The sequence below is a fragment of the Arachis hypogaea genome, chromosome 1 (genome assembly GCF_003086295.3).
Source record: "Arachis hypogaea cultivar Tifrunner chromosome 1, arahy.Tifrunner.gnm2.J5K5, whole genome shotgun sequence".
Classification (NCBI taxonomy): Eukaryota; Viridiplantae; Streptophyta; class Magnoliopsida; order Fabales; family Fabaceae; genus Arachis; species Arachis hypogaea.
The window spans coordinates 14,620,228-14,692,316 of NC_092036.1; positions in this window are offsets into that span (position 1 = coordinate 14,620,228).

Genomic DNA, 72,089 nt, shown 5'->3' on the forward strand with positions numbered 1-72,089 from the left:
CACCAAATACCTCCTCATGAAGTTCAGAACCGACGACGGCTCCATCGGTACCATTCACGGAGACCGAGAGGTCGCAGCCGAATGCGACAACACCAGCCTAGCCTTAAGGAAAAAATCCCGAGATGCGGTCGGAATATTCCTAGCCGACCTAGATGCGCGACAAGACGGCCAACCTAGGCCAGAACCAGAAGGAGACATGGAAAAACTACAGATAGGACCAACCAAGGAAGAATATACCTTCATCAATAGAAACCTCCCATACGACCTTAAAGAAGAACTCTCCCAACTCCTGAAACAAAACAAACATTTATTCGCATTTACACCAGCCGACATGCCGGGAATTAACCCCGACCTAATGTCCCACCACCTAGCCGTGGACCCCCAAGCTAAGCCAGTAGCACAAAGACGACAAAAATGTCGCCAGACCGAGCCGCCGAAGTCAAAAAACAAGTCAAAGCCCTACTCGAAGCCAACTTCAACCGGGAACTCCCCTACACGACCTGGCTAGCCAACGTCGTGCTAGTACGAAAACCTAACGGGAAATGGCAAATGTGCGCCGACTACACGGACCTAAACAAAGCCTGCCCGAAGGACGCCTTCCCCCTACCAAACATCGACGGATTAGTAGACGCAGCATCCGGCCACCGATACCTCAGCTTCATGGACGCATATTTCGGCTATAACCAAATCCCGATGCACCGACCAGACGAAGAAAAAACCGCATTCATCACCCCAGATGGAACATACTGTTACACAGTGATGCCATTCGGCTTGAAAAACGCTGGAGCCACCTACCAAAGACTTGTTAACAAGATCTTTCGAGACCTAACCGGAGACAAGTTAGAAGTCTACATTGACGACATGCTCGCCAAGACTGAATCCAGCGAACAACTAATCAACGACCTCACAGTCATAATGAACACCCTACGAAAGCACCAAATGCGGCTCAACCCGGCAAAATGCGCCTTCGGAATGGAGGCAGGAAAGTTCCTCGACTTCATGATCACACAACGCGGAGTTGAAGCAAACCCGGAGAAATGTCGTGCCATCCTCGAAATGGCAAGCCCCAAAACCCTTAAGGACATCCAGAAGCTCACCGGCAGACTAACCGCGTTATCACGCTTTCTCGGTGCATCAGCCCAAAAAGCAATCCCTTTCTTCAAACTAATGAAAAAAGGGACCCCTTTTAAGTGGGAAACAGAATGCAAAGAAGCATTCCAACACTTCAAGAAGGCCTTATCGGAACCACCAATCCTCGCCAAACCCCAAGCAGGGGAAACACTCTACTTATACCTTTCCATAACAGAAGAGGCACTCGCAGCGGCTCTCATCCGTGAAGACGAGAAAAAGGAGCAAAAACCCGTATACTTCATAAGCAAAGTCTTACAGGATGCGGAAACTCGCTATTCACGCTTAGAAAAGCTAGCTTTCGCACTCCTTACAGCCTCCCGACGCCTGCGACAATATTTCCAAGCCCACCCCGTAACGGTCCGAACCGACCAGGCGGTCAAGCAAGTGTTACAGAAACCCGACCTAGCGGGAAGAATGCTAGCATGGTCCATCGAGTTATCCCAATTCCAGATCAGATTTGAACCCCGAAACGCTATCAAGGCACAAGCCTTGACTGATTTCATCGCCGAAATGACTCCAGGAAAACTCACCCCGGAACCATGGAAATTACACGTCGACGGCTCGTCAAACTCCACTCACGGAGGAGCCGGAATCATACTCGAAAACCAAAACGGAATCACAATTGAACAGTCAGTACGGTATGAATTCCCAGTATCAAACAATCAAGCAGAATACGAAGCCCTCTTAGCAGGTCTGACCCTAGCCCGAGAAGTCGGTGTAAACGCCTTAGAAGTAAATACCGATTCCCAGGTAGTCAGTTCCCAAATCAACGGAAGCTACCAGGCACGAGATCCCCTGCTCCAACAATACCTCACCAAGGTAAACGAACTGAAAGAAGGGTTCGAAAGCATTATCATACGGCACGTTCCCAGGGAACGAAACACCAGGGCAGACCTACTCTCCAAGCTAGCCAGTACCAAACCGGGACACGGCAACAAATCGCTAATTCAAGAGGTCGTTAGGTCGCCCTCTGTGTCAACAGCAATCAACTCTCATCTGACGATCTCAAGCTAGGGGTCGTGGACATACCCCATCCTACAATACCTCCTCGACGGAACTTTACCGCCAGACCCGAAAGAAGGAAAGCGAATAAAAAGGGAAGCCGCCAACTATACCATCATAGCGGGACAACTATATAAACGAGGATTCTCGCAACCCCTACTCAAATGTATCGAACCCGGGGACACGGAGTACATACTCCGCGAAATCTACGAAGGCTGCTGCGGACACCACGTCGGTGGCAAAACATTAGCCCAAAAAATCGTCAGGGCTGGCTACTTCTGGCCCACAATCATTCGAGACTCCATACAATTGGTAAAAAGCTGTGACAAATGCCAAAGACACGCCAATATCCACCAAGCCGCCCCACACCAGCTCAGCATCATATCGGCAGAACGGCCATTCGGCACTTGGGGGATCGACCTCGTCGGGCCCTTCCCTACGGCTCCCGGCCAGCTCAGATACCTCATTGTCGCTATAGATTACTACACCAAATGGATCGAGGCCGAACCTCTGGCCTCCATAACGGCGACCCAATGCCGGAAATTCGTCTGGCGACAAATCATCACCCGCTTCGGAATCCCCGAGGTCGTCATATCAGACAACGGAACTCAATTTATCGATAAAAAATTCAAAGAGTTCCTAAGAGGATTACAGATATCCCATCGCTTCAGCTCAGTAGAACACCCCCAAACAAACAGACAGGTGGAATCCGCAAACAAAATAATCGTTAAAGGACTCAAAAAACGGCTCGACGAAGCCAAAGGACTATGGGCGGACGAATTAGGGTCGGTTCTATGGTCGTACCGAACAACACCCCAAACGACCACGGGGGAAATGCCTTTCCGATTAACATACGGGGTTGAAGCAGTCATCCCAGTTGAAAACGGGGACCCCAGCCCCAGGAAAACGGTCGGAGGCAACGACGAAGAAGCAGAAAGAGACCTCACTGACGAAGAAAGAAACATAGCTCACGTCAAAGAATTAGCACTTAAACAAAGAATCAGCCTAAGATACAATCACGGCGTTATCCGACGAGAATTCGCGGCCGACGACCTCGTCCTACGGCGAAACGATATCGGTCCCCCGATTCCAGGAGAAGGAAAGCTCACCCCCAACTGGGAAGGACCATACAGAATCAAGGCCGCAATCGGAAAAGGAGCATATAAACTCGAATGGCTCAACGGCGACGAAATCCCGAGGACCTGGAACGCAGCCAACTTGCGACGATACTACGCCTAGACCGACCTAAATAGGTCACCCCCTTTTATTTTCCTTTCTATTTTTATCCTTTATTTATATTTGTAATCTCGGGTACTCTTTCCCGCCGTTAACGGAGGGTTTTAACGAGGCCCGATCATTCAATAAAAATTCCATTAAAAGCTATTTCCACTTTCCTACACATCCCAAAAACGGAACGTAGACACGGCCACAATTGGAGGACTGATCACCCCCCAGGCCCAACACACGGATATCCATAAAAAACCCGACCAAACGACGGTCCGAGGAAACGAAAAACAAACGCAGAATAGCTCAAAACATAAGGCCCGAACGGCCGAAAACAACATAACTACGGAACATACAAAAAAAAAGCCCGACGGCCAATAAACGCTACTAAAAACAAAAGTACGGTGTTCCAAAGTACACGGCCCTTGGCCATTCAAAAATATTCAAAAAAAAACAGTTTAAAGAAAAAACCAAAGAAATACAGATAGAAACTACTCGAGGTCAACAATCTGGCCATCACGAACAGTCTTGAAGGCCCCCATCGCAGACACATCCACACCAGGAGCCAGCACCAAGGCCTGAGCCCTCATCGTCTCCTCGGTAGCCGCAATTGCATCCTTTGCATCAGCTAGCAACTCCGTCTTCTCCTTCTTCAAGGCAGCAACCTCGGCCTTCAAAATCTCCACTTCACCGAGAAGCACCGCCCACTGGGAACACGCGTCGGAAGCCCGCTTACGCTCCTCTGCCAAGTGGGAACGAAGTGAAGTCTCAACCTCAAAAAGTCGGAGAATCTCCGCACCAGCTTCCTCGGAAGACTTCACCGCCTTCTCCTTCGCAACCCCAGCAGCCTCAAGCTCCTCCTTTAACTTAGCCACCTCAGCCTGCGACTGACGAAGCTTCTTATCTAACAACCCAACCTGAGCCATCACGGGCTCGGCCTTACGGACAACAACGGCAGACTGGAGAAGTGCACGGTACACCGACTTAGCCTGAAACGAGACATCACAGCCATCAAAAAACGGCTCTGTCCCAGGCATCAGGTGCTGATCGATAAAACCGGAAGCATCAAAACGACGATCCATCACACTGGGCACAGCACCCTCCTCCTCAAAAGTTTCGCTGCTAGGATCCTCGGACCTCTTTCTCTTCCGGGAAGCCTCGGCAGCCGACACCACGACAACCTCAGGCGAGTTCACAGGACCCGGCGAGACCCGAGCTTCGGCCCTCACTCCCGACGAAACTACCTCATGGGAAACGGCCTGAGAACCCACAGCCGGATTAGCAACGGGAGTAGCAGGAGACGACGACCCTTCCTCCCGACCCATCGCCGCCTTCAGCCTCGCCAAAGAAGTCAACCCACCAGCCATCTCAACTGGAAAAAGAAAGAAAAATCAAGTTAAAAAAAAAAAGCTACCCACCAATATACGTCCGACAAGCCTCGGGATCCCCCATAACATCTCGAGGGTACAACGGACGCTCCCCGAACAAATACCACAAAACGCTGGCAATATCCTTATCCTCCCGAGACAAACCATTATAAGTAAACTTGGCCAAAACCGACGGGCCAGCACCAAAGTTCCAACACGTCGGAAACCGGCGCTCGCCCTCCAGTGTCAGCCAAAACGGACGATGTCCCTGAACAGGACGCACCTTAAAATACTCCCACTTAAAACCGTGAAAAGAATCCTCGAATAACCCAAAAATCCGGCGATGAGGTTGAGCACGGAAAGACATATATCCCTTCTTGTGCTTCCCCTCTTTAGTCGGAAGAGTGCACAAGAAAAGAAAAAGAAAAACAGGAACAGAAGCCGGAAGATCGAGATACCGGCACACCAGTTCAAACGACCGAACGGCAGCCCAACTATTCGGGTGAAGCTGAGACGGTGCCACGGAACACCGACTCAGCAGATCTTGAACAAACGGCGAAAAAGGCAACCGCACACCGAGTCGAGTGAACATCGACTCATAAACCCACATCCAATCCGGAACGGTGGGCGAATTAAGATTCAGGTAACAGACGCGCTCGTCGGCATCAGGAAGAACGAGCTCATACCGCCCCTCCTCATCACCACCACCACAGATCGCCCCCTGATCACGGAGCCGTTGAAGATCGTCCTCCGTCATCCGAGACGGAACACCCCACACATCGCTAGTCACCCAACCATAGCGATTGGGAACGCCCCTGGAGGGGGCCACCGGGGCTCCCACACCCTCATTCCTCCGCCGTTGCATACCTAAAACAGGGAGGAGCACCACCATCAGCCTACTGACCCTATAAGACAGAAACCTAACACCACTACTAAACCAGCGCGGTGGCTCACCACCACTGTTAAACAAACACGGCGACACTCAGCCCCTCCAAAACTCAAAATGCTACCCCCCAAAAAAGACACAAGCAAGTAAAAGAGTAAAAACAACACATAACAAGCACAGAGCAAGTATTCACAAAGTAAAAAGAAGGAAAGCGAAGCATGCCAACCTGGTAATGCAGAAGGAAGCTTGAGAAAAGTAGAAGAAGCAAGCAGCACCAAAAAAGGCAAAAACCGCAAAGAAAAGAAGAGCTTCGTTTCAGATGATGAGTTTTCCTTTCAGAAGAGAAAATAAAGAAGAAAATGAAACGGACGAGGGAACTGAAACAAAATGCCAAAAGACGGTTTCAAAAAGGAGCAAAAGGACACAACTAACCCTAGGCGCAGTTGAAACGCGTAGGGGTAAAAGGGAGAAACGTCCCCTCGCATTAAATGACCTCATCGAAAATAAAAAACCTCAAAGAACGCGACGGGCGCAGTAAAAATCGGAAGGGTCACGTCAAAACCAAAAACGGTCAGACGAACCTTCAGCAAAACCAGAGCCGAGACACCGATCCCCCTCCAAAGGGCCAAACGAACACCCGAGAAGAACTAAAAACCTAGCCCACGAACAAAACATCATACCTCCCAGCGACAGGCCGATCTCGCTCGCCCTCCCGCTGCGGGGGCAACTGTTACGGATCCGGCCCACCAGCCCGGACCCAAAGACAAACCCGATTCCTCGGGTTTGACCCATTCCCCCCTCCAGAAGGCCCCAAACCGGCCCACTGGAGCTCCTAACCGACTTTCGAATTCAAACGTCTCCTTTATCTTATCCCAACAAGATAAAGATAAAATAACTACCATCACCTATAAATAAGAGGACCTACGTCCCCCAGGTATTCATTAATTCCACACACTTTATATCTCTTAGATCCATTCTGACTTGGGCGTCGGAGTGTCTTTGCAGGTACCTCCCCTCCCGCTCCGCTCGGATAGTCCGACGTCCGTCTCGACCCACAGGTTCCCGATCCTCATCTCAACCCGTACCAGAGTCCTCTTGTACAGAAACTATTTATTTAAAATTAGTACATTACTTTTTTAGAAAATAACACATTTAAATTAATACTAAAAAAGAATACATAAATTTTTAAATAAAATATAGTCATAATTAATTTATTTATAATGTAAATAAGATAAATAATAAAATATAAAAATATAAATTAAATTATTTATATCTATAAATAAAATATTTAAAATATTTATTTAAAAAAATCTATAATTGAGATATATATATGTATATACTGTAAATGCAGATTAAGTTGACAGATGAGTATGTAAAGATGTAAGAAATGATGTATTCAATAATAATTTAGTACCATTATAACTATGTTGACCGTCTTTGGTCCCCGAAAATAAACTTTTACTTTCTTAGATTATGTACTCATGGGGATGATGAACTCTAATAACCACAACCCTAATTGCCGCCAAAGTATTGCTGTTGCATAACTAATGCCGCCTATAACCCTAATAATATAATATGACCTAGGGGTAATCTCCGCCGCACAGGACTGAAACTTGTGCTAGCCATGGTGCTTTCAGATTATCTTATCATCAGTATCCAGGATTGAAAGAGAGAATCACGTATATTTTTATATATAAGTGAGTTATCTTTATCTTTTTTATCTCTATCTTTGTGTATGCCACCAATTAATTATACAAATTTAAATTTTAACTTTATGTGAATTTAATAACATTTTTTATTACAATTTTTGAAGAGATAAAATGAAAGCACAATTATAAGTTTAACTTTTTTCTACCGCTAAAACCTGACTGTGACTACTAGCACCAAAATTCAAGTTGCCTGAATGAAAATAAATATCATAAAAAAAATCTACTTGAGAAATAGCAGTGAATTAGAATAAAATAATGATCACGTTTCTATTTATAGTTACAATGCATATAAGTTAATAATTGTATCAGGTACTAAATTTTATAAGGTGCAATTTTTTAGTAGCAATTTATAACTCAGATAAATATTAACTAAAATTATCTAATAACAACTTTTACAAAAAAAAAAAACTGTGAAATCATATTGTAATTCTCATATTTTATAATATCATTCCTTATATAAATTTATATAAAAAATATTATTAAAATAAAAATAAAATTGTTACATTTAAAAATTTAACCTAATTGACTAATAGATAAAATTACCAAAAATAAAAATCTTGAGTGATTTATAAAAATATGAGAGAGAATTAAAAAATGTCGAAACATTTTTTTAAATTAATAATTTGGAAATTGATTATTATTTTTAAGTTTAGTTAGTTTTCTAAGATCTATATTTATATCAAATTTATTATTAGATCTTTATATTTTTTTTCAATTGAGTTTCTAAATCATTTTAAATTTTTTAAATAAAATTTTATCATGGTAAAGTTTAAAAAGTATTTATAAAATATGAATTTACTATTATATTCTTTCATTTTTCTACTCTGATATATATTTCTTCATGGTAGTAACAAAAATTGATAGTATTTATAGTTATGTTCTAATGATTATTTTGTCTTGTTAGTTAAATCATTTTTCATTAACAATAATGTAGGCTTAATTATAAATAAATATTTAATAGATGGATATATTTTATATACATAGATTCTTACTATAAAATTAGTTACAATTGAACTTGCATTATTGCTAATGAAAAATAATTTAAGTAACATGTTTAATTTTTTTCAAAGGATAATTACAAAATTTTTTCTAGTAAATTTTAAATAAGTGTCGGTGTTATTGGCAAAAAATCAAAATTAATTTAAAATAGTGAATGAGATAGAAAATTTTAACTCATTAGTTTTAAATTCACTTAAAAAAGTACTCATTTCTAAAAAAAAGATGAATTTATATAAAAGGTTGTGATTTAAAACTATTTATTTAAAATTAGTACATTACTTTTTTAGAAAATAACACATTTAAATTAATACTAAAAAAGAATACATAATTTTTTAAATGAAACATAGTCATAATTAATTTATTTATAATGTAAATAAAATAAATAATAAAATATAAAAATATAAATAAAATATTTAAAATATTTATTTTAAAAAAATCTATAATTGAGATATATATGTATATACTGTAAATGCATATTAAATTGACAGATGAGTATGTAAAGATGTAAGAAATGATGTATTCAATAATAATTTAGTACCATTATAACTATATATGTTGACTGCCTTTGGTCCCGGAAAGTAAATTTCCACTTTTTTAGACTATGTACTCATGGGGATGATGAACTCTAATGACCACAACCCCAATTGTCGCCAAAGTATTGCTGGTGTATAACTAATGCCGCCTATAACCCTAGTAATATAATATGACCTAGGGGTAATCTCCACACAGAACTAGGACTGGAACTTATGCTAGCCATGGTGCTTTCGGATTATACACAGAACTAGGACTGGAACTTATGCTAGCCATGGTGCTTTCGGATTATCTGATCATCAGTATCGAGGATTGAAAGAGAGAATCACGTATATTTTTATATATAAGTGAGTTATATTTATCTTTTTTATCTCTATCTTTGTGTATGTCAATAATTAATTATACAAATTTAAATTTTAAATTTATGTGAATTTAATAACATTTTTTATTACAATTTTTGAAGAGATAAAATAAAAGCACAATTATAAGTTTAACTTTTTTCTGACTGTGACCACTAGCACCAAAATCCAAGTTGCCTGAATCAAAATAAATATCATACAAAAAATCTACTTGAGAAATAGCAGTGAATTAGAATAAAATAATGATCACGTTTCTATTTATAGTTACAATGCATATAAGTTCATGATTATATCAGGTACTAAATTTTATAAGGTGCAGTTTTTTAGTAGCAATTTATAACTCAAATAAATATTAACTAAAATTATCCAATAACAACTTTTATCAAAAAAAAAACTGTGAAATCATATTGTAATTCTCATATCTTATAATATCATTCCTTATATAAATTTATATAAAAAATATTATTAAAATAAAAATAAAATTATTACATTTAAAAATTTTAACCTAATTGACTAATAGATAAAATTACCAAAAATAAAAATCTTGAGTGATTTATAAAAATATGAGAGAATTAAAAAATGTCAAAACATTTTTTAAATTAATAATTTAAAAATTGATTATAATTTTTAAGTTTAGTTAGTTTTCTAACATCTATATTTATATCAAATTTATTATTAGATCTTTATATTTTTTTTCAATTGAGTTTCTAAATTATTTTAAATTTTTTAAATAAACTTTTAATCATGGTAAAGTTTAAAAAATATTTATAAAATATGAATTTACTATTATATTCTTTTATTTTTCTACTTTGATATATATTTTTTCATGGCAGTAACAGAAATCGATAGTATTTATAGTTATGTTCTAATGATTATTTTGTCTTGTTAGTTAAATTATTTTTCATTAACAATAATGTAAGCTTAAATATAAATAAATATTTAATAGATGGATATATTTTATATACTCTTTATAGATTTTTACTATAAAATTAGTTACAATTGAACTTGCATTATTGCTAATGAAAAATAATTTAAGTAATATGTTTAATTTTTTTCAAAGGATAATTATAAAACTTTCTCTAGTAAATTTTAAATAAGTGTTGGTGTTATTGGCAAAAAACCAAAATTAATTTTAAATAGTGAATGAGATAGATAATTTTAACTCATTAGTTTTAAATTCACTTAAAAAATTATTAATTTCTAAAAAAATGAATTTATATAAAAGGTTGTGATTTAAAACTATTTATTTAAAATTAGTATATTACTTTTTTTAGAAAATAACACATTTAAATTAATACTAAAAAGAATACATAATTTTTTAAATGAAATATAGTCATAATTAATTTATTCATAATGTAAATAAGATAAATAATAAAATAAAAAACATAAATTAAATTATTTATATCTAAAAATAAAATATTTAAAATATTTATTTAAAAAAAATCTATAATTGAGATATATATGTATACAGTGTATATTAAATTGACAGATGAGTATGTAAAGATGTAAGAAATGATGTATTCAATGATAATTTAGTACCATTATAACTATATTGACCGCCTTTGGTCCCGGAAAGTAAACTCCCACTTTCTTAGACCATGTGCTCATGGGGATGATGAACTCTAATGACCACAACTCCAATTGTCGCCAAAGTATTGCTGGTGCATAATTAATGTCGCCTATAACCCTAATAATATAATATGACCTAGGGGTAATCTCCACACAGGACTGGAATTTGTGTTAGTTATGATGCTTTCGGATTATCTGATCATCAGTATCGAGGATTGAAAGAGAGAATCACGTATATTTTTATAGATACGTGAGTTATCTTTATCTTTTTATCTCTATCTTTGTGTATGTCAACAGATAATTATACAAATCTAAATTTTAACTGTTTGTGAATTTAATAACATTTTTATTACAATTTCAGAAAAGATAAAATGAAAGCATAATTATAAGTTTAACTTTTTTCTACCGTTGAAACCTGACTGTAACCACTAACACCAAAATTCAAGTTGCCTGAATGAAAATAAATATTATAACAAAAATCTACTTGAGAAATTGCAGTGAATTATAATAAAATAATGATCACGTTTTTATTTATAGTTACAATGCATATGAGTTCATGATTGTATCAGGTACTAAATTTTATAAGATGCAGTTTTTTAATAGCAATTTATAACTCAAATAAATATTAACTAAAATTATTTAATAACAACTTTTACCAAAAAAACTGTGAAATCATATTGTAATTCTCATATTTTATAATATCATTCCTTATATAAATTTATATAAAAAATATTATTAAAATGAAAATAAAATTGTTACATTTAAAAATTTCAACCTAATTGACTAATAGATAAAATTACCAAAAATAAAAATCTTTGAGTGATTTATAAAAATATGAGAGAGAAATAAAAAATGTCGAAACATTTTTTTAAATTAATAATTTGAAAATTGATTATAATTTTTAAGTTTAGTTAGTTTTCTAATATCTATATTTATATCAAATTTATTATTAGATCTTTATATTTTTGTTCAATTGAGTTTTTAAATCATTTTAAACTTTTTAAATAAATTTTTATTCCTGGTAAAATTTAAAATATATTTATAAAATATAAATTTACTATTATATTCTTTCATTTTTCTACTCTAATATATTTTTTTTCATGATAGTAACAAAAATCGATAATATTTATAGTTATATTCTAGTGATTATTTTGTCTTGTTAATTAAATCATTTTTTATTAACAATAATGTAGGCTTAATTATAAATAAATATTTAATAAATAGATATATTTTATATACTCTTTATATATTCTTATTATAAAATTAGTTACAATTAAACTTGTATTATTGCTAATAAAAAATAATTCTAAGTAATATGTTTAATTTTTTTTAAAGGATAATTACAAAACTTTTTCTAGTAAATTTTAACAATATGAAATAGTTCTTTCTCTAATAGTTTATTTCTTTCTCTTTATGGTGTAATCGTTTGCTTCTATGGATATTTTAGTTTCTAGAGTAGTAATGGATTAAAACAAAATAAAGAATTGCGTTATGTAATTGAATGATAACGTCACAATTTATAACGTCACAATTTACTGTTGTAGTATATGTGAGTTCACAAATTTATCAGGTACTAAACTCCATAAAATGCACTTGTAACTCAAATAAATATTAACTAAAATTATTTAGTAATATATTTCGATAATAAAAAAAATTATAAAATAATATGGTAATTCTCATATTTGATAATATCACGCTTTATATAAATTTATATAAAAAATATTATTAAAATAAAAAAACATTATTACATTTAAAAATTTTAATATAATGGACTAATAGGTAAAATTGTCAAAATAAAAATCTTGTGTAATTTATGAAAATATAAGAGAATTAGAAAATAGCGATATATATTTTAAATAATTTAAAAATTAATTGTAATTTTTATGTTTAGTTATTCTCTTAATATTTATATTTTTATTAAATTTATAATTATTTTTTTAATTGAGTTTCTAAATCATTTTAAATCTTTTAAATAAATTTGTATTTACAGTAAGCGTTAAAAAGTATTTATGAAATATGAATTTACTATTTTATTCATTTTTTATTTTTTTTCACCCTAATATTTTTTTTTCATTGTTTTAAATTCATAATAAATTAAAAGTTGGTCCTTCTATTCAATCTAGAGCCTTGAGTATTCTACAGAGACGTACTGTAAGAGTAATTCATTATTTTTGGGTGAAATTGCTACAATATGGGCATTTTTAAAAAAAAATTATTGGAGTAGGATAATGGTTAAGAAGATTTAAAAAACATTATAGCATTAAGATTTTTAAAATTTAGCCAAAATTTAGCTCAGGACTCACTACTCCTAGTATTTGATTTGGTATTACTATGGCACATGACTTCGAGAATTATGATGATGATGATATTAGTAAAAAACGTGTTTATCAAAATATTTTTGCTTCGTATTTTAGAATAATGATAACAAAAATCGACAACTATATAGTTATGTCTTAGTGATTGTTTTATTTTATTACTTAGATATTTTTTATTGACAACAATATAAGGTTAATTATAAAAAAATGTTTAGTAAATGAGTACATCTTATAGATAGATACAGATAGATATAGATAAATAGACCTAAGTAATATATACCTAAGTTGGTAGATATAGATAGATAGATAGATAACTATGACCAAATTTTTGCACTTTGGAAATTTAACATTTTTGTCGGGCTTCGAGGCTTATCATTCATTCTTATATTAAGCACTCACAAATAATGATCTTCTCAGGTTTCAAATATAGGCCCAACTTTCCAGCCAAGTTGACTGATATTTTTTTAACCTGAGCTGATTGATTATTTATGCTATTTTTTGTTTTAAGAATTTTGGAGGGACGGGAGGATTGTTCCATTAATATTTATCTGAAAGAAGGCGACCAAGAAAAACGCTTATCAAAATGGGAGCCAATGTCACAGCAAAAATTATAAAAGAAATGGAAAAGAGGAGCAATATGGGTAGTATGTGGGCCAACCCACCAATATATTATGTTTTTGAAATCTTTCTTTTATAAATTACATATTACATTTCATTTGGATGAAGTAAAAAATTTATGTGAAAGTTTCGGCTTAACCCACTTGTTTTTGCCACATTTGGCAGGTTAACACTTAAGACTATCGCGAAAGAAAGAATCTCAGCAAGCTTTCTCTCTAGGAGAACTCTTCTTTCTAGGCAGGAGAGTACACTAAGAACTAAAGGTTCTTTCTATCCACCGCATTATAATTACATAAAACCCTCTGCATTGCTATAAAAAATCTTATTCATCTATCACCATTGTCCCATCTAACATCAACAAATTTACATAAACTGAAGTATCCACTACTCCGCCCTAAATTAACTTATTACAACTCACTTCAAACAGAATAGTCACTCTTTTCTATAATACAAGATGACAAATTTCGAAAAGGAAACAATAGAAGGTAAAACCATCACACTGGAGAAAAAAGAGCAGCACAAATTCAAGATCGATTGCATTAACTTGGTAGGGAAGGTTATCTCGAACAAGAAGCTTCCATTCAAGACCATCAAGAACACGTTGCTGGGAATATGGGGCAATCCAGAAGGTATATCAATTTCTGCAGTCGACAGAAATAAAATTTTAGTCAGCATCAAAGACAAGAGAAAAAGGGTCACAAATACTAAAAGGAGGACCTTGGAGCATAAGGGGACAACTACTCAATCTTCAAACATGGACCCAAGGAATATCTGTAAATGAAGTAGCATATGATTACCTAGAGTTTTGGGTTCAGATTCATGAACTCCCGCAGGAATATATTAATGCAGACACAACAAGAGACATTGGCAGCAGAATGGGAATTGTAACAGAAGTGAAAGATCCAAGGGTAGAAGAGATATTGGAAAGGACCTTTCTCAGGGTTAGAGTGGCAATCGATGCATCCAAACCTCTCCCTATTGGGTTCTAGATGGACAGAAATAACTTGCCAAATCTATGGATCAGATTCAAATATGAAAGGTTACAAGACTGTTACTGCCTAAACTGTGGGATCATAGGTCACAACAAGAAGGAGTGCAAGAATCCAACAGCAATGGCTTGTTGGAATCCAAGAGAGCCAAAATACTCAATGGGTATAGGGGGTGGCACAGGCTAGGCGGCTTAAATCGAGAGAGGAAAGAGGTAGTAAAGGAACAAGTTCTATGCGGCTGAATGAGATGGAAGAGGCGCGTGAAGCTCACCGCTCAGAAAGCGAGGATGACATACCACATGAAGCAGCAGAAAGCAGAGCTGGAAGTGAACAGGAAAAAGGGAGGTGCATGAAAAGTTCTGTTGAAAAGAAGGCTCTAGAAGTAGCAAATGGAGATGGTCAGAGAGTAGAAGAACAGGTAAAAAATATCCCTGAATCTCTGCTGAACATAGATAAAGAGAGAGAAGGAAATAAAGACAAAGCTGGTAGGAAATTAAAAATGATTGTTAGGGATTTTGAGGAACAAAGAAGGATATATAGGAAGGAAAAAGAAAGGGGTGGGCCAAATAAAACACCTATAAGAGCTGAATTGAATGAAAATTGGGCTGAATCTCCACTAAAGCCCAATGTAGTGAAGCATCAAAAAGAGGATATGCTAGTTGAAAAGGAAAGGAACATGTCTATTGGGAAACTTTTGAAAGACCATGTTACCAACAAAGCTGAAGAAATTATGGGGAAGAGTTTAGAGGCCCATGCCAATTTTACAACCCAACAAAAGATTATAAGCAAAGACATAAAAATATGCTGTGGTCATAAGGAAGATAGTAATGAGATGCTGCAAAGTAACAAACAGATTTATAAGACAATGGATGGAGATACTTATTTTGTGGAGCTGGTGGATGAAGACGAAAATCAAACTACAAGCAATGACAAGGCGATAACGATAGCAAAAGATTATGAGATGGAGTTGGCTCAAAGAATGCAACGTTATCTAAGGCTGAAAAGAAGAAGAAATGAAGAAGATTACTTGCAAATGGAAGACATATGTGAAAAAGAAGAAACTATGTTGTACTCTCAGAATATGTCAAAAAGGAAGAAGTGCTTAAATGAAGAATGGGCAGGGACTAGCTATCAGAAATTACAGGGGAGAAGCAATGTTTTGAAATACTCAACGGCTGAGGAGGCGGGCCTTATCATGCCCCCAACTCAGCCATGAGTATTATTAGTTGAAATTGTCGCGGAGTGGCGGCCTCTGCGACAGTTTTGGAGTTACATAGTCTGTGTAAACAGATTAAGCCCGCCATTGTCTTTCTTATAGAGACTAGAGCTAAAGAAAAAACTATTACTAGGCTGAAAAAAAGGTTGCATTTTGAAAACGCTTTTTAGGTAGAACCTCGGAGTTTGTCCGGAGGGCTATGTCTCTTTTGGAATGAAATATATAAAGTTGATGTTTATTTTTGGTGTGACAATTATATTAAAGCTCGAATTGAAGATAAAAATATAAACTCATGGATAGGTAGTTTTGTGTATGGAAATCTGAATTATAACAAGAGAAAAGATCAGTGGAGGAGTATCACAGCTGGCAACAATAATGAAGGAGTCCCTTAGCTCTTTATTGGAGACTTTAATGACATTTTAAGTCAGGAAGAGAAAGTTGGGCTACACCCGAAATCGCAGAATCAAATACAAGAATTTAGACAGTTTGTGAATTCTAACTCTTTGATGGACCTTGATCTAAAGGGAGGAAAATTTACCTGGTTCAGCAATCCAAGGAATGGATTTGTGATAAGAGAGAAAATAGATATGGCTTTGGTAAACTGGGAATGGATGTCTATGTATCAAAATGCATCACTCTCGTTAATGTCAGCTGTTAGTTCGGATCATTGTCCTCTTATTTTGGATGTGATTCCGGTTCATAGAGTAAGGAAATACTTTAAGTTTGAAGCTTATTGGGCTGATCACAAAGATTGCTCTAATGTGGTCAAGAGGGGTTGGTGCAAGGAAGAGCAAAATGGCGATGAATGGGATAAAATCAGCAGGAATATCAACAATTGCAAGGGGGAATTAAAGAAGTGGAGTAAAGTTATCTTCAAAAGAGCCGATAGAGAGATCCAAAAAATGAAAGATGAATTGAAAAAACTACACAATTCAGACTTCACAGAGGAGAACCAAAGAAGGATGCAACTTTTGAAAGAGAACATAGCAACATTATGGAAACAAGAGGAGAAGTTTTGGGAACAACGATCTAGATTAAAATGGCTCAGATGGAGGAACAAAAACACAGCTTTCTTTCATGCCACCACTATTCACAGAAGACAAAGAAACAGAATAGAAAGACCGAAGAATGCCTCTGGTCAATGGTTAAATAACACAAGCGAGATTATGGAGCACATTGAAGAACATTTTCAAAAACTTTTTGCTTCTGCTACTAGACATGGATTCGAAGGCACAATCAATAAGATTTCACGAGTTACGAAAGAGATTAACAATGAGCTACTCATGGACATTATGGATGAAGAGGTAAGAAAGGCAGTGTTCAGCATGGGTAGCCTTAAGGCTCTGGGACCTGATGGATTGAATGGGATTTTTTATCAGAAGCATTGGGAGGTAATTAGTAAGGACGTTTGTGCAGTAGTAAGAGCTTTTTTCAATAGCGGACATATACCAGAAGAGATAAATGAGACCACAGTGGTTCTTATTCCAAAAACAAAGAATCCAGAAAGTCTAAATGAGCTTAGACCCATTAGTTGCTGCAATTTCATCTATAAAATAATTTCAAGAATAATTGTTCTAAGACTAAAGAAGTGGATGGAAGCTATTGTCTCTCCAACACAAAGCACGTTTGTTGGAGGAAGGCTCATTCAGGATAACGTTGTTATTGTTCAAGAAGTTTACCATAGCCTAAATAGGAAAGGAAAGGGAGGATCAAATAGTTTGGCAATCAAACTTGACATGAATAAAGCATATGATAGGCTGGAATGAGATTTTCTAGAAAAGGTTCTTTTGGCCTTTGGATTCCAGACAATATGGGTTAAGTTAGTAATGAAATGTATTAGAAGAGCGAACTATAGATTTAAAATTAACGGAGAGATATTGAGAAAGATAAAGCCTCAGCGAGGTCTTCGGCAGGGTGATCCACTCTTGCCTTACCTATTTATCTTAGCAGCAGAAGTGTTTACTGTCCTTATGGATGAAGCAAGAAGAGAAGGAAGAATCTTGGGTTTTAGGATTGTCCCCACAGTCCCAAATATCACTCACCTGCTGTTTGCAGACGATTGCATCATCTTTGCAGAGGCAAGCGAGAAAGAAATTTTTAAAATTGTCACAATTCTTAATGAATACACAGAAGCTTTGAGTCAGCGACTAAATCTCAATAAATCAGGTATCACATTTTGTAATCAAGTATCCATTCAAAATAGGGTTAATATTGAAGAAATACTAGGGATGCCGGCATGGGAATCACCAGGCAAATACCTTGGCCTACCTGCGATATGGGGGAGATCTCTATACAGAGCTCTAGCATGGATTGAGGAGAAGATTATGAATAAGTTAGAGGGATGAAAAGAGAAACTCCTTAACCAGGCAGGCAAGAAAACACTCATTAAAGCAGTAGTGCAGGCGGTGCCTACTTATGCTATGAATATCATCAAGTTTCCAAGAGTCTTTTGGAGAAAAATTAATTCTAAGATAGCTAAATTTTGGTGGGCTTCAGCAGAAAAAGAACGAGGCATACATTGAAAAAATTGGGAATCAATCATAATGAGTAAACGAGATGGTGGTTTGGGGTTTAAAGATTTAGAATTTCAAAACACTGCGTATCTGGCGAAACAAGCTTGGAGAGCCTTGAAGAACCCAAACTCTATTTGGGTTCAGATCCTAAAGGCAATCTATTTTTCAGATGGCAATATTTGGGAGGCTAAGATAAACAAGGGATCGTCATGGGTTTGGAAGAGTTTAGTACATGGAAGAGAACTTCTTAGAAAAAAAAGGTAAATGGAGTGTGGGGGATGGATCGCAAATAAGTATTTGGAGGGATACTTGGATCGACGAAGCTAGCCGAGCATTGGAGGGAGAAAGTCAGGATGCATCCAAAGTTAGAGAGCTTATTGAAGAGGGTGTGGGATGGAATAAGAGCAAAATTTTCAGCATGTTTCCAAAACAAACAAGTGAAGCCATCATCAGAACTCCAATTAGTGTAGTGAATAAGAAAGACTGTCTATATTTGTGATGAGCGGATAATTTATACGCTTTTTGGCATTGTTTTTAGGTAGTTTTTAGTAAGTTCAAGCTACTTTTAGGGATGTTTTCATTAGTTTTTATGTTAAATTCACATTTCTGGACTTTACTATGAGTTTGTGTGTTTTTCTGTGATTTTAGGTAATTTCTGGCTGAAATTGAGGGACTTGAGCAAAACTCTGAAAAAGGCTGACAAAAGGACTGCTGATGCTGTTGGAATCTGACCTCCCTGCACTCGAAATGGATTTTCTGGAGCTACAGAACTCCAATTGGCGCGCTCTCAACGACGTTGGAAAGTAGACATCCAGAGCTTTCCAGAAATATATAATAGTCCATACTTTATTCGGAAATTGACGACGTAACTTGGCGTTGAACGCCAAGTACATGCTGCTGTCTGGAGTTAAACGCCAGAAAAACGTCATGATCCGGAGTTGAACACCCAAAACACGTTATAACTTGGAGTTCAACTCCAAGAGAAGCCTCGGCTCGTGGATAGATCAAGCTCAGCCCAAACATACACCAAGTGGGCCCCGGAAGTGGATTTATGCATCAATTACTTACTCATGTAAACCCTAGGAGCTAGTTTATTATAAATAGAACTTTTTACTATCATATTATCATCCTGGATTGTATTTTGAATCCTGTGATCACGTTAGAGAGGGCTGGCCATTCGGCCATGCCTGAACTCTTTGCTTATGTATTTTCAACGGTGGAGTTTCTGCACACCATAGATTAAGGGTGTGGAGCTCTGCTGTACCTCAAGTATTAATGAAATTCTATTATCTTTTATTCAAATCTCTCTTATTCTTATTCCAAGATATTCATTCGTACCCAAGAACATGATGAATGTGATGAGTCAGATTACCCTCATTATCATTCTCACTTATGAATGTGAGTGATTGACAACCACTTCCGTTCTACATGCAACAGAGCTTGAATGTATATCTCTTAGATTCCCCAACAGAATCTTCGTGGTATAAGCTAGATAGATGGCGGCATTTATGAGGATCCGGAAAGTCTCACCTTGTCTGTGGTATTCCAAGTAGGATCCTGGGAATCCGGAAAGTCTCACCTTGTCTGTGGTATTCCGAGTAGGATTCCGGTAATGAATGACTGTGACGTGCTTCAAACCTGTAACCTGCTGGGCGTTGGTGACAGACGCAAAAGAGGGATTCTATTCCAGTAGGGGAGGGAACCAACCGGTGATTAGCCGTACTGTGACAGAGTGCGTGAGCATTAGTTTTCACTGCGAGGATGGGATGTAGCCATCAGCCATGGGTGATGCCTCCAGACTGGTTAGCTGTGCGAGTGACAGCCGCACAGGATATTTCCCCGAGAGGAAGAAAGTAGCCACAGTTGATGGTGAACCCCTACACAAGGCTTGCCATGGAAAGGAGTAAGAAGGATTGAATAGAAGCAGTAGGAGAGCAGGCGTCCTTGGGCTCTACAGCATCTCCATCCGCTTATCTAAAATTCCTACCAATGAATCTGCATAAGTATTCTATCCCTTTTATTATTCCTTTTTATTTCTTTATTCCAATAATTACAATTCCCCTTTAATCTCCCTAACTGAGATTTACAAGGTGACCATAGCTTGCTTCATACCAACAATCTCTGTGGATTCGACCCTTACTCACGTAAGGTTTATTACTTGGACGACCCAGTACACTTGCTGGTTAGTTGAACGGAGTTGTGAGAATAAACAGTGCCCTAAGAGTAAATATATGCTAAAGCTCAAAAGATAGAAATCACAATTTCGTCCACCAATTGGCCGCGAAAGGAAGATGGAAATTATTCAATCAGAACAGGCTATTATGCTGCAAAAGAGGACTATCTAGCCAGAAACCAAGAAAATCCATCTACCAGTACAGATAAGAGGGATCTATGGAGAGAAAGTCAGGATGCACCCAAAGTTAGAGAGCTTATTAAAGAGGGCGTGGGATGGAATAAGAGCAAAATTTTCAGCATGTTTCCAAAACAAACAAGTGAAGCCATCATCAGAACTCCAATTAGTGTAGTGAATAAGAAAGACTGTCTATATTGGCCGCGAAAGGAAGATGGAAATTCAATCAGAACAGGCTATTATGCTGCGAAAGAAGACTATCTAGCCAGAAACCAAGAAAATCTATCTACCAGTACAGATAAGAGGGATCTATGGAGAGAAATTTGGAAAATGGAGGTTTCGCCAAAAATTAAGACGCATTTATGGAAGGCCAGCCAAAACATTTTGCCAGTGTATACTATTCTATACAAAAAAAAGATTTTAGACAGCCCTTTATGCCAAATTTGCTTAAAAGAAAATGAATCAGTAGAGCATGCCCTCTTACTTTGTGAGTGGGTAAGGGCTGTTTGGTTTGGTGCAGAATGTCAATGCATTCCAACAGCAGAAACAGTCTCATCATTAAAAAATTGGCTAATGGACAATATTAAAAAGATTAGAGCAGAAGGCGAAGAAGACCAGGAAAGAAGAATTAGCAGAATAGGATTCTTGCTCTGGGAAGTATGAAAATCTAGGAATGATAAATTGTTTCAACAGAAGGAGATTAATCCTAGTTGGATAATTAAGAAAGCCAAACTATTGGAATACAGTTATTGGGGTGCTGCAGAAAAAAAGGCAGAGACAAAGACTGTAGAAATAAGAAGAAGAAATGCTAACCTGGTCCATTGGAGACCGCCTCCAGATGATTGGCTAAAAGCAAATGTGGACGCTACCTTTAAGAAAGAATATGGCAACGGAACTATTTCTGCTGTAGTTAGAGACAAAGAAGGGAAGGTCTTATTAGGATTTATAGGTAAAAACCAAGCTAACTCAAGCATTATAGCTGAAGCCACAGCAATAAGACAAGCCCTCATCATTGTAAATAATTTACAATTGGAAAAGATATTAATTGAATCAGACAATCAAAGATTGGTGCAAACTATTAAATCCGAAAGTTTCATCGGCAAAGCATGGGTAATAATTCAAGATATCCAGATACTTTTAGAAGCTTTACCTGAAAAGCGTCTAACGTAAACTCCCAGGAATGGCAACCTCCTAGCACACGCAGTGGCTAAAGCAGCAGAAGCAGAAACCCTATCCCCAAATTGGAGTTTACAACCACCTGCAGAAATTTGTAATATAATATAAAAAAAAGTTTAAGAACACAACCTCGGAAAAATATGGGATTCAGTGCAACAAATTTTGAGGTGATGAAAAAAGGTTTATCATTAAACTAATAAAAAATTAAATCCTCAAAAAAAAAAGAGAAAGAAAGAAAGAAGAAGAAAGAAAAAGGTAACAAGTAATACCATTTTCACAAATATTCTTCAACGGGAGACAATGTTAGAAGAGAACGAAATTAACTGGATTCTAAGCGGAAGGGACGCGTCAACATAATCCATGGCGTTGGTGGTTCACGGAGTTGTTGGCCAACAATGCAACCCTTCTCCCTAGGGATTTATGACCTCCCTCCTACACAGAGGCACATTGGAGCTCTGTTCATGGATGAGACCAAATCGGACGTCTTGGAGCGACCTTGAAAGACCCATCTCGTCGTCTTCGTTTGCTGCGCTGAGGAGCTTTCTCGTCGTCTTCATGGCTTACCCAGCCGGAGCTTCCTGCACAGGGGAGCTGCCCGTTGTCTTCTTCGCTAGCCTCGTCGGAGCCTTTTGTACAAAGAAGTTTGTTGTGGTCATCGTCGTTTGTTTTGTGGGAGTTCACTGTATAGAGGAGCTCACCGCGCCGTGCAGAGAACGTCATCCGCAGCAACATGGTGGCTTAATTCATGGTTATAGACTATGGAGTCTATTCAACCTTCAAAGCAATGGCGGTCAGGGATAACACATGAGCAGCGCTACATTCAATTTTGGAAATGGGTTGGGTGGTTCTTAGAGTCGAGTTTGGGTTGTTGGGCATAGCCCAAGTCCAAAAAAAAAAAACACTTAAGACTATCAATTTAGGTTAATTGAGTTAGTCAATTTACTCATCTATTTAAATAAGTCGAGAATTTGAATTCTATTTTTGTGTGTATAGCAATGTATTATTCAACGATAAATTCTTAAATAAAGTTTAAATTCGTAATAGAATTAGACTTAAGACTATTTCTTACGCTTATTAACTAATAGAAAATCCTTAAATAAAGTTTTAATTCACAATTAATTAATCCTTCATATTAGAATATCTTAAGAAAAGAAAGACTGATCCAAAACTAAAAATGCATGCCAGATAAATTAACAGATTGAAATCATAGGCTTAGTGAGCTGTACAGAATTCATGGATTGGGATTATAGGCTTAGATAAATGAATGAACATGTTTGCACTAGGCACTGTTTTGATTATTAAAAAAATTGGCCAAGTCTACCTTAGTACCTAAATTGTTCGGATGATCGGTACTTGCAGACTCCAGCAAAAAAAGGGGGAATTCTCAAGTCTTTTAATTAACCAATATAAATATTGAGCAAAAATATTAAAAAAAACTTGCAAAATCTTAAGAATGTTCTCAGTTACTATGTCGATTTTTTGTTATCTTTTTTTTTTACCAAGAGTATATATTTAAATAAGTTTTTAAAAGAAATTTTTTTATCGAATATTTTATTTTATAAAAAAATTTATTATGTTAAAATTTTTAAATTTTATAAAAATAAAATATATAAATTTTTATCTTAGTCGTTGCAACGACTAAATTTCTATTACGACCATTATGCGTTGAAATGTTAAATCAATTTCTCTTCCGTTGACCTTCTTAGCCCTCTGACATCCAATGAGCTGAGATTGGAGCTTCAACTGTGTCTGCGGCTTATCTTTTAATTAACCTTATTAACTTTCTCATACATTGAACCAAATTTGAAGAAAACAATTTTGTAAAAAATATGCAAAGTATAAAAAGATTTTAATATATTTATTATATTTAGTAAAATAAATTATTTAAAATTTTTATTAATGATAATTTTAATATGTATTTTTAAGATATATATTAATTAATTAAATCTTAAAAAAAAATCGAATTAGCTCCCAGCCGTCGTGACTAACTTTTTTGCGAACGGGTTGACGTTGAATTTTCTTTGATTAGTTGTAGAAAAGAACTATATATAGTATATCCACTTGATTTAGTGGAATCAATGCAACGTTATTTGCTGAATTCATTTCATGTAACATTGAATGTGTTTGACTAAGGTATTTTCATGGATTAATCTGAGAATTCGATCACGTGTTGGTGGAATCTTTTATCCCCTTGACAATTTCATGATGATTATAAACCATAAACATGTGATGTGTAAGTTGGGTCATAAGTCGTCAATTATGTGCTAGTTGGTATTTGGTTTTCACTTATCTGTTCTTTCAAAAAAAATCTGTAAATTCTCAATTATTTCAATTTTTGATCCTTAAATTTCAATTTTCAATTCTTGACTAATAATGGCTGATAATCAAGGAGCAAATTCTAATTTATTAGATGCTCAGTCAATCGCAATTTTCTTGAGTCAAATCTCAACATTTTAAACTCAGATGACAAAGAACCATACTAATCTAATACAAGATCCGTCTAGCTCCTACTACATTCATCCAAGTGAAAATCTTGGTAATTTTTTAATCTCAGTTACTCTTAATGCTAGCAATTATGATTCGTGGAGTAAAACAATGTTATTAATTAAAGAAAAGAGCAGATTGAAGTTTGTAGATGGATCTCTTACAAAATCAAATAAGAATGATATACTATTTGAAGCTTGGAAAAGGTATAATACTTATATAGTATCTTGCATCAATTTGTCATTCAGTCCCAACATATCGTGGTTTAGAATAATATTGCTTCGGATCTTTGGAAAGATTTGAAATATCAATATTATTAGGGAGACAAATACAGTGGCTAAACTTCAGGAAGAATTATTCTCTATGAAACAAGGCGATTTGAATGTGACTGTATATTACACTAAATTGAAGTCAATTTGAGAAGATCTAAACAACTTTAAATCGATACCTAATTGCAAAAAAATGTGAATTTTCGTGCTCATGTAGATTGGATGCGATACGACAGTATAAGCGTGAAGACTATACAATTCGATTTCTTCGAGGTCTAAATGATCAATACTCCACCGGGAGGTCACAGTTGATGCTTATGAACGCAATGCCTGACAAAAATGTTGCCTTCTCAATGTTGATTCAACAGGAAAGACAATTTGATGATACTCAAGAGTCAAAAATTTTCTTGAGTACTACTAAATTGTCTTTCCTACTGAGTCATCATTGCTTATGCTATGAGGCGACTTAGTAAGTTCCTTGATTGCCAATTGATGAGCACATGCGGGCAGCTTTTTGTGTGTAAAATACTTAAAAGGATGGCTGTCCATTGGTGTTTTTTTTGTTCAGCAGACAATGACCTCAAGCTCACTAATTTTGCTGATGTTGATTGGGCAACATGCACAGATACTCGAAAGTCTATCACTGCTTCTTTCTTGGAAGTTCCTTAATTAGTTGGAAGAGTAAGAAACAAAGCATCGTCGCTAGATCCTCATCCGATGCAGAATATCGAGCCTTGACATTAGGTACTTGCCAAGCTCAATGGCTGTCTTTCATCATGCATGACCTTGGATTACCCCTAACGGAGCCCATTACTCTCTTTTGTTACAATAGATCTGCCATTCACATTGCCACTAATCCTATTTTTTACGAACGCACAAAGCATATCGAAGTGAATTGCCACACCGCTTGGAATCAGCACCTTTCTGGCCTTACACACATGATGCCAGTCTCCTCATCCAATCAGCTCACAGATTTTTTGACAAAAATTTTGACACCAGGTCCTTTTGCGATTAATCTTTTCTAATTAGGACTTCTAAACATCCACAGTTTGCGGGAGGGTGTAAGTTAAATCATAAGTTACTAATTATGCGCTAATTGGCATTTGGTTTGTTACCTCTAATGCCTCGACAAATTAGTTATTCAATTACTATTATTATGTACATGTGTATATAATAACTATTAGGGTATTTTTTAACTTTTTCTTTGAAAATTCATTCAACCCTTTTTTCAATATTGGTTCTCTATTTATTTTTTTCTTTTCTCTCTCTTGAAGTATCTCTCTTCTCACCTCCTTCTTTTTATCCCTTCTTTCTTTCTTTATTCTCAGACTCATCTAACAGTATTTAATGAGAATGAAGCCTCTCTTTTATCAATTTTAACATGATGATTGTTGGTAAAATTAACTAACCATTTTCAATGAAATCTATGTTATTACACTTAGGAATTTGAACTTTTAGAAATGTAATGTCAACTAAGATTGTAATACAAATTTGGAACTATATTATGGATTTGTTTGAGTATTATTAAATTGATAAAAAAAAATTGTTTATTATTTTTAGTGTGTTTGACAAATTTTTAGTAGTAAAAATAAAAATATTAAAAAATAAATTTTTTTCATAATTTATATTTTTTTAAAAAAATTTTTAAAAAAAGATATTGTTTACATAATAAATAAATAAAAAGTACTTTTATATTATTATATTTAAATATAATTGATAAATAAAAAATATTTTATATAAAATTATTTTTTTTCTAAATTAAAAAAATAATTTAAATTTTTTTTAAGTTCACCCATATAAATTTATAGAAAAATTAGATTCTATGATGCTTACAGAAAGGAAACACTAAGGTAGTGTTTAGTGAAGAGATAGAGACGGACTGAAACTGAGAGACAAAGACTAAGAGATAGATATTGAAATAAATTTTAAAATTCTGTTTGGTGCAAAGTGGAAGACAAAAATTGAAATAAGAATGAAACTCTAATTTAATTTATACAAAGGGTAAAATTGGAATTAATTAATTAAAATAGGATATTTTAGATATAAAATGTTATTAAAATTTCAGTCTCCATCTCTAAAAATTTTTGTCCCCTGTGTCCCTACTTTTTGGAGGTACTGAAATATTGATATTTTAGGGATAGAATCAGAAATTTTAGTACTAGTTTCTGAACCAACAAATATGATACTGAGTCTTAGTCTCCCAATCTCTGTCTCAGTACCTCAAAACAAACACTACCTAAGAATACAAAGGGAGAATACAAAAATTCAAAAGGATTTCATACACTAATAACTTTGTCTTGTTGTTAACTAAAATTTCACCTCTTATTGACTTCAATAAACTTGAAATCTAGAATCACAATGTTCTGAATCTCTATTTATCTTCATTTAATGTCTAATAAAAATATATGTACATTAAAAATTAATTATTAAATTAATTATTATATATGTGTAAATATATATTTATTAGTTTATTTTTAATATATGTTTTATATAAATAAATAATTAATTTAACAACAAATTTTTAGTACTTAATAATATAATTATAAAAAATCTTTATTTTCTTCTAATGTTAAATATATTACTTTTTAATGTATTTTTTTAAGGGTCAAATATTATAAAATCAAAAATAACATATAAAAGAAATAATATCTGATTAGTGATTAAGGAATTTTTTTAAATTAATATTTTTAATATTTTATTTATCGGTATAAGTAATTTAGATACAATTATATTTTTGTATTTTATTATTTATTTTATTTATATTATAAATGAGATAAAACACAATTTTTAAATAAATAAGATAGATAAAATTTGACGTATTTCACGTATCTCGTTTATAGTAGTGGTAAGTATAAAAATATAAAATTTATAAATATAAAAATATAATTTTTTAAAATAATAAAAATATATTAATATCTGATTTTGACCGATTTAAAAAATAAAAATCTATATATTTTGTTACTATTTAGATTAAGTTTAATTAATTTATATCCCATTTGTATTTAACTAAGTTGGGTTGGTGATCATAGTGGTTACCTCATTAGTCCGCTTAAATAAGTATCGGTCTTATCAGCCAAAACCCAAAATTAATTTTAAATAGTAAATGAGATAGATGATTTTAACTCATTAGTTTCATATTCACTTAAAAAAATACTAATTAAAAAATAGATAAATTTATATAAAAAATTGTGATTTGAAACTATTTATTTAAAATTAGTACATTATTTTTTTAAAAAGTAACACATTTAAATTAATATTTAAAAAAAGTACATAAATTTTTAAATGAAATAGAGTCATAATTAATTTATCTGAGATAAATAATAAATATAAAAATATAAATTATGTTCAAATTATCTATATTAATAAATAAAATATTAAAAATATTTATTTAAAAAGATCTAAAATTGAGATATATATCTGTTCATACCCTAACCCAATGATAAGGCCCAGGTCTTAAGAAAAGGCCCAACCCAAAAGGGTTGAGCCTCGCCTTGTACCGACCTCCTCCCTACGATGTCGGTTCTTACCACGACTAACCCTAAAGAAGTCGGGGACGAAGATTACCTGGCAGATAATCACTCATTCAAATGAGTAACTGCCCCTAAAATCTCTCTACCCACTTCCAGGAGCCATATCTCAACCACCCTAAGATAAAGGGGACGGTTATCCACCTCAAAAGGCGAAACTACTTCAGCGGTAGTTATGAGTTCACCCCTATAAATACACTGACACCTCTCAGGTATCTCAGAAGCCCAATACTCTCTAGACCTGTTTTGCCCCTTTGCTGACTTTGGCATCGGAGTGTCTTTGCAGGTACCACTCTCCATTCTCCCTTACACAAGTCGGACGGGGGCCTTGGATCACCAACTCACTTAGACATTTCCTCGTTCAGGCGATTGGGCCAGCCAAACTTGTCCAACCCATTAATCTCCGGTTACCCATCGTAACATTGGCGCCGTTGCCGGGGACCCGAGAGATCAACCTGTAATGGCAGACATGTCACAAGAAGAAGGTCATGTGGCATCAGATTCTGAACAAGAGAATCTAGATACCGAAAACAATGACGCAGACCTAACCCTTCACCAGGGAACCAACGACCAGCATAGGGAAGGCACCTCCGGATTTAAAAATCCGAAGATGAACTCCTCCGAAGGGCGTGAATCGGAAAAGGATGGGCCACTCCATACAACCGAACTAATGGGGTTATTCCATGGCCACCAAGGTCGCTTGGAACAACTGGAACAGGAGAGGGAGCGCCAAAGAGAAATAGAAAAGCACTTAAGAGAGGAGATGGAACGACGAAAAGAGTTAGAAGAAAAACTCTTAAAGTTAGAATCCTCCCTCAAAAGTCGGAACTCCCACGACGACCGAGAAGAGTCACCCCCAGGAGGGGAGGACCCCTTTAGTGAGGACATAATGAGGGCAAAAGTTTCAAGAAACTTTAAAAGCCCCGACATGGACCTCTATCATGGAACCACAGATCCAAAGCATCATTTAAGAAACTTTAAAAATCGGATGTATCTGGCTGACGCTTCTGATGCAACACGCTACAAAGCTTTTTCGACCACCTTATCAAAAGTAGCGATGAAGTGGTTTGATAGCCTCCCTCCAAGGTCGGTCACCAGCTTTGAAGACCTCTTGAGAAAATTCCTAATGCGGTTCTCCATTCAGAAAGACAAGGTAAAGCATGCACTGAGCCTCCTGGGAATAAAACAGGAGGTCGGAGAACCTCTACGGGATTATATGGAAAGATTCAACAAAGCATGCTTAGAGATTCAAGACCTGCCCACCGAGACAGTCATTATGGGGCTGGTAAATGGGTTTAGAGAAGGACCCTTCTCACAGTCCATATCAAAAAGACACCCCACCTCCTTGAGTGATGTACAAGAAAGAGCTGAGAAGTACATCAACATGGAGGAAAATGCCAGACTGAGAGAGTCAAGCTAGCGACCTGGACACCTCCCCTCGATAAAAGATAGGGAGAGGGAGCCAAAGAAGAAAGAAGACCTCGGTCTCGACAGACCCAAGAAATATCACTCTTATACTCCTCTAAGGGTTTCCATAGTAAACGTATACAGAGAAATTTGCAATACTGAAAGGCTGCCGCCTCCCAGACCCATCAAGAATAAAAAAGGGGGGAGTCGCAGCGACTACTACGAGTACCATAAAATATATGGTCACTCAACAAACGACTGTTACGACCTCAAGAATGTGATAGAAAAGCTGGCCAGAGAAGGCCGACTTGACAGATATCTTATGGAGAGGTCGGACAATCTTGGAAAGAGAAAGTGAGATGATGCGGACAGAAGAGACCCACCACCGCAGATTCCGGAGAGACATATACATATGATCTCAGGCGGATTCGCGGGAGGGGGGCTCACTAAGTCCTCTCGCAAAAGACATCTCAAGCGAATCTACCAGGTCGGAAGTGAATCGCCCGACCTTTCTACCATCTCATTTACAAAGGAAGATGGGCAAGAAATAATCCCCGGAAACGATGATCCGGTGGTGATAACCATGATTCTAGCCAACGCCCATCTCCACAGAACTCTGGTGGACCAAGGAAGTTCAGCAGACATCTTTTTCAAGCCTGCGTTTGATAAACTAGGGCTCGACGAAAGGGAGCTGAGAGCTTACCCCGACACCTTGTATGGGCTAGGCGATACGCCAATAAAACCACTGGGTTTCCTGTCCCTCCACACTACTTTTGGAAAAGGAGAAAAATCCAAAACTCTGAATATAGACTTCATAGTCATCGACATGGGGTCAGCATATAATGCCCTAATCGGAAGAGCTACCCTAAACCAACTAGGAGTAGTGGTATATACCCCCTATCTCTGCATGAAATTCCCGACATCAGCGGGGATAGCAACAGTGCGTGGAGAGCAGAAATTGGCAAGAAAGTGCTACAATGAAAGCCTGAACCTAAGGGGAAAAGGCAAATAAGTCAACACCATAGAACTCGGTGGAGCAAGGGCCAAAGAAGAGTTGCGACCACAGCCAGGAAGAAAAACCGAGGAAATACAGGTCAGCAAAGAGGAAGGGAAAAATACCAACATAGGAGCCAACATAGGGAAAACCTTGAAGCAAGGGTTGACTAAACTCCTGAGAGACAATTCTGACTTCTTTGCCTGGAAAGCCTCTGACATGCCTGGGATAGATCCCGAGCTTATGTCCCACAAGCTCTCGGTGTATCCAAGATCCCGACCTGTACAACAGAAAAGGCGCAAGCTTGGCCCTGAACGAGCTCTAGCGGTGGAAGAGCAAGTACAGGCACTCCTAGAAGCCGGCTTCATCAGAGAAGTTAAATATCCAACATGGCTAGCAAACGTAGTGCTAGTCAAGAAGCAAAACGGCCAATGGAGGATGTATGTCGACTACACCGACTTAAATAAAGCGTGTCCCAAGGACCCTTATCCACTCCCAAGTATTGATACTCTAGTAGACTCTAGATCGGGGTATCAATACTTGTCATTCATGGATGCCTACTCGGGATATAACCAAATCCCTATGTATGAGCCAGACCAAGAGAGAACATCGTTCATCACGCCCTGAGAAAATTTCTGCTACGTGGTCATGCCATTTGGACTAAAAAATACAGGGACGACATACCAAAGGCTGATGAACAAGGTGTTCGCCCCCCACCTCGGGAGCTTAATGGAAGTCTACGTAGACGACATGCTAGTGAAAACTAAGGAAGAAGCTGATCTCTTGACAGACCTTTCGCAAGTCTTCGACACCATAAGGCTACACGGGATGAGGTTAAATCCTGCAAAGTGTACCTTCGCATTAGAGGCTGGAAAATTTCTAGGATTCATGCTAACACAGAGAGGGATCGAGGCAAATCCCGACAAGTGTAAAGTCATCCTTGAAATGAAGAGCCCGACTTGCTTAAGGGAGGTCCAACAATTGAACGGCCGACTAGCAGCCCTTTCCAGGTTCTTGGCAGGATCAGCACTCAAATCCCTTCCACTGTTTTCTTTATTAAAAAAGGGATGCCAGTTCGAATGGACTCCAGAATGCGAAGGAGCGTTTCAGGAGTTCAAAAAGTTCTTGAGCCAACCACCAATCTTGACCCGACCTCTAAGCGGGGAAGATCTCGTCCTATATCTGTCAATAGTAGATAAAGCTGTTGCATCAGCCCTGATAAGGGAGGACGAGGTCGGACAGCGTCCAGTTTACTTCATCAGCAAAGTCCTGCAGGGCCCCGAACTAAGGTACCACAAACTAGAGAAGTTTGCCTACTCCTTAGTAATAGCCTCACGAAGGCTACGGCCTTATTTTCAAGCACATACTATAAGAATCCGAACGAACCAGCCCATGAAGCAAATCCTCCAGAAGACGGATGTTGCAGGGAGAATGGTTCAATGGGCAATAGAGCTCTTTGAGTTTGACTTAAAGTATGAAACTCGGACAGCGATCAAAGCCCAATGCCTCACCGACTTCATAGCATAATATGCGGGAGATCAAGAGAAGCCAACTACATGGGAACTTTACGTAGATGGATCCTCAAACAAGACAGGAAGTGGTGTAGGCATAATACTGGCCGACGAAAGGGGAACCCAAATAGAGGTATCCCTCAAATTTGAATTCCCAGCTTCAAATAATCAAGCAGAGTATGAAGCCCTGATTGCAGGGTTGAAACTGGCAGAAGAGGTCGGTGCAACGAAAGTGATGATATACAGCGACTCTCAAGTGATGACCTCCCAGATAAATAGAGAGTATCAGGCCAAAGACCCAAACATGAGAAGGTACTTGGAAAAAACTCTGGAACACTTAGGGCACTTCGTGGAAACCGAAGTTAAGCATATAACTCGGGATCTCAATAGCAGAGCAGATGCCCTCTCCAAGTTAGCAAGCACCAAACCAGGAGGGAATAACAGAAGCCTGATCCAGGAAACTCTCTAAGAACCCTCTGTAGTAAAAGAAGAGGACAAACGAGATGTCCTAGAGGTAACTGGGCTAAACCTCGGATGGATGAATCCCTTGGTCGAATACCTAAAATTCGACATCCTCTCCAAAGAGGAAAAAGAGATTAAGAAAATTCGGAGGGAAGCACAACATTACACTTTGGTGAAAAATATCCTTTATAAAAGAGGAATATCAACACCATTGTTGAAGTGCGTACTGACCTCAAGGACCACTGAAGTACTAGAGGAGGTTCATAATGGGATCTGCGGAAACCATCTCAGAGCTAGGTCACTAGCCAGGAAACTAATCCGAGCTGGATTCTACTGGCCGACCTTGCAGAAAGATGCCACAGAATTTGTAAAAAAGTGCCAACCATGCCAAATGCACGCAAATTTCCACGTGGCTCCCCCTGAGGAACTAATCAGTATAACTTCTCCATGGCCCTTTGCAAAATGGGGGATGGATCTGTTAGGTCCTTTTCCCCAGGCCCCAGGACAAGTCAAATACTTGATTGTGGGAATAGACTACTTCACAAAGTGGATAGAAGCAGAACCATTAGCCACCATCACAGCCCAGAGAAGTCAGAGGTTCCTCTACAAAAATATCATCACAAGGTTTGGAATACCCTATTCCATTACCACAGATAACGGAACCCAGTTCACCGACTCTATCTTCAAAAGCCTAGTGGCTAGTATGAAGATCAAACACCAGTTCACCTCAGTGGAACATCCACAAGCAAATGGACAAGCCGAGGCAGCCAACAAAGTCATACTGGCAGGACTAAAGAAAAGACTACAAGACGCAAAAGGAGCCTGGGCTGAGGAGCTACCACAAGTGTTATGGGCTTACCGGACGACGCCACAATCTGCCACTGGAGAAACGCCCTTCCGACTCGTCTACGGCGTAGAAGCCGTGATACCAGTAGAAATCAGGGAACAAAGTCCAAGGGTGATTCTCCACGATGAGATCGGAAAAATACAGGGGCACAAAGAGGAGCTCGAACTGCTCCTCGAAGTCCAAGAGCAAGCCCAGATAAGAGAAGCAGCGTTGAAACAAAGGATGACCACCAGGTACAACAAAAAAGTCATTCAAAGAAGCTTCACCCCAAATGACTTGGTATTGATCAGAAACGACATTGGAGTCAACAAGTCGGGGGAAGGAAAACTCGCTGCTAATTGGAAGGGACCATACAAAATTAGTGAGGTCTTAGGAAAAGGTTATTATAAGGTGACCGACCTAAACGGCACCAAGTTACCAAGGTCGTGGCATGCTTGCAACATGAAAAGGTACTATAGTTAAAAGCAAACTCTACTCCCTGATGTACTCATTTCCCTACTTCACGATTTTTTTCCCAAAAAACAAAGGGTTTTTTCTGAAGAAGGGTTTTTAACGAGGTATCATAGTAGAGCCTAAGGGGAATAAGTTGCTAAAAGCCCTTAGTAGCAGTAAAAGTACCTATTCAAATAAATAAAGATCTTTTTCAAATATCTCTTATAAAAATTCCTTCTCGTTTATTTTCTTTCTACGAAACGCGCCGACTTAAGCTCGACAAAGCGTGAAAATCCCATGAACCGACCTAGATGGTCGTTAGGATAAAACGACGAGGTACAAGTCGGTGTAAAGACGTTATAAAAGTTGATCGTAAGAAACTCGGAAACACTCCGACTCATAAGTCGAAATGAAAACCCGAGTAGAGAAGCTCGGAAACACTTCGACCCATAAATCGAAATGAAAAACTGAGTAGAAGAAAAACGCATCGCAAAAATAACCTAAGTCATAAAAACTCAATAAACCGCAAAGTTGAGTATAAGGAATAGTAAAAAAGAGATCAAAAAACCTATTAAAAAAGCCAAAAGACTGTCCTAAGTTCTCAAAGCGAAAAAAGCTCAGAAGGACAGACAGGCCAAAGGAAAAGGTTTTTCAAGAAAAAGTCGAAGAAATTTTCTAAGTATCAAAAATAGAAAAAGCATGCACACGAAAGATAACTTAAACCCCTTATCCAAAAAAGGGATATTTCTAAAAATATTTTGTTTACGGCCTTAAAAGGACAAATAAAATGTCAAATACCACCACCAACATAAAAAAGAGAGAGTTTAAAAAGAGGGGACCCATAGGTCGGGCCCCCATATAGCCAACAAATTTTTAAGCATCACCACAGGGAGTAGTCAGATCACCACCAGAAATAGGAAGATTGGCCGCAACGCCATCAGGACCAGGGAGAGGGGCACCCACAAGAGTTAGAAGAGAAGTCTCGGGAGCCTTGGAAGAACTCGGAGCGTCGTCTGGTCGGGGAGGAGACTCTATGATTCTCTGACCCCGAGTCTTCAACTCGGACTTAGACATAGGTCGGGGAGGAGACACAATGGCCCCATCAATGACAATCTTGTTAGGGTCCAAAGGAGAGAGATCCAGATCGGGAGCAGGGACTCCGACCTGCTCCTTAAAAATCCTCCAAGCCTCCTCGGCTCCCTCAGCAATAGAGTCCTCCAACTTGGCGTAAGCAGTCCGAGAATTCAACAAGTCCTTCCTCACATCACGAGGTCCTTGAACAAGCTCGAATAACTCTCCTGCGCCTTCTTCCTCAAGCCCTCCTCCATATTGCATTGGGCTTGTAACTTGCTCCCCTTCTTCCAAAGGCCATCCATCTCCTCCTTCAATTTAGTGACCTCCTCCTTCAACTCCTTCTCATGTTTCTGATACATGAGAAGCCTTTCCTCCAACTCTCCAACCCTCGAAGTTGAATCCAGAGAGCTAAGAGGAGTCTTCTAAAAATATTAAGAAACTTAGTGTACACCGCCGCCGCCTGATATTTTCCTGAGCCAGAATAGTGAGGTGGTTCCGGATAGAAACTGTTCCGAGGTTTACCTGAAACTGTAGGTCGATCTCGGACGAGATCTTCTGTGTTGGTCGGAGCCGACGTGTCCGGCAGGTGTACGGCGGCCGGAGCTGATGTGTCCAATTTGTTGGACATGGTGGTGGTGCTAATCCTTCGTCCCCGGAGGGTGGGGGGTACCTGCAAGGGACTCCGATGCTTAAGTTAGCAAGGGTATTAAGCAGGTATTGAGTAGAATCAGAGTATGAGTTATACCTGGGTGCTCCAGTGTATTTATAATGGTGAGAAGTGACCTTTCTAGATAAGATAAGTTAGTTATCTTATCTTATCTTATCTTATCTTATCTTTGGGTGAGGTCAGCTTATCTTCAACGGAACTGCCTTTATCTCTGTAGGCTGGGATTGCCTCTGAATTTGGGTCGTGTTCCTCTATTTGGGCTTTCCTGTCGATTTGGCCGAGCTCTTTAAGAAGAGGTCGGATAGTCTAACCTGAAGAGGTCGGTCGCCTTGTCGCTAAACATCCCGGGTCGGTCATCTCAACCCAGGGTATGAACAGTGCTCCTGCTTGAGCTCGGTTCTTCCATTGGAGGTCGAGTCCTTGACTTCGGTCCTTCTTAAGTGAAGTCAAACTCAAGCATTTTGTCGATTCCTTTTCTTTGTAGAGTCTTGAATGTAGAACGTTTTCTTCTAAAAGACGCGCGCTTTTATACCGGCGCTTTTTTGGGAACGTGCGAGGGTTTAATGCTTTTTAATTTTGAGCATTAATTGCCCCGTTTCCTTTAGGCTCTTTTACTTTGGATTTTGAAACCCCGAAAACGGTGTCTCTTCTTTTGCTTTTTTCGTAACTTCTTTTCTTAGTTCTCTCCACTCTTTGTTTTTTTGTTTGCATTTCTGTTTTCCTTGTGGTGTGGCGTCATTTGGCGTTGGAGCTTGGGGTCTTTGTGTTTCTTCCAGTGACATTGCTCTTGTTCGCATTCCCAGATTTTGTCTTCCTCCTTTGGTTTTTTGTTGAAGCTCACTTGTTCTTTCCAGGTTGGTAATGGCTTTTCTCGTCTTCTTCGTGGCTTCATTTTTAATTTTGGTGAAGTTCTGGTTTTGCATGTTTGAAAGTTTGGATCTTTTGCGATCTTTTACTCGTTGCTGTGATATGCTTTTCTTATCTTCCTTCTTGTCGTTTTTCTTGGAATTTCTGTTGAGGCTTTCTGGGGTTTTACTGTTGCTTTCTGGTTGCTTTTGATACTGGTAAAAGATCTGTATCTGTTTCTTACTTTTGGAGATTGCTTCCTGTCTGATCTTTTTCAAAAAAGGTTACATCTTTAATGGTCCCATGATTTGTTGCTTTGGGAATGTTTTGTTTGGTAGGCTCTGTGATGATTTGCTGTGTTTTTTCTTTGATAAAAGCGCTTGTTGTTTTGAGAAATGCTTGGGATGTGATCTGGAAACCTTGCATTATTGCTGCCTCCAAAGGATGCCCCGGGACTTTGGTTTGAGTCTTGGGGTTTTCCTTTTCTTGCTTTTCATTGCCTTAGAAGCATTGACCGAGTTGTTTTCCCCTTTGTCCGAGATGTTTGTAGTAACCTCATTTTCTTTTCTTACTTGTAGGATTTAGTTGGCCTCATGTCTTCTCGCAATAACATTGTAGAGATGTCTTCTAGAGTTCCCGAGGGGATGTCCGATTGGCTGGACTCCCTTTTTTTGTTGCGTGTTTCCGTTGTGGACGTTGAATTTTGCACAGAGCAGAGGAAGCGCCATAGGATTTGTGGTAACAATGCTCGCGAGGGGGATTACGAGCTTGTTGCTCCTGATTCTGATGAGAGGGTTTACTTTCCGACTTCCTTTGAGAGGGAGCGTCCCTTCTTCTATGCCTATGAATACTTTTTCAGCCAGTTGAATGTTACTTTTCCTTTTACTGCTTTTGAAACCGACCTGTTGTGGTCGTGTAATATTGCTCCATCCTAGCTTCACCCCAATTCTTGGGGTTTTATTAAAATTTTTCAACTTCTTTGCCGTGAACTAGATGTAATACCTTCCCAGACTCTGTTTCTTTACTTGTTTATTTCTGCTAAGCCTGGCGGTTCTTCAAAAAAGAAAGCTTCTTGGGTTTCTTTCCGGTCCGCCCAGGGCCATAAAGTGTTTGCGATGTATGATGAGTCCTTTAAGGACTTCAAGAATTACTTCTTTAGAGTTAGAGCTGTTGAGGCGGCCCGCCCCTTTTTTCTTGATGAAAATGACGAGCCCTCCTTCCCTCTAGAGTGGCAGAAGGATGTAAGAGTGTCTCGCTATACCTGGGAGATGCTTGATGATGTTGAACACGCTTTTGTAGTTGTTCTTGAGGATCTCTGGGAGAAACCACCTCATCTTGATACAAAAAGATTTTTGACTAATCCGTCCTTAGTTCGGACTGCTTTGGGTATTTGTTTGTCTATTTGTCTGACTTGTTTCTGTACTTATTTCCTTTTTCTTCCTCTTTTGTAACTCTTTGTCGTGGCTGTTTTTGTGTTTTGTAGAGATGTCAAAGAATAATGACTCTATGAAGGCCTTCAAAAGGGCAAAGAAGGCAACTGCTGCTCTGAACATCTCGGCCAAGGTGGCCGGCGAGGGATCTTCACAGGTCCCCCTGAAGCCTCCTGTGCCGAGTTCCCTTGGGCCGAGGAAAGTAATTCCTACTCCCCAGTTTCATCAGGTCGATCCTCCTCAAACTTCTGCTACTGCTTCTGGTGTCCCACCTTTGAAAAAGCAAAAAACATCCAAGCCCTTTAACTTGGATGCCCCAGACTTTGATGCCATTGAGTTTGTTGACCAGAAAATTGCCCCCTATGGTGGGCTTTCCATGGACGACGTGTCTCTTCTTCGGCATTTGGATTTTATTACTAAAAATAGTGTGAAGATGGCTCATATGGGTGCCGCTATATTCCGAGCAATTCAGGGGATTCCGATTCATGCCACAAAATCCTTTATAGAAGAGGCCAAGTCGGAATTTGATCGAATCAAGGGTTTGAAGGAGGAGTTGGAGGTGAAGTTAGCGAAGGTGGAGAAGGAGCTGGAGAGTGAGAAGGCCAGCTCTATTGCCCTTGCTGCTTCTTTGAAGCTGGCCGAAGACATGGGGTTGAAACATAAGGATAGCTATGTCTCGGCTTATAGGGAATTGATGCATCTTCGGGAGGATTTGGAAACAGCTCGTGTTAATTATGGTGAGCTTCAAGGTCACCTTGTGGGTAGCGTAACTGCTGCCTCCGAGAACCTGATGGAACAGTTCCGGGTTGTTGCTCCTGATGCCGACTTGACTCTCATTAGCCTGGACAATGTCGTGAGGGATGGTAAGATTGTCCCTGATGACCAGGATGATGATGAGGCTGATCCTCCCCCAGTGCCTTCTCTTAAGGTGTCGACCTCCTCTGTTTCTCCCGTTACATCTGATCCAGATTGCCAGATTCTAAACCGGGATGATGGAACCGTAGATGCCGTGCCCCTTCAGACTCGTCCTCCTTCTCCTCATACTGATGCTGCCGGGAAAGCTCCCGATCTTTAGCTGATCTTTTTCTGGATATTTTGTGTAAATAGCCCGATTTGTGCGCTTTTGAACTTTGTTTTGTTTGTTCTTCTTGACGCTTCTAGTTGTCTACCTTGCAACTCTTTTTGAAAAACAAAAGTAGCTTCCGAGGTTGGTTTTGTGGTGGCCTCTTGAAGCTTTATCGTATTATGCATGATATCTGTTGAAATTTTGCTGTCTGGCCTATTTAAGTTATTTGCGTGCTTATCGTTTGTAGCTTGGATCCTTTTGAGGCCGTGCCTGTGGTGGGTCCGACTTGTTTCTCGGTTTCCTCACTTTTGTTTGTATTTTTAGCACCTTATGACCGATTTATGTTGGTCCCCCTCAAAAGTTATTTTTGTGATCCCCTTTTCTGGGCCTTTACTCAGTCTCTTTCAGGGATTATGTTGATAACTTTTTAGTGGTAGGAGTCCGACTTGGTTATGTTGGTCTCCTTTAAGTTATTTTTCGTAGTCCTCTTTCTTGGATCTTTGTCAGATCTCTTTCAGGGACTACTTGCATAACTTTTTTAATGGTAGGAGTCCGACTTGGTTATGTCGGTCTTCTTTAAGTTATTTTTTGTTGTCCTCTTTCTTGGATCTTCGTCAGATCTCTTTCAAGGACTACTTGCATAACTTTTTTAATGGTAGGAGTCCGACTTGGTTATGTCGGTCTCCTTTAAGTTATTTTTCGTAGTCCTCTTTCTTGGATCTTCGTCAGATCTCTTTCAAGGACTACTTGCATAACTTTTTTAATGGTAGGAGTCCGACTTGGTTATGTCGGTCTCTTTTAAGTTATTTTTTGTAGTCCTCTTTCTTGGATCTTCGTCAGATCTCTTTCAGGGACTACTTGCATAACTTTTTTAATGGTAGGAGTCCGACTTGGTTATGTCGGTCTCCTTTAAGTTATTTTTCGCAGTTCTCTTTCTTGGATCTTTGTCAGATCTCTTTCAGGGACTACTTGCATAACTTTTTTAATGGTAAGAGTCCGACTTGGTTATGTCGGTCTCCTTTAAGTTATTTTTTGTAGTCCTCTTTCTTGGATCTTTGTCAGATCTCTTTCAGGGATCACTTGTATAACTTTTTTAGTTTTAGGCTGACTTTGTTATGTCAGGCCCTTCTAAGTTAAAGTAATCCTCTTTAATATGGTTGGCCAGACCTCTTTCCAGGGTTTACTTATAACTTGGGTTGACTTGGTCCGACTTCTGAACGTCGGCCAGTCTTTTAAGTTATTATATTAGCTATCCGTAAGACCTCGTCAGGTTCTTTTTTTTTGGATTGCTTTCGATAACTTCTTACATTACTCTGTGTTCATCTTTGCCGATTTGTAGAAAATGGTTGGCATCTTTAGATCGTCTTTTGGGTGAATCACGTTTTCACCTTTATCAGACGATTGTCTTTATCGTGGTCGCACAGTGAATTTGTTTTTCACTTTTCTGCCGACCTGTTGCTTTATAATCGGACGATAAATACTTCAGATTAATGCGTCTTGGAATCTTGTAGAATATCTCAATAAACTTTATTCAAAGAAAAAATGCAAATATATACATGTGGGAATTTCCTTGTCCCTTTAAGTCGGGTATGATCTAGGTCTCGATATGGTGCCTCATTAAAAAACCTTTCCAGGAAAAAGAGCGCATCCATTTAGTGAGATCCTTTACCTTTTCTAACTGTAGTACCTTCTTAGGTTGCTGGCGTGCCATGATCGGGGAAGCTCTCGTCCATCAAGCTCGGACAGTCTGTAATAGCCCTTCCCCAGTACTTCAATGACTCGGTAGGGTCCTTTCCAGTTTGCTGCCAGCTTTTCTTCTCCGGGTCGAGTTGTTCCAATGTCATTTTTGATTAAGATGAGATCATTCTCTGCAAAACTTCTCGGCACTACCTTTTGATTATATCTGGAAGCCATTCGTCATTTTAGAGCTTCTTCCCTGATCCGAGCTCTTTCTTGGATCTCGGGTAACAAGTTGAGCTCTTCTCTCTGAAGTTTGGAGTTTACTCGTTCATTGTAGTGGACTACTCGGGGAGATCTTTCCTCGATTTCTATTGGAATCATTGCCTCCACTCCGTATGCTAGTCGGAATGGTGATTCGTTTGTAGTAGAATGGGGGGTTGTTCGATACGCCCATAGGACTTGTGGAAGTTCCTTGGCCCAAGCTCCCTTTGCTTCTTGTAGCCTCCACTTTAGTCCGGCCAATATGACTTTGTTGGCCGCTTCGGCTTGTCCATTGGCTTGGGGATGTTCGACGGAGGTGAACTGGTGTTTTATGTTCAAGTGGGCCACCAGTTTTCTGAAACCTGCCTCTATAAATTGGGTATCGTTGTCCGTGGTGATGGAGTATGGTACCCCGAACCTCGTAATAATGTTCCTATATAGGAATTTTTGACTTCTTTGAGCGGTGGCGTTGGCTAGGGGTTCTGCCTCGATCCATTTTGTGAAATAGTTTACTCCTACTATGAGGAATTTTACTTGTCCCGATCCCTGTGGGAAGGGTTCGAGAAGGTCGAGTCCCCATTTCGCAAATGGCCAGGGCGAGGTCACGCTGATGAGCTTTTCTGGTGGGGCAATGTGAAAGTTGGCATGCTTCTGGCATGGTGGGCATGTCCTCACAAATTCTGTAGCCTCCTTTTATAGAGTTGGCCAATAGAATCCCGCCCGGAGTATCTTTTTGGTGAGAGCTTGCGTTCTGAGGTGATTACCACAAATGCCGCTGTGCACTTCCTCCAAGACTTCCTTTGTGTTAGAAGTCGGTACGCATTTTAGTAAAGGCGTTGATATCCCTCTTTTGTATAGTGTGTTGTTTATGATAGTGTAGTGCTGTGCCTCCCTTTTCAGCCTTTTTGCCTCCTTTTCATCTGTAGGGAGTGCTTCTGTGTTGAGGTAATTTATTATGAGGGTCATCCATCCTTGATCCTGACCTATTATGGCTAGGACTTCTTCTTCCGATATTGACGGGTTCTGTAGTATCTCCTGGATGAGACTTCTGTTGTTGCCCCCTGGTTTGGTGCTGGCTAATTTTGAGAGTGCATCAGCTCGGGCATTTTGCTCACGGGGAATGTGGTAGATCCTGTATTCTCCGAGTTGTCCGAGCTGTTCTTTGGTTTTATCCAAATATTTTTTCATGGTCGGGTCTTTATCTTGGTAGCTTCCTGTTATTTGTGAGGTAACGACTTGTGAGTCGCTGTAGATGTTGAGTTTCCGAGCTCCAATCTCCCTAGCCAGCTTCAAACCGGCTAGTAGCGCTTCGTATTCCGCTTGATTGTTCGAGGCCGGGAATCCGAATTTAAGGGAGAGCTCAAGTTGAGTTCCTTGGTTGCTTTCGATTATTACACCCGCACCGCTTCCTGTTTTATTTGAGGATCCATCGACGTATATGTTCCACTCTATGGGGATTTCCGGGATGTCTGTGAATTATGCGATGAAATCGGCCAGGTGTTGTGATTTGATGGCTGTCCGTGCCTCATATTGGAGGTCGAACTCGGACAACTCGATTGCCCATTGTAGGATTCTTCCTGGCAGATCTGTTTTCTGTAATATCCCTTTTATGGGCTGGTTGGTCCGAACTTTGATGGTATGTGACTGGAAGTATGGACGAAGTCGCCGGGATGTGAGTATCAGAGCGTATGCAAATTTTTCTATTTTCTGGTAGTTCAGCTCTGACCCTTGTAGTGCTTTACTAATGAAGTAGACGGGTTGTTGTCCTCTTTCGTCTTCTCGAATCAGCGCTAAGGCTATTGCCCGACTTCCTACTACGAGGTATAGTATGAGCGATTCTCCCTCTTGTGGTTGAGATAGGATAGGTGGTTGCCCCAAGAATTTTTTGAAGTCTTTGAAGGCTTGTTCACATTCCGCTGTCCATTCGAAGTTCTTTCCCTTCTTTAAGGTAGCGTAGAAAGGGAGGGATCTTATTGCTGATCCTGCTAGGAATCTGGACAAGGCTGCCAACCTTCCATTGAGCTGTTGTACCTCTTTAACGCAGGTTGGGCTCTTCATGTTGAGTATGGCCTGGCATTTATCTGGATTTGCCTCGATTCCCCTTTGTGTGAGCATAAATCCTAAAAATTTACCTGCTTCTACTGCGAAGGTGCATTTAGCCGGGTTGAGTCGCATGCCGTGCTTCCTTATGGTATCGAATACTTGAATCAAATCGGTTAGCAATGTCTCTTCGCTTTGTGTCTTTATCAACATGTCATCCACGTAGACCTCCATGATTTTTCCGATGTGATCTGAGAAGACTTTATTCATTAGCCTTTGATAAGTGGCTCTTGCATTTTTCAGGCCGAAAGGCATCACAATGTAGCAATAATTTGCCTTAGGTGTAAGAAACGAGGTCTTTTCTTGCTCTGGCGGATACATTGGTATCTGGTTGTACCCCGAGTATGCGTCTATGAATGAGAGATACTTGTATCCTGATGAAGCATCTACTAGGGCGTCGATGCTTGGGAGTGGGTAAGGATCTTTTGGGCAGGCTTTGTTGAGGTCGGTGTAGTCGGTGCACATTCGCCACTTCCCATTTGATTTTTTCACCAAAATGATGTTTGCTAGCCATAGTGGGTATTTGACTTCCCTTATGAACCCTGCCTCTAGTAGTGCTTGTACTTGTTCTTCTACAGCCTGAGATCGTTCTGGCCCAAGTTTTCTTCGTCTTTGTTGTATCGGTCGGGATCCTAGGTAGACTGCCAACCTGTGGCTCATTAGTTTGGGATCTATGCCCGGCATGTCGGCAGCTTTCCATGCGAAGAGATCAAGATTATCTCGCAGAAACTGTATCAATGATTCTTTTGCATCTCCTTTCAGGATCGTGCCAATATTAGTTGTTTTATTCGAGGTGTCTCCGATCTGGACTCTTTCTACTTCTCCCTCGGGTTGTGGTCGGAGCTCTTCTCGTCTCTGAGCTCCACCGAGTTCGATTGTATGGAACTCTCTTGCTTCGCCTCGGAGGTTTAGACTTTCGTTGTAACAACGACGCGCCATCTTTTGATCTGCTTTTATTGTAGCTATCCCTTCTGTAGTTGGAAATTTCATACATAGATGCGGAGTCGAAAATATTGCGCCGAGCTGATTTAACGTTGTCCGACCTATCAGGGCATTGTAGGCAGAGCTTACGTCGACCACGATGTAGTCTATCTTGAGTGTTTTTTATTGGTTCCCCTTCCCTAAGGTTGTATACAGCGACACGTATCCCAGTGGTTGAACTGGGACATCTCCCAGTCCGAACAGACTGTTTGGGTATGCTCTTAGCTCTTTCTCTTCTAGGCCGAGTTTGTCGAAGGCAGTTTTGAATAAGATGTCGGCAGAGCTTCCCTGGTCGATTAGTGTGCGGTGGAGGTTGGCATTTGCCAATATGATCGTAATGACCATGGGGTCGTCGTGTCTCGAGATGATTCCGGATGCATCTTCTTTGGTAAACGTGATTGCCAGGATGTCTGGCGTCTCCTTCTGTCCTTCGACATGGTATACCTCTTTGAGGTGTCGCTTGCGGGATGATTTGGAGATTCCTCCTCTAGCAAATTCGCCGTGTATCACGTGGACATGTCTTTCTGGTGTGCGAGGCGATCGTTCAGATCGTCCGATATCCTCATCCCTCCTTCTTTTCCTTGGTTCTTCGTCCCGGTTGGCCAAGAACCGATCTAGCTTTCCTTCTCGTACTAATTTTTCTATGACGTTTTTCAAGTCGAAACATTCGGTGGTGGAATACCCTCAAAGTCGGTGATATTCACAGTACTCATTCCGATTTCCCCTCCTCTTTTGCCTTTAAGTGGCCGAGCTGGAGGGATTTTTTCCGTATGGCAGACTTCTTTGTAAACGTCTACCAAGGATACCCTAAGAGGGATGTAGTTGTGATATTTTTTGATTTTCTCTCCGAAGCGATCTTCCTTTTTCTTGGATTCTTTATCTCGGTAGGCAGAACCGGACCTTTAGGCTTCGCCAAGTCGAGAATTTTCCTCCATATTAATGTACTTCTATGCTCGTTCTTGTACTTCATCTAGGGATGTCAGGTATCTTTTTGATATAGATTGGCTGAATGGTCCTTCTCGCAGGCCATTTATGAGGCCCATGATGGCAGCTTCTGTTGGTAGATTTTGTATGTCCATACATGTTTTGTTGAATCTATCCATGTAGTTGTGAAGACTTTCTCGGTCTCCTTGCTTGATCCCGAGTAAGTTGGGTGTGTGTTTGGCTTTGTCCTTTTGTATGGAGAATCGAGCCAGGAACTTTTTGGCCAGGTCGTCGAAACTCGAGATGGATTTTGGAGGTAAGTTGTCGAACCATTTAATGGCTGTCTTGGTGAGAGTTGTTGGAAAGGCTTTGCAACGAACTACATCTGAGGCATCGGTGAGGTACATTCTACTTCTGAAGTTACTGAGATGATGGTTGGGGTCGGAGGTACCGTCATATAGAGTCATATCCAGAAGCTTGAAATCTTTCGGAATTTTAGTTTTCATAATTTCTCTGGTGAATGGATCTTGATCTTTCTGAGAGCTATCCTCCGTGGATGGTCGAGTAGCTTTGGTTTTGAGATCAGCTTCGAGTTTTATAAGCTTATCTTCTAATTTTCGGCGCCGCCTTATTTTTCGGTGTAGATCTTCTTCTTTTTCACGTCGATGTTGGGCTTCTTTCTCAAGTTGCTCCAATCGATTTTGAAGTGCTTCTATTACTCTTGGATTTGATGAATTTTTGTCTCCGTTGGATTCTGAAGTAGCTTTCAGTATTGTGTCCGCATTTTTATGCGGCGTTCTGTCTTCCAAACCTGAATCGTGGTCGTTGTCATGGTCATCCGCCATGTTAATGGGATGACTTCCAGGTCCCCGGCAACGGCGCCAATGTTCTGAGGTTTACCTGAAACTGTAGGTCGATCTCGGACGTGATCTTCTGTGTTGGTCGGAGCCGACGTGTCCGACAGGTGTACGGCGGCCGGAGCTGATGTGTCTGATTTGTTGGACTTAGTGGTGGTGCTGATCCTTCGTCCCTGGAGGGTGAGGGGTACCTGCAAGAGACTCCGATACTTAAGTTAGCAAGGGTATTAAGCAGGTATTGAGTAGAATCAGAGTATGAGTTATACCTGGGTGCTCCAGTGTATTTATAATGGTGAGAAGTGACCTTTCTAGATAAGATAAGTTAGTTATCTTATCTTATCTTATCTTATCTTATCTTTGGGTGAGGTCAACTTATCTTCAACGGAACCGCCTTTATCTCTGTAGGCTGGGATTGCCTCTGGATTTGGGTCGTGTTCCTTTATTTGGGCCCTTTATTTAGACTTTCCTGTCGATTTGGCCGAGCTCTTTGAGAAGAGGTCGGATAGTCTGACCTGAAGAGGTCGGTCGCCTTGTCGCTAAACATCCCGGGTTGGTCATCTCGACCCAGGGTATGAACAGAAACATCATCCATACCTATACGGGTATGGGGATAGATGTGTTTCTGGATAAATGCAAGAGCATCCACCTTAGCCTCACCTTCAAAAGAAGAGGAATACTCTAAAGTCTTGCGCTTCTTCTTGTCTGGCTCAGGAAAAGATCGGGGGGAAGGGGGCGGCTGAGAAGAGGCCGAGGAGGAAACAACAATAGGACGAGAAGAGGTCCCCAAATTTTGGCTCATCCTCCTCAGAAGTACAAATATGGTGATGAGTGCGAAGGTTGGTGATAATCTCGGCATCAACCAAGGGTTCCTCCCCCAAGACTGTAACATCAACCCACTGAGCAAGAACTTCTGCAGAAGACATTTTACCCTAGGGTACGATGAAAACCTACAAAGGAAAAAGAAAAAAGAATAAAAAACGAGAGTTCCTAAGGAGGCATGGAATCTAATAGAAATCTACGGCGTCACCTTCTCCCTCTCCAAAGAAAATAAAAGGCATGCAAATAGAAGCACTTGATAAAAGGGAAGAAAGAACCAACCATTGCCTGAAAAGGGGTAGAGGAAGATGAAAGCCTTCAACGAAAGTGTTCTACGAACAGATACGAAAGTGTTCCACGAATAGATGAAAGGAAAAATTTGAAAAATCGAAGAAATGAAACAACAAAAGAAGGGGGAAGCACTTATAAGCACGTTAGGGGCATAATGGTAAAAATGGAAGCGGTCATTAATGAATACACCGTTACCAAGGTAATTAATACCTACGCACAATGTTCTGAAAACTGGACCGGACTGGCCGGTTCAACCGGTTTAACCGCGAACCGGCGCTGCAAGCGGTCCGGTCCTTATCTGAAAACCGCAGAGGGAAGAACCGCTCAAGAACCGGCGAACCGGTCAAAAACCGGCCGGTTGGACCGAACCGGTGACCGGCCGGTTATGCATCTTTCACTAAACGACGCCGTTTTGCGTTTTAAAAAAAATAAAAAAACCAAACCCGACCCGACCCGCCCGTGGAGCACCCCCCTTTCTTCCCCCGAGCCCCGACCCCATTCATTCAGCAATCATCATCTCCAATGGAGAAGAAGAACCCTAGCGGCGCTGCCTGAAGCCCTGTCGCCATCCCTCGCCCCCGTGGTGTCGCCACTCTCCATCCTCAGCTCCAGCAACCCTCCAATCTCCGGCGTCGCCTGGTTCCTGCTCATCTTCATCTTCTCGTCGCCTGGTGCCCTCAATTTCGATCGTCTTCATCTTCACCAGCACGCAGTAGCCTCTCATCGGCGGTCCTCAACGGTCAACACCGGGAGCCCTCCATCGACCCCAGGTGAGTGACTCGTCCTCTGCTCATTTCTCTTTGTCCTTCGCCTCATCCTCTGTAAACTGAACTGAAGTTACTCAAGTTAGACCTCTGCTCATATTCTGTTTCTCTTTGTCCTCATATTCTGTTTCTCCTCGTCCTCAATGTTCAATTTCTGATTTCAAATTCTGATTTCAATTCCTGTGAACTTGCTCTTTGTCAACTGTGCTGTGAACTGAACTGAACTGAACTGCATGTTGCCATTTTCTGCTCTATTTTGTGAACTGAACTGTGCATTTTCTGCTCTATCTTGTAGCTTAATTCCTCTTTGTTGCACAATTTCTATTTGTTGGTCAACTTGGTGTTTGGTCCTCTGCTCTATTTTCTGCTCTTTTTTGTGAACTGAACTGTGCAGCTCAATTTGTGTTCGGTGGACTTGCTCTTTCAATTTTCTAATTTCAAATTCCGATTTCAATTCCTGTGAACTTGCTCTTTGTCAACTGTGCTGTGAACTGAACTGAACTGAACTGAATTTGTTTGTAGCTTGAGTATTTGACATAATTAGTTGCTACTTTGATTTTGAATTTCTAATTTTTCGGTATTGATTTGATTTGATTCTTTTTTTCTTCAATTTTAGTCACAGATTTAAGATCAAAGGTTGCATTTATCTCGCTATTCTACCTCTGGAGAATAAGAAAGTTACTAGCAGGGTACCAATTTTCTTATTCTTACTATTGTTGTTTACTATTGTTGTTGTTGATCCTTTGCTTTTACTTAATTTCTCATTTCTAAGCTTGTTTTAGTTCATCAGTGGTAATTTTTCCCCATGCTATTGTTGAATAAATCCAAATCATCTGAGCAATTTGCCCAGTAGCTCCTAGAAATTAGAAAAACTTGTTTCTTGCATGAATTGAACCTTTGGGTTCGGTCTATATGCATGCTTAATTCATTGCCTGAATTTGTTTATAGCATAGTTGAGGTTTGATTAATAGCATGAGTTTTAGCTTGCTTTAGGTCTTGTATTTGATTATAGTTGGGGTTTCATTTTATTTTTTGTTTCTTTTACTGATTTGTATTTTTCTTCCTTTTAAACAAATGTTGTTTTGGCTTATCGTTGCATCGGACTCAATTTTAGTTGCTGAAGTTTGATTTTGGTTAATGAATTTATTTCATGCTGTCACATCTAGTTTTATGTATAATGTCTTAAGGGTTATTTAATTTCATTCCCTTTGTTGTTCTAACATCATCTTGAGCGGCTCCCTTTGCTATTCAATCAGCATTGGAAAATTGATGCTGATTTATATCAAAGTGGCGGTGGTAGTAGTGGTCTTTATGCTGCATCTCTTTCTTCTGCTGATCAGGGTGGGAATGAAGGTGAAGATTATCCCACCGAAGCAGATTTGCAACAAGTTCTTGCGGATTTTGATAATTGATAAACCATGATGTTGGGATTTAATATTTACATATGCTTTTATTACTATTTAACTTTTGAGTGTGGATTTTGATAAGATCATATGTATTTGGTTGATGATATTTTATGTAGTGTTTTTAATTTCGAAGATATTTTAAGATTTGTATCAGACTATAATTATATTTTAGGATGTGTATTTATAATTTATTTACTATTCTACTCTAAAACGGTTTTTCTGGTTGAACCATTGGTTGAACCGGTTAGACCAATAAACCAGTGAACCAGTGACTAGAGCGGTTTGATGACCGGTCCGGTTTTCTGAACCTTGCCTACGCATACCCCTAACGGATGCGACGTTTGATTAGACGTAACTGTGAAAATCAAAAGTTACGAAAATTCACGTCGGTTGCAAACAATCACGTCGGTTCCCTCACAAGTCGGTTACGACCCCGAGTAGAATACTCGAACCCAAAACTTAAAAGAAAGTGGGCTCGAGTAGGGGCACTGTTCATACCCTGGCCCAACGATAAGGCCCAGGTCCCAACAAAAGGCCCAACCCAAAAGGGTTGAGCCTCGCCTTGTACCGACCTCCTCCCTACGATGTCGGTTCTTACCACGACTAACCCTAAAGAAGTCGGGGACGAAGATTAGCTGGCAGATAATCACTCATTCAAATGAGTAACTGCCCCTAAAATCTCTTTACCCACTTTCAGGAGCCATATCTCAACCTCCCTAAGATAAAGGGGACGGTTATCCACCTCAAAAGGCGGAACTACTTCAGCGGTGGTTATGGGTTCACCCCTATAAATACACTGACACCTCTCAGGTATCTCAGAAGCCCAATACTCTCTAGACCTGTTTTGCCCCTTTGCTGACTTTGGCATCGGAGTGTCTTTGCAGGTACCACCCTCCATTCTCCCTTACACAAGTCGGACGGGGGCCTTGGATCACCAACTCACTTGGACGTTTCATCGTTCAGACGATTGGGCCAGCCAAACTTGTCCAACCCATTAATCTCCGGTTACCCATCGTAACAATATCCATATACTATATTATAATTATAGGCTAAGTTGACTAATGAATAAGTAAAGATGTAAGGGATGATATATATATAATAATAATTTAGTAGCTGACAATGTTATTGAGGATTGAAAAAGAGAGCGACATATAAATGAGCTGTCCTTATCTTTTTATTCTCCATTTATGTGTATGTCAACAATGAATTATACCAATCTAGTCTTTAACTTTCTGTGAATCTAATAACATTTTTATACTACAATTTTTGAAGAGATAAACAAAAGCAAAATTCGTAAGTTTAACTTCTCTCTCCAATTGAAAATATGATTGAAATTACTAACATCAAAATTCAAGTTGCCTTAATGCCACAAATAAATATCATAAGAAAAAATTATTTGAAAAATAATAGTGAATTAGAATAAAATAATCGTCACGTTACAATTTATAATTGCAGCCCAGATGAAGTTTATGGCTATATCAGGTGCTAAATTTTACAAAGTATTGTATCAGATTCTAAATTCCACAAGGTACGACCTCTTAGTAGTAATTTATAATTTAAATAAATATTAACTAAAATTATCTAATAACAACGGTAATAAAAATTGTAAGATGATAACGTAATTTTTATATTTTATAATCTTATTTTTATATAAATTTATATAAAATAATATTATTAAAATGAGAATAACTTTCTTATTTTTAAAATTTTTAACATAATTGGTTGTTAGGTAAAATTATAAAAAATAAAAATCTTGAATAATTTTTAAGTAGTTTAGTTATTTTTTAATATTTATATTTTTATCAAATTTATAATTAAATTTTTATATTTTTTAATTAAATTTTTAGATTATTTTAAAATTTTTAAATAAATTTTATTTACAGTAAACATTAAAAAACATTTATAAAATACGAATTTATTATTATACTCAATTCTTTTTTTATCATAATATTTTCTTCTCATCATAATAACAAAAATCAATAATACTTATAATGATGTCTTAATGATTATTTTGTCTTATTATTTAGATAATTTTTTCATTAACAATAATGTAGACTTAATTATAAAAAAAATATTTGATCCATATATATCTTATATACTTTTTATATACTTTTACTATAAATTAATTACAATTGAGTTTACATTATTGCTAATAAAAAATTATTTAAGTAATATATCTAATTTTTTCCTTTAAAATATAGTTACAAAATTTTTTTCTACTGAATTTTAACAACATAGAGTAATTTTCTCTTTAATGGTTTATTTCTCCGACTTTGTGGTATAATAGTTCTATGTTATAATATAATAGTGGATTAAAATAAAATAAAGCACTGCATTACGTGGTTGAATGATCACGATATAATTCACAGTGACAGTGACAATGCATGTGAGTTTACAATTTTATCAGGTGCTAAACTTCACAAAATGCGACTTGTTTTTTAATAGCAATTTGTAACTTAAATAAATATTAATTAAAATTATCTAGCAATTTATTTCGATAATAAAAAAAATTGTGAAATCATACCTTAATTCTCATATTTTATAATATCATTCTTTATATAAATTTATATAAAAAGTATTATTAAAATGAAAATAATATTATTATTTTTAAAATTTTAACATAATTGACTAATAGATAAAATTATCAAAAATAAAAATCTTGAATGATGTATAAAAATATGAGAGAGAATTAAAAAATGTCGAGACATTTTTCTAAATTAATAATTTAAAAATTGATTATAATTTTTAAGTTTAGTTACTCTCTTGATATCTATATTTTTATCAAATTTATAATTAAATTTTCATTTTTTTTAATTGAGTTTCTAAATTATTTCAAAAATTTTAAATGAATTTTTATTCATAGTAAATGTTAAAAACATTTATAAAATATGAATTTATTATTATACTCCTTCTTCATTTTTCACCCTGATACTCTTTTTTTAATAGTAGTAAAAAAATGGATAATGCTCATAGATATATAGTTTTATTTGACTACTTAGATTATTTTTCATTAATAATAATGTAGGCTCAATTGTAAAAAATCTATGAATCACGAACATTTTGTTGAGTTGTCGTGTCTGCGTGTCGGACACATTTCAACACGACACTCACCGACACTCATTCGACACGCGTGTCTACTGTATCCAAATCGTGTCTCAATAAAAAATAAAAAATTCTTCTTCGGACACACTTGGACACACCTAAATACCATCACGTGTCAGCGTGTCCGGTCTTATTCTTAATATGTATTCTTAAAATAATTTTAGATTTAGTATATATTATTATTTATTAAAACAAAAAATATTTTAAATACTTGATATAATTAAAATAAGACATTAAAAATAATTTAAAAAATTAATTTATATTTTAATATCAATAAAATATTAAAATATCATTATGATTTATCTAAAAAATACTTTATATTTTATATGTATTCGTGTCCCCGTGTTATGTAAGATTTTAAAATTTGCGTATCAGCGTGTTCTGTGTCGTGTCATGTCCCGTATCCATATCAGTGTCTGTTCATCATAGTAAAAAAATATTTGATAGAAAAATACATCTTATATACTCTTTATGTATTCTTATTATAAAATTAATTACAGTTGAACTTACATTATTGCTAATGAAAAATAATTTAAGTAACATGTCTATTTTTTTTTCTCAAAGGATAATTACAAAACTTTTTCTAGTAAATTCTAACCACATGAAATAGTTATCTCTTTAATGATTTTATGTCTTTCTTTTTATGGCGTAATAATTTTTTTTATGGTGTAATGGATATTTTAGTTTTTATAGTAGTAGATTAAAATAAAATAAAAAATTGAGTTATGTAATTAAACGATCACGCCAGAATTCATAGTTGTTGTGTATGTGAGTTTACAGGTTCATCAGGTGTTAATAAACTCCACAAAGTACATTTGTAGCTCAAATTAATATTAATTAAAATTATCTAACAATATATTTCGATAATAAAAAATTTGTAAAATATTGTAATTTTCATATTTTATAATATCACTCTTTATATAAATTTATATAAAAATATTATTAAAATGAGAATAATATTATTAATTTTAAAAATTTTAATATAATTGGTTGATAGGTGAAATTATCAAAAATAAAAATTTTATGCAATTTATGAAAATATAAGAGAGAATTAAAAAATATCGAGACATTTTTCTATATTAACAATTTAAAAATTGATTGTAATTTTTAAGTTTAGTTATTCTTTTAATATTTATATTTTTAGCCAATTTATAATTAGATCTTTATATTTGTTTTTAATTGAGTTTCTAAATCATTTTAAATCTTCTAAATAAATTTGTATTCACAGTAAACATTAAAAAATATTTATGAAATATGAATTTACTATTTTATTTATTCATCATTTTTTATCCTGATCTTCTTTTTTTGCCATAATGGTAACAAAAATTGATAATACTCATGGTTATATCTTAGTGATTGTTTTGTCTTGTTACTTAAATCATTTTTTATTGGCAATAATATAAACTCAATTACTGAGTTGGTTCAAGAGTTAAAGATCTAATTATTGAATATAGGAATTGGAATCAGAATCTCATTTAAGAATTATTTTTCCAAGACATTGCAAACAGAATTTTGTCAGTTAAAATTCAGCAAAGTAGAAAAAATTTACAATGGAATTTGAATAAATCCAAGCAATATGATACAGTTTCAAGTTACAGAATTGGCTATTTATTTTACCATTCGTCTTTGGAGCTTTGTCCTAATTATATGCAGCAGAAAAAACCGTGGATTGATCTATGGAAGTTGAACTTGCCTCACAAAATTAAGCTATTTATCTGAAAAGCTCTCCATGGCCGGCTTCCGGTGCTTGCTCAGATTTATCACCGCATCCCGTCTATATCACCAATATGCACCTGTTGTCATGAAGCAACGGAAACAGTCACTCATTGTTTGATGAATTGCTCTAGAATTAAAGACATATGGTCTCAAAGTTATCTTCGTGACTATCTTCCCCCTTCAGAGTCCTAACGATTTTTGGACATGGTGGACTGCATCAACAGAGATACTTAACCCATTGAAGAGTGCTGACCGTAATTCTCAATTGCTTGCCATCATTTGCTGGAACTATTGGAAAGCTCGCAACCAGTTGGTTTTTGAAGGTTCTATTTCTATGTCATCTGCCATTCTAGCAAGCTCTGTCAAGTTGCTCCGTGAAATTCAAAGAACTCTCAGTTTAGGTCGTCATCTCCATGAGGCAAGCTCTTAGTTGCATTCAATTTGATTTATCATTCTTTCTTCTTTAAGATTTTTCTTCGTTTTTCGACTATGCACCGTTGGATGAATACCTCCAGTGTAGTGTTTTTGGGAAATCCACACCTTTTATTATGCTGTCCTACTTTTGTACATCTTTATATTTCATTTTTCAATAATTAATGAAATATAACCTACTCTCTTTTGAAAAAAAACATAGACTCTTACTATACAAAAAAAAATGTCCGAAAAATCCACACCAATCTCAGTCTAACAACAAACTATTTTAATCCAAAAGACTTATTTAATTTAACATATGTATATAGGGGTGTGCAAAAAAACTGGTTTCACTGAACTGAATTGAAACTGAACTGAAACTGTTTTAAATAAACCAGTTTTTTTAAATAAAAAACTGAACTGAAACCATAGTTTTTATGAAAAACCAGTTTATTAAAAACCAGTTTTTATGGATCAGTTTAGTTTTAAACCAAATTAAAACTGGTTTTATTTAAACTCCAAAATTAATTTTACATACTCTTTCTCCCTTCACTCTCTCTCTCTCTCCCTTCTCTCTCTCTCCTCTCCCTCTCTCTCCTTTCCCCCTCTCCCTCTCCCTCTCCCTTCCTTTCCCTCTCTCTTCCTCTCTCTCGCTCTCCTCTCCCTCCTCTCTTTCTCCCACTCCTCTCTCTCTCTCTCTCACCCCCTTCCTCTTTCTCCCTCTCCCTCTTTTTCCCCCCTCTCTCTCCCCCCTCTACCTCTCCTTCCCCTTCCTTCTTCTCTCTCCTCCCCTCTCTCTTTCTCTCTATCTCTCTCCCCTTTTTTTCTCTCTCTCCTTTTCCTCCTTTCTCTCTCCCTTCCCTCTTTCTTCCTCTCTCTCTCTTCTTCTCCTCTTTCTCCCCCTTCTCTCTCTCTCTCTCTCTCTCTTCCCTTTCTTTCTTCTCTCCCTTCTCTATCTCTCTCTTTCTCTCTCTTTTCCTCCTATTTGTCTCCCTCTTTTTCTCTCTCTTCCTCTCCTTCTCTCTCTTTTTTCTCTCTCTCCATTCTCTCTTTCTCTCTCTCTCTCTCTCTCCTTTTTCCCTCTCCCTCTCCCTTCCTTCCCCTCTCTCTTCTCTCCCTCCTCTCTCTCCCCTCCCATCTTTCTTCTCTCTCTCTCTCTTTCCCCCTCCTCTTTCTCCCTCTCCCTCCATTCCCCCTCTCTCTCCCCCTCATATCTCTTTCTCTCTCCCCCCCTCTCCCTCCCCCTTCCTTCTTTTCTCTCTTCCTCTCTCTCTCCCTTTTTTCTCTCCCTCCTCTCTCTATCTCTCCTCCTCCCCTCTTTCTTCCTCTCTCTCTCCTTCTCCTCTTTCTCCCCCTCATCTCTCTCTTTCTTTTCTATCGCTCTCTCTCTCTCTCTCTCTCTTTCCTTTTCTCCCCTCTCCCTCTCTCCCTCCCTTCCCCTTCTCTCTCTCTCTTTCTCTTTTTCCTCTTTCCCCTTTTGTTTCTCTCCTCTCTACCCTCTCTCCACCTCCCCTCTCTCATCCTCTTTCTCTCTCTCATTTTTCTCTTTTTTCTTTCTCTTTCCTATTCTTCTCTCTCTCCTTCCCTTATTTCTCTCTCCTTTTCTCTCTCTCTCATTCTCTTCTTTCTCTATCCTTTTCTCTCTCTTTTTTCTCCTTCTTTTCTCTCCTTATTCTCTTTCTCTCCTTTCTTTCTCTCTTTTTTCTTTCTCTCTCATCTTTTTTTCACTCTATATCCCTCTTATCTTTCTCTTCCTCTTTTCTCCAAAATAAGAGAGAGAAAGAGGAGAGAGAGATAAGAAGAGAGAGAGAGGAGGAGGAGAGAGAGGAAGAGAGAGAAGAGAGGGGGAAAAAGAGCGCAAGAAAAGAGAGAAGGAGGAAGAGAGAGGGAGAAAAATTGAGAGAGACAGAGAGAAGGAGAGAGAGAGAAAGAGAGAGAGAGAAATGGGAGAGAGGGATATGGGAGAGAAAAAAATGAGAGAAAGGGATAGAGAGGGAGAAAAGGAGAGCGAAAGAAAGGGGAGCGAAAGAAAGTGGGGTAGGGAAGAGAGAGAGAGGAGTGAGAGAGAGATGGAGATAGGGAGAGAGAGGGGAAGAGATAGAAAAGGAAAAGGTAGAGAGAGAGAGGAAGACAAAGAGAGGGAGGGGAGAAAGAAGGGGAGCGAGAGAGAAGAGGAAGAGAGAGGTGGGAGAGAGAGAGAGGGAGCAAAGAAGAGAAAGAGAGAGAGAGAGAGAGAGGAGGGAGAGAGAGAGAGAGAGAGGAGGGAGAGAAGGAGAAAGGGAGAGAGGACGGAGAGAGAGGGAGAGAAAGAGAGGAAGAGGGGGGAGAGAGAGGGGGAAGAGAGAGAAGGGGAGAGGAAAGGAGAGAGAGAGAGAGGAAGAGGGATAGGAGAGAGAGAGAATGAGAGAAAGGGATAGAGAGGGAAAAAAGGGAGAGAGAAAGAGAGAGGGAGAGAGGGAAAGAGAGGAAGACAAAGAGTGGGGAGGGGAGAAAGAGGGGAAGGAGAGAGAGAGAGAAAAGAAAAATAGAGAGGACGAAGAGAGAAAGGAGGGGGAGAAAGGGAGAGAAGAAGATAGAGAAAGAAAGAGAGAAAGGAGAGAGAGGGAAAGGAGAAGAGAGAGAAAAAAGAGAGAAAGGAGAGAGAGGGGAGAAGGAGAGAGTGAGGGAAGAAGAGAGAGAGAGCAGAAGAGGAAAAGGAGAGAGAGAGAGAGAGAGAGAGAGATAGAGAGAGGGAGAGAGAGGGGGAGGGAGAGAGAGAGGGTGAGGGAGGAGGGAGGGAGAGAGAAAAGGAGAGGAGAGAGAGTGGGAGGGGAGAGAGAGAGTGGGGAGAGAGAGGGGGAAAGAAAGAGAGAGAGAGTGTGAAAACTAGTTTTAGCCTATAAACCAGTTTAAACTGGTTTTTTTAATTAAAACTAGTTTTATTTTTATGAACTGGTTTAAACTGGTGCACTGTATTATAAACTGGTTTAGAACCAGTTTCATATGTGACAAAGCAGTTTAGTTCAGTTTTTAAACCATTTAAAATGGTTTAGTGCAGTTTCAGTTCAGTTTATAGAAAAACTGAACCATGCACACCCCTATATGTATATGAGTTTTGTTTTAGGAAATAGATGCCAATGCTCCAACTTCAATGTCATACACACCACATTGGCATATAAAGTGTTCGAATTTCTTTTTCTTTCTCCCCTCTCTCACCTCACATTGTTATTCAAACCCATTGTATTATGAAATTTTTTTCTAAGCATCACTGTCAAATCCAAGATTTCTCTACATCACTCATTCTGCTTGTATTAGGGTTAGCCATGATATGCTTTCTTAAACGCACTTCATTAGCTTTCTGTGCCACATCATCTTAATGACTATGACAACATCACACAAATCAACGTCATACGTAAGCTTTTCTTCACTTTTTGTTGGAGTATTTGATAGAAGAGCGTATGCATCCAATAAAACAATAAAACGAAAGAATATGGTAAATTATCATTTTTCAATCGTTAGAGTACGAGTTGTTTAAATTAAAAAAGACCAGGGACTAAATGAGGAATTTTATTTTAAATTTTATTATTAAACGTAACATTTTATTAATTAGCTCTACAAAATTTACAAATTTATGTACACTAATTATATATTAGATCAACCTAATTTAACTCTGGTTTATTTTAAATTAATTTATAATCAAATTTCAAATTTTAAAAATAAATTAAATAAAATATCAAAGTCAGGTTCATCGCTAACTAAAAGTCAACTCAATCTCAACCTATGCATACTTCTCCTAAGAGATTATCAATGGAGTTACCTTAAGATTTCTATGGTATGATAAAGTATTTTATGGGAGAGAATGTTATTAAAAAATTCGATGGTGAAGCTTATTACAAGTATAAAATTAGTGTTTTAATTTTTATTGAAAGAATTATAGGCCAAAGAAACGGACATTGTAATCTTTATTGACAAGAAGAGTATAATAAAGTGACTAAATAGGGAATAAGCAATGAAACTTAAGAAATAAAGTTTATGGAATAAAATATTTAGTACAAAATATTTGGGTCAAGTATAAGAACACAAAATTTTAAGGCAAGAAAAGAATGAGAGTGTGTAGCTGTGACAAACAATAACTATTGGGTGAAGTAGATCATAAATATAAGTGCATGATAATAAAGGTGGGATGAACGAAGTGAGTCGGTGAAATTAGAATGATATGAGTGGTTAGCATTGTAAAATCAATTGGGAGAAAATCAAAACAAGACAAACAAAATATTTAGAGTGCTCAACAACAAACATAAGAGATTTATTCGTGTTTTGTCATATAATATTATTCTTTACTATTTGTTTGAAAATCTGTTATGTTTTGGTTGTTAGTTTTTAGATGTTTTTAGTGTAATTATATTTTGTTTAATTTGGGTTTATCCTTGATAGCATTGTCGAAGGAGATAATTCACAAATTAAATCTTCTTTTTTCAATTTGGATTAAATTCTGTAAGGATCTTTAAAAAAAAAGAAATTGTTTATGGTTGAATCGAAAAATATTCCATGTCTTCATTTCCTATTTTTTAGAAGATATAAATATAAGTCAAATTTATCTATATTAATTATTGTCTTTAGTCTATGGATATGCCACCGTTAAATGATGGGTGACCTATTAAGAATGTATACAAAGACAATTTTTTTTGTAACACTTAACATCAATAATAATAAATAATAGCAAAATTTTATTCCACCAGATAAAATAAAATGATATAAAGAAAATCGATATTAATAATTCTATCATGTATTCTTTTTAGAATGATATTTTTTATTTTTTATTTATCAAATATATTTATTGGAAACATATAAATTCCATCATAGGCTCCAAACTAAGATGATGATGATGAAGAGGCACCATTGCCGAAAGCAAACGCATTACCAAGTTGGTGTTGCGGTAATCAAATAACAGGAAATTTGATTTTTGATTATCAGCCTCACACAACACAATAAATCAGATAAAATATTGAAGTCAGGTTCATTCCTAACTAAATTCGACCCAATTTCACCTATGTACAGTCCTCCTAAGAGATTTGTTTGAATAAAGAATTTGGTACAAAATATTAGAGACAAGTATAAGAACACTGAAAATTTTAAGGCAAAAAAAGAATGAGAGTAAATGTGACAAAGAATAACTATTGAGTGAAGTGGATCACATAAATATAAGTGCATGATAATAAAAGTGGGATGAATGAAGTGAGTCGGCAAAATTGGAATGAAATGATATGAGTAGTTAGCATGATAAAATCAATTGGGAGAAAATAAAAAACGACAAACAAAATATTTAGAGTGCTCAACAATAAATATGAAGAGATTTATTAGTATTTTGTCATATAATGTTATTCATTACTTATTTGTTTGAAGATCTGTTATGTTTTCGTTGTTAGTTTGTAGATATGTTTAGTGTGATGTATATTTTGTTTAGTTTGAGTTTATCTTTAATGACATTGTCGAAGGGAATAATTTACAAATTAAATCTTTCCTCTCTAATTTAGATTGAATTCTGTAACAATGATCTTAAAAAAAAGAGATTGCCTATGGTTGAATTGAAAAATATTTCGCAAGACAAGTTTTTTCTCACACACAACATCAATCATAACAAATAATAACAAAATTTTATTTCACAAAGTAAAATTAAATTAAATAAAGAAAAACGATAATGATAAATTCTTTCATGTATCATTTTTAAAATGATATTTTTTATTTTTATTTATCAGATACATTTATTGAAAACATAAAAATCCCATCACAGAATCCAAACTAAGATGATGATGATGATGAAGTACTATTTACAAAAGCAAACGCATTAATAAATTGGCATCGCGGTAATAAAATTATTGGAAATTTGATTTTCGAGTATCAGCCTCATACAATATAATAAATCAGAATAAAATATTTTTCGATTTGCTGCTAAGTGTTAACTACTCATGGATTCCCAATTTAAAAGTTTTTCAATTTTCAATTAAATTAAACGACGGAAGTCCATAACCAGCAGCCTCTCACTATCCTTAGCCCACTAGGCTCACAAACAAGAATAATAAATAATAATAATTATTGTAATAAAGAACTGAATAATAAATATAGCCAATTAGAGGCTGAAAATATGCATACATAATAAAAAAATAAACCATTAAGTCGCCCCTCACCGCACTTGTTGTATTGCACCGTACCAAAAATGATAAATTTATATTAAAAAGAGAAAAGCTTCGATTACCTATGTATATAAAATTTGTTTAAAAAAAACCTGTGACCTTACAATAATTGAAAGGTTGTCTCATAGTAGTTCTTCACAGCTATAAATCTATAATTAAGCAATTGAAGAATCTCTGGATATATTCGCAGAGATACTAGAGTAATCTTCGATTTTAGTTCCAACAAGTTCAGATATAATTTGAATATATTTATATATCACCACTCTAAAAAGTTGCAGTATCAGTATGTGTTAGAATTATCATTTGCAAACAAAAATTTGTATAAAATTAATTTTGTAACATTGATTTTGATCAAAAGTTAGTATTAAAATAGGTTTATATTTGCTAATTTTTATTCAAAATGGATTATATCAAATTAATATTGTTTAGATTACATTGTTTAAAATCACTTTTAGATAAAAAATTACAAAAAAGACATGAATATAAATAATTATTTTATGTTATCTTATAATTTTATTTTAAATATTTAAATAAATTTTAATAATACTTTTTTAGTACTCTAATAAGATGGTTAAGAAGGAGATATTATTTGAGTATCAGAAGTTGTGAACAAGTTAAGCATTTCGTTATGTTAACCACTTTGTTTGTGTGAACGAAAAGAAAGAAAGAAAGAAAGAAAGAAAGGAAGAAAAAAATTGACTAGCTCTTTTTGGAGGGTGCAATTTGCATTAACAATCATGACCACAAAATTACCTGCCCACAATTATAAATTCTCCAAAATCATATATTTGTAGAAACAATGACCGTTCTTTTTAATGCTTATCTAAGAGATTTTTTTGTACCAAAATAAAAAATCAAGTGTTCTGTACTAATTTTAAGAGCCATTTTTAATAAATAATTTAATTAATTTTTTATAAAAATTAAAAATTTAAAAATTTATATTAAAAATAATTTATAAATAAATTATAAATAAATTATTTTATGTTAAATTTTTTAGTCATAAAAATATTTATTTTAATAAAAAAATGATAAAAAATTTTATTATAAGAGAAGCCATTTTTTTTACATTTTCATAAGCATTTTAAATAATTTTTTAAAAAATCACAAGTTAATTTTAAAAATTGTATTAGATATTACTGTTGTAACTTTTCATAAGTTATAAATAAAAAAAATTACTTATAGGTTTATTCAAATTGGTCCTAAATCTGTAAGTCCATAAACTGAAGTTACGATCAACTTTGGTTCTAGATTTATTCAAAAAAGATTTTTAAAGATTCATATTAATTGGTAGAATCATGGTGAATATTACGAAGAGAAATATTAAAATATTATCAAAATTTATTATTTTTTGTTATAAGTTAATTCTTAATGTTTAAAGGTACGAGATAAAATATAGTTATACTACCAGACTAAAAAATTTAGACTAAAAAATTAAATTAATGACTAAGTAATAACTAAAATCGATAAATTTTTATAACATCCTAACATTTCTCACTAATTTAAATATCGGAGTAACATTGCAACTTGCAAGTATAAATTTCTGCTTGTAAACGTTGATTACGAGGTTCTAAATTCCTACAAATTAAACGTATAAACAACTTTCTTTCGAACACTAAGAGTGTGTTTGTTTGACGCAGGAACGGATCAAAAAATATTATCATGAGGGAGCCAATAACATATATAAAATTAAAAAAAATATGCAAATAAATTATAATGTAAGATTCATTACAAAAATATACCGATAGAGAATATATATTTAAAATACAAAAAAATATGTGTACTTTTTACTAACGAAATGATACACGTCGATTCTTCATTTCATAAAATTCATCGATAAAAGAATCTTTGTCAAATCTTTCCGCAATCTTCTTCTCAATGTAAATTAAAAGACAATTAGTAAGAAATTCATTTTCCATTTTGTTTATGATTCTGTTCTTCACAATATTCATAGTTGAAAAAGATCTCTCAGTTATAGCAGTTGAAATAGGGAGAGTTAATATCAAGCGAATCAAACGATCAATCAAAGAATATGTTAAAGACTTTTCTGTCTTTGTTAATCCTTGACATAACTCCGAAATTGTGCACAAATTAGCTAATTCAACATGATTAGGAACATCAAGTTCATAATATTGAGGTTGCATTCTAATGTGAAATTTTTCTTGGTCTCTGAAGTCACATGGATAAATCATTCTACTAATTCACATACTTTGTTAACACTGAAGAACTTATAATTATCTTTGGGATCTAAAGTTAAACTTAAAGTAAGCAATTCCACCGTTGATAATGACCAGGAGAGGGGAGATCCGATTGATAATGAGCCTTTGGTTCCTGATGACCAGGAGATGGGAGATCCGATTGATGCTCCAGTTGATGATGATACTGATAATCAACCTGAGCTACCTGAAGATCCAACAGGTTTCTATCCTAGGAGGTGTACTAGAGAGCAACGACCTTCAACAAGGTATGCTTCTAATGAGTATGTAACATTTATTGATGGATATGTGACATTGACTGATGTGGGAGAATCTGAATGCTATGCGGAAGCTATGGAAGGCGACGACAATAAGAAATAGTTTGATGCAATGCAAGATGAAATGAAATCCTTGCATGATAATCAAACATTTGAGCTTGTGAAGTTGCCAAAAGAAAAGAAAGCTTTACAAAATAGGTAGGTTTATAGGTTGAAGCATGAAGAAAATTCCCAGTGTCAAAGGTACAAGGCTAGATTGGTGGTTAAGGGATACAGGAAAAAAAAGGGAGTTGACTATAATAAAAAAATTTTCACCGGTTGTGCGAAGATCTTCTATTAGGACTATTTTGAGTTTGGCTGCAAGTCTTGATTTAGAGATAGAGCAGATGGATGTGAAAACTGCTTTCCTTCACAGTGATCTTAAGGATTTACATGGAACAACCTGAAGGTTTCATGGTAAAAGGAAAAAAGGATCATGTTTGCAAACTGAAGAATAGCTTGAATGGCTTGAAGCAAGTTCCAAGATAATAGTACAAAAAGTTCGAGTTTGTTATGGTAGAACAATGCTACAAAAAGACTACTTTTGATTATTGTGTATTTGTTAAATAGTTTGCTAGTAATGATTTTATTATCCTTTTGATATATGTTGATGAGATGCTTATTGCTGGTTAGAATGCTTCTAGGACTGATATGTTGAAGAAGCAACTTGCAATGTCATTTGCAATGAATGACCTTGGACTGACAAAGGAGATTCTTGGTATAAGAATCGAGCGTGATAGAAAAGAGAAGAAAATTTGGTTGTCATAGAAAAAATACATTGAGACAATATTGTACAGGTTTCAAATGGAGAAAGCAAAGGTCGTTAGTACTCCTCTTTCTACACACTTCAAATTGAGTTGCAAGCAAAGTCTATCAACTGATGAAGAGAAGAAAGACATGGAAAAGGTTCGATATGCATCAGCTGTGGGTAGTTTAATGTATGCTATGATGTGCACAAGACCGGATATAGCTCATGTTGTTGATTGTGTTAGCCGTTTTCTTTCAAACCCAGGAAAAGAGCATTGGAATGCTGTAAAATGGATAATGAGATATCTTCGTGGTACTTCTAACATGAAGTTGTGTTATGGAAGTGATAAGCCTATTCTAATTAGCTACACTGACTCAGACATGGCAGGAGATATTGACTCTAGAAAGTCCATTTCAGGCTTCTTGATCAACTTTGCGATTGGAGCTGTGTCTTGGCTATCTAGATTGCAAAAAAGTGTTTTTTATCTACTACCGAGGCCGAGTTTATTGCCATTATCGAAGCATGCAAGGAGATTCTTTGGATGAAGAAATTCTTTAAAGAACTCGGGTTTACTCAAGAGAGGTATGTGCTATTTTGTGATAGTCAAAGTGCTATACATCTTGGTAAAAACTCTACTTTTCATTCTCGATCCAAACATATTGATGTGAGGTATCATTGGATACGTGATGTTTTAGATGCTAAGTTGTTAGAACTTGAAAAGGTTCATACTGATGAGAATGGTTCTGATATGATGATCAAGGCATTACCAAGATGGAAGATTGAAGTTTGTTGCTTAATCGCCGGATTGGCAGTTACCTCCACATAGTCGTGAGGGGCAGATTTGTTGGGTTTTTGGGCTCCCTTCCTATATAAAGAAGAAGCCCAAATACTAGTATCCAAGTCCTTGAATAGTTGAAGTGGCTGAGGTGAGTTAGGGTTGAGAGAGAGAGAGGTCTCATTTGCAAGAAGAACACCAAACATTAGAGAGAAGAGAAGAGAGAAAGTCATTTGAGCACATATACAAAGCTGTCTTCATAAGTTGGTCGCTGCAGATTCGTTAACCGTTGGATCAAGCCTAAATTTGGATAGTGTATTTCACATATCTGGTTCTTTATTTTCACCATTCAGATCTTCAATTCAACATCTTTATCTGGAGATATTGGCCATGCACATCAGCTCTGTTTTTGTGGTATTTTCATCTTCTTGTTCTTGTTTTGTAAGTTTTGAAGCTTGGGTTGTTTGGCTTGTTGTATGCACGTTTTGTGCAGTAATTTCTGACTCTCTTGTACCCTATTTTTCATCATAGTGAAGCTATTTCCTGGTCTTGGTGACTCGTGGTTTTTACTTCTCTCAATGAGGAGGTTTTCCACGTTAAAAATCTTGGTGTATTAGCTTGTCTCTAATTTCTGATTTATGTGATTTTTTTGCTACTATTGGATATTATTGTGCTAGTGTTAGTACTTGTTGTGAGTAGATATTGTTGCTCCTCTAATTCTTGCATGTAGAGAATTGTGTGTTTTATTCCTATCAATTGGCATCAGAGCTCAATTTCGGGTATTTGGTTATAACTTGCTTGAAAGATGGAGGCAAATAATTCTACTAGGATGATAAGTTTAAATGGCACTAATTACCATCTATTGAAGGGCAAAATGGAAGATTTGTTGTTTGTCAAAAATCTACATTTACCCATATTTTCTGCACAAAAACCAGAATCTAAATTGTACTTGTTGAATATGTTGATGAATTTGAGATACAAGGAGGGGTCACAAGTATTAGATCACTTGAATGAATTTCAAGGGGTTCTAGATCAGTTGTCAAGCATGGAAATCAAGTTTGAAGATGAGGTTCAAGGATTGTGGTTGCTAAATACTCTACCAGATTCTTGGGAGACATTTCGTATCTCTCTTACTAATTATGCTCCGAATGGTAACGTGAGCATGCAACTTGTTAAAGGTGGCATTTTAAATGAAGAAATGAGAAGGAAGACGTAGAATTCTTCGTCACACTCTGAAATGTTAGTCACTGAATCTAGAGGAGAAATAAGAATAGAGGTTAAAAGGGTAGAGATAAAAGCAGGAGCAAATCCAAGTCAAGATACAAGAATGTTGAGTGTCATTACTGTCACAAAATGGCTCACGTTAAAAAATATTGCTTTCTTTGGAAAAAGGAGAACAAAGGTAAGAAAGAAAAGAAGGATGATGATGGTAATGATTGTGTATCTTCTATTTCAGATGATCTTCTTACTATTGATATTATTGATTATGAGTACAAGGTCAATCTTGTTTTTGATGATGAGTTCAGGTGGGTAATTGATAGTGGCGCCTCAATACATGTTACACCGAAGAAGAAGTTCTTCACTTCTTATACTCCAGGTAATTTTAGAGTACTTAAGATGGGTAATGATGGCTTGGCCAAGGTTATTGGTCTAGGAGATGTTTTTCTTGAGACTAATATGGGAATGAAGCTGCTACTCAAAGATGTTAGACACGCTCCAGATATTTGCTTGAATTTGGTTTCAGTTAAAAGGCTTGATAATGAAGGCTTTGTAAACACTTTTGGCTTTGGACAATGGAAGCTTACTAAAGGCAACTTAGTGATGGCTTGAGAAAAAGGTACTTCAAGTTTGTATGTGATGCATGCCATGATTACAAAAAGTAGAGTGAATGTGATTGAAAGTAAAGAAGTTTGTAGCTTGTGGCACAAAGGACTTGGTCATATTAGTGAGAAAGGACTTAATTGTTTGGCTCGAAAGGACACTTTTTCCGGTTTGAAGAATGCAAAGTTGGAGAAATGTTCTCATTGCATGGCTAGCAAACAAAGAAGATTATCCTTCAAGAAGCATCAACCTTCAAGAAAATCAGACTTCTTGAAATTGGTGCACTCCGGTATTTGTGGTCCTTTGAATATACGGTCTTTTAGTGGAGCTATTTACTTTATTACTTTTATTGATGATCATTCAAGAAAGCTTTAGACTTATGCTTTGAAAACAAAGAACCAAGCTTTGGAAAAATTCAATCAATTCCAAGCTTTGGTTGAGAGGTAAACAGGTAGACAGCTTAAATGTATTTGCACTGATAATGGTGGTGAGTATTGTGGACCATTTGATGAGTATTGCAACCAGCAAGGTATTAAGCATGAAAAGACACCTCCTATAACACCTCAGATGAATGGTTTGGCAGAAAGAATGAATAGAACATTGATTGAAAGAGTTAGGTGTATGCTTATTGAAGCTAAGCTACCTAAAGTCTTTTGGGGTGAAGCGCTACTTACAGCGGCTCATATGATTAATCTGAGTCCTACAATTGCTTTGGACAATGATGTTCCAGATCATATTTGGTTGGATAAAGATGTCTCATATAGTCACTTGAGAGTCTTTGGATGCAAAGCATTTATTCATGTTCCAAATGATGAGAGGTCTAAGTTGAATGTGAAGACAAGACAGTGCATTTTTTTGGGTATGGTCAAGATGAGTTTGGTTACAGGCTTTATGATCCAGTTGAAATGAAGCTTGTAAGAAGCCGTGATGTAGAGTTTATTAAAAACCAAACCATTAAAGATATTGATAAGACAGAGAAGAGTCAATCACAAAAGAGCAGTGACTTGACTGATGTAGATCCAGTTCAACCTCTTTCTTCGTCAGAACTAGCAGAGAATCAAGATCAGAAGCATATGCAGCAAAAAAAGCCTTTGGTTCATGATGACCAGAAAATGGGAGATCCGATTGATGCTCCAGTTGATGATGATACTGATAATCAACCTAAACTACCTGAAGATCCAACAGCTTTCCATTCTATGAGGTCTACTAGAGAGCGATGATCTTCAACAAGGTATGCTTTTAATGAGTATGTAACATTTACTGATGGATATGTGACCTTCACTGATGAGGGGAGAACCTGAATGCTATGCGGAAGCTATGGATGGCGAGGACAATAAGGAATGGCTTGATGCAACGCAAGATGAAATAAAATCCTTGCATGATAATCAAACATTTGAACTTGTGAAGTTACTAAAATGAAAGAAAGCTCTGCAGAACAGGTGGGTTTATAGGTTGAAGCATGAAGAAATTCTCAGTGTCCAAGGTACAAGGCTAGATTGGTGGTCAAGGGATATAGGTAGAAAAAGGGAGTTGACTATAATAAAATTGTTTCATCGGTTGTGAAAAGATCTTCTATTAGGACTATTTTGAGTTTGGCTGCAAGTCTTGATTTAGAGATAGAGCAGATGGATTTGAAAACTGCTTTCCTTCTTGGTGATCTTAAGGATGAAATTTACATGAAACAACCTGAAGGTTTCATGGTAAAAGGCAAAGAGAATCATGTTTGCAAACTAAAAAAGAGCTTGTATGGCTTGAAGCAAACTCCAAGACAATCGTACAAGAAGTTTGAATCTGTTATGGCAGAACAAGGCTACAGGAGGACTACTTCTAATCATTATGTATTTGTTAAACAGTTTGCTAGTAATGATTTTATTATCCTTTTGATATATGTTGATGACATGTTTATTGTTGGTCAGAATGCTTCTACGATTAATATGTTGAAGAAGCAACTTACAATGTCATTTGTAATGAAGGACCTTGGGCCGGCAAAGGAGATTCTTGGTATAAGAATCGAGCGTGACAGAAAGGAGAAGAAACTTTGGTTGTCACAGGAAAAATACATAGAGACAATATTGCACAAGTTTCAAATGGAGAAAGTAAAGGCCGTTAGTACTCCTCTTGCTACACACTTCAAATTGAGTTGCAAGTAAAGTCCATCAAGTGATGAAGAGAAGAAAGACAAGGAAAAGGTTTCATATGCATCAGCCGTGGGTAGTTTAATGTATGCTATAGTGTGCACAAGACCGGATATAGGTCATACTGTTGGTTGTGTTAGCCGTTTTGTTTCAACCCAGGAAGAGAGCATTGGAATGTTGTAAAATGGATAATGAGATATCTTCGTGGTACTTCTAACATGAAGTTGTGTTATAGAAGTGATAAGCCTATTCTAGTAAGTTACACTTACTCAAACATGGCAGGAGATATTGACTCTAGAAGGTCCATTTCAGGCTTCTTGATCAACTTTGCGCGTGGAGCTGTGTCTTAGCAATCTAGATTGCAAAAATGTGTTGCTTTATTGCCATTACCGAAGCGTGCAAGGAGATGCTTTGGATGAAATTTTTTTTGAAAGAACTCAGGTTTACTCAAGAGAGGTATGTGTTGTTTGATAGTCAAAGTGCTATACATCTTGGAAAAAACTCTAGTTTTCATTCTCGATCCAAACATATTGATGTGAGGTATTATTGGATACGTGATATTTTGGATGCTGAGTTGTTAAAACTTGAAAATATTCATATTGATGAGAATGGTTCTTATATAATGACCAAGGCATTACCAAGATGGAAGATTGAAATTTGTTGCTTAATCGCCGGATTGCCGGTTACCTCCACATAGTCGTGAGGGAGAGATTTGTTGGGTTTTTGGACTCCCTTCCTATGTGGAAAAAAGACCAAATGCTAGTATCCAAGCCCATGAATAGTTGAAGTGGCTAAGGTGAGTTAGGGTTGAGAGAGAGAGGTCTCATTTACAAGAAGAACACCAAACACTAGAGAGAAGAGCAGAGAGAAAGTCATTTTCGCACATATACAAAGCTGTCTCTGTAAATTCGTCATTGCAGATTCGTTAACCGTTGGATCGAGATCAACGTTGGACAGTGTGTTTCAAACATCTGGTTCTTTATTTTTGTTTCAGACAGTTCTATTTTTGTGGTATTTTCATATTCTTGTTCTTGTTTCGTAAGCTTTGAAGCTTGGGTTGTTTGGCTTGTTGTATGCACATTTTGTGTAGTAATTTATGACTCTCTTGTACCCTATTTTTCATCATGGTGAAGTAATTCTTGGTGACTCGTGGTGTTTACTTCTCTCATTGAGAAAGTTTTCCACGTTAAAAATCTTGGTGTATTAACTTGTCTCTAATTTCTGATTTATGTGATTTTTTCGCTGCTATTAGGTATATTATGCTAGTGTTAATACTTGTTGTGAGTAGATATTGTTGCTCCTCTAATTTTTGCAAATAAAAAATTGTGTATTTTATTTCTATCAGTTATCTTAAAAATTTTTATGGTATGATAAAGTATTTTATGGGATAAAATGTTATTAAAAAATTTTATGGTGAAGCTATTATTACAAGTATGGAATTAGTGCTTTAATTTTTACAGGAAGAATTACAGGTAAAAAAGAGGACATTGTGATATTTATTGACAACAAAAATATAGTAAAGTAGCTAAACAGGGAGGAAAGTACGTCTTGGGAGTAATAAAACTTAAAAAAATAAAACTCAATAGAATAAAGAATTTGGTACCAAATATTAGGGTCAAGTATAGGAACACTAAAAATTTTAAGGCAAAAAAAAAAAGAATGAGAGAGTGTAACTGTGACAAAGAATAACTATTAGATAAAAAGTAGATCACATAAATATAAGTGCCTGGTAATAAAGATGGGATGAATGAAATGAGTTGGCAAAATTGGAATGGAATGATATGAGTAGTTAGCATGATAAAATCAATTGGGAGAAAACAAAAAATGACAAACAAAATATTTAGAGTGCTCAACAACAAACATAAAGAAATTTATTCGTGTTTTGTCATATAATGTTACTCATTACTTATTTGTTTGAAGGTATGTTATGTTTTTGTTGTTATTTTGTAGACATTTTTTTGTGTGATGTGTATTTTATTTAGTTTGAGTTTATCTTTAATGACATTGCCGAAGGGAATAATTCACAAATTAAATCTTTTTTCTCTGATTTAGATTGAATTCTATAACAATGATCTTAAAAAAAGGAGATGCCTATGGTTGGAATGAAAAATATTCCGCAAAACAAATTTTTTTCTCACACGTAACATCAATAATAACAAAATTTTATTTCACTAAGTAAAATCAAATTAAAGAAAGAAAAATGATAATGATAAATTCTATCATGTATCATTTTTAAAATAATATTTTTTATTTTTTGTTTATCAAATACATTTATTGAAAATATAAAAATTTTATCACAGAGTCCAAACTAAGATGATGATGAGGAGGAGGTACCATTTCCAAAAATAAACGCATTAACAAATTAATTGTGATAATAAAATAACTGGGAATCTAATTTTTGAGTATCAGCCTCATACAATACAATAAATCAAAATAAAATATTTTGCTAATAACTATTCATGGATTTCCATTTTAAAATTTTTTCAATTTTTAGTTAAATTAAACAACGGAAGCCCAAAACCAGCAATCTCTCACTATCCGTGGCCCACTAGTTTTACAAATAAAAATAATAAATAATAATAATTATTGCAATAGAGAACTGAATAATGAATATAGCTAACTAGAGACTAAAAATGTGCATGCATAATTAAAAAATGGACCATTAAGCCACCTCTCACCGCGCTTATAGTATTGCACCTTACCAAAAATGACAAATTTATATAAAAAAGAGAAAAGTTTCGATTACCTATGTATATAAAATTTGCTTAAAAAAATCTGTGACCTTACAATAATTGAAAGGTGTCTCACAGTAGTTCTTGGTAATTATAAATCTATAATTAAGCAATTGAAGAATCTCTAAATATTCAGCAAAGATACTAGAGTAATTCTCGATTTTAGTTCCAACAAGTTCAGAGATAATTTGAATACATTTATGTATCACCACTCTAAAAAGTAGCCGTATTAATGTGTGTAGGAATTATCATTTGCAAACTTAAATTTGTACGAAATTAATTTTATAAAATTGATTTTGATCAAAAGTGAGTTAGTATTAAAATGGATTATATTAAATTAATATTGTTTAGATTGTATTATTCAAAATCATTTTTAGATAAAAAATTATAAAAAAATATATAAATTTAAATAATTATTTTATGTTATCTTATAATTTTATTTTAAATATTTAAATAAATTTTAATAATCTTTTTTTATTACTCTGATAAGATTAATAAAATCATAATACAAAATAAAAACAATATTCCATAAAAAGACTAATCTATCATCATGTTTAACAAATAATAATAATAATAATAATAATAATAATAATAATAATAATAATAATAATAATAATAAAATAATAATAATAAAGAACTAATTTATTATCTTAAATAATGTTATTGTTTAATAAAAAAGTTGTTAAGAAAGAAATATTATTTGAGGATCTCAAGTTATGAACAAGTTAAGCATTTTGTTAAGTTAACCACTATGTGTGTGCGAATGAAAAGAAAGAAAGAAATAAAGAAATTGACTAGCTCTTTTTGGAAGGTTCAATTTACACTAACAAACAACAATAATCACAAAATTACGTGCCCACCATTATAAATCCTCCAAAATGATATGCTTGTTGAAACAATGACGTTCTTTTTAACGCTTA